At 41.2% G+C, this 67,943-nt stretch overlaps 3 protein-coding genes across 4 annotated transcripts; 1 reads left to right on the forward strand and 2 right to left on the reverse strand.

The window, feature by feature from the left end:
- Window positions 1-1,210: 1,210 nt before the first annotated feature.
- Window positions 1,211-20,888, reverse strand: RpL11 (ribosomal protein L11). 2 transcript variants are annotated; one of them, XM_076212439.1, is made up of 5 exons: window positions 20,854-20,888; window positions 13,023-13,130; window positions 9,835-9,984; window positions 2,189-2,336; window positions 1,211-1,367 (listed from the first exon to the last, which is right to left on the reverse strand). In XM_076212439.1, the coding sequence occupies exons 2-5, from the start codon at window positions 13,125-13,127 to the stop codon at window positions 1,237-1,239; spliced, it is 534 nt and encodes a 177-aa protein (XP_076068554.1). In that variant the 5' UTR covers window positions 13,128-13,130; window positions 20,854-20,888; the 3' UTR covers window positions 1,211-1,236. The 2 variants fall into 2 exon arrangements, with proteins under 2 accessions (XP_076068554.1, XP_076068546.1); XM_076212431.1 differs by lacking the exon at window positions 20,854-20,888 and adding an exon at window positions 20,553-20,577.
- Window positions 20,889-23,149: 2,261 nt separating this feature from the next.
- Window positions 23,150-24,320, forward strand: LOC143036563 (uncharacterized; the record flags this gene model as incomplete). Its single annotated transcript, XM_076204084.1, has 1 exon — window positions 23,150-24,320. A coding segment is annotated over one exon (897 nt), but the record flags the coding sequence as incomplete, so codon positions are not given.
- A 3,305-nt stretch (window positions 24,321-27,625) lies between these two features.
- LOC143036575 (uncharacterized) lies at window positions 27,626-28,960 on the reverse strand. Its single transcript, XM_076204108.1, has 4 exons — window positions 28,799-28,960; window positions 28,272-28,419; window positions 27,884-28,030; window positions 27,626-27,795 (listed from the first exon to the last, which is right to left on the reverse strand). The coding sequence occupies exons 1-4, from the start codon at window positions 28,895-28,897 to the stop codon at window positions 27,626-27,628; spliced, it is 564 nt and encodes a 187-aa protein (XP_076060223.1). The 5' UTR covers window positions 28,898-28,960.
- Window positions 28,961-67,943: the final 38,983 nt, after the last annotated feature.

The raw sequence follows: 67,943 nt of genomic DNA on the forward strand, positions 1-67,943 counted from the left end.
CGTGATTTCTTGTTTTTCTTTTTAATACAGGCAGCGATTATAATGCTGTAAAGTGCTACCTTCTTTCCAAGTATGGCGGGAACCATGGTTATCGTACAGCACTGAATCACTCCCTCCCAACCTCTGCTTGCGGCCAACTAACTTCCAACCACCATCGTCAACCGTGTGGACACTTCGCGGGCAGAGTTTGCGGACTTTGCCTGGCATGGGCAGTCTGCCAGGCACAGCTCGACCATGTGGACGCGGCATTATAACCCCACCACACTTCACACATTTCATCTTGGTCACATTTTTAACTTGCCTATATACCAAGAGCTTTTCCCCTTCATTAGGAAGGTATCCAAGTCAGAGGCACGTACATATTCCCATCAATTTCAGCTCTTCATGGATGACAGGTTATTGCCACACCACCAACTGCCCTAGGTTCACATAATGCAGACAGACCACCTGCAGCAAGGCTGCTTTGCTTAATGACACTCCCCTCATGCAGAGAAAACGGAGATATCCCATCTGGCCTTGCCAAAATATTGTTCACACACAAGCACCCATATCCTTCCCTTGCACAATAGTATCATACAGTTGATTTCCACATATCCTTACATCTTGCTTTCTCCTTCCTTGCTCAACACGTTCACCTTTTGCTCTACGCCCAACCCTCAATTTCACTCCCTCCACACTTCTACAGCGATTTCATCACTTTTCCATGGGTCCAAACCATCCCAATAATCTTTCATCAGCCCCATCTGGCATCTCCTTTTCCACTCCCACTCTCGTTTCTCAATATACAACCGAGTACCTTTCATACTTCTGACATTTCATCTCGCATTTAAATCTTTTCCTGCCCCCTCCAAATCCCATCAGTACAATCACTCCTTCATACACCTCTTTGCATCCTTTCTCAAATGCTTCTCATTACAATTTCTCATCCCCCAAGGCATTTACTTCCGTGCCCCCTCTTAAATTTGAAGTCTCCCTATAGTGTTGTCCCCACAATCACCACTTTATATACTCTACCCTCATTGCATCAATTCCCAGATGCTTAGTTCTAACAACACTTTTTATTCCCCAAGACTTGCTTCTATCTATAATTTACCTCCAGGCCCTTTCCTGCAATGTTCTAAATATCTAAAACTATCCATTTCTTCCAGCCTCTTTCCCACTCTCTGCCATCCTCTCCCTTACAAGTAACGGTAGGTAATAACACAATCTATGCACACTTTTTTTTTATTAAGAAATTTACTTCTTCTTGCCCGGAAGGATAATACCTTCATACTTGGTCTGGAACCATTTGATGGCATCCTCCTTGTTCAGCATGTGGCGAGTTCCCACTGAACCAGGACTGTGACGTCGCCGGCAGACTCTGAAGCCTGATGGGTGAAAAATTGTAAATACCAACTTTAGTTATAGACTCCAATAACATTTTTCCTAATAGTGGTCTAGTGATGTAGACAAGTATGGTTTCACTATACTTTTAAAATATTCATGAAATTCAGTCACAATTGGCCGTGGAATATGCAAAACAACACCTGCTTCCCAGTATCTGTGCGCTCCTTTTTGTATTAAATGATCAATGCTAAGTAACCACATACAGCAATTGGATACTTTGGATAAAAAGGGAGGCAATATCCATGGGATTTTAAAGGGTAAGCACTTCAACTCTAGTAACAGGCAGTGTTATCTTCAAAATGTTAAAAGTCACCACTACAGTTAAGAGTAGGTTAGTGGTTCTCTTGAAATTCTTTTGTATCAATATGCTGAACTTTACAGAACAGTGCTTCACCTCCTTTCAATTTCAACCTTGTATGGAAAGAAGAAGAAAAAAAAAAAAAAAAAAAAAAAAAAAAAAAAAATATATATATATATATATATATATATATATGGATAAAAAGGGAGGCAATATCCATGGGATTTTAAAGGGTAATGCACTTCAACTCTAGTAACAGGCAGTGTATTTATCTTTAAAATGTTAAAAGTCACCACTATAGTTAAGAGTAGGTTAGTGGTTCTCTTGAAATTCTTTTGTATCAATATGCTGAACTTTACAGAACAGTGCTTCACCTCCTCTCAATTTCAACCTTGTAGTAAAAAAAAAAAAAAAAAAAAAAAAAAAAAAAAAAAAAAAAAAAAAATATATATATATATATATATATAATAATAATAATATTATTATTAATAATAATAATATTACCTGGTCGCTCTAAGACAACAAAGAAATCCAGTCCAAAGATACCGATGGCTGGATCATATTTGATGCCCAAGTCAATGTGCTCCTGAATGCCAAATCCAAAGTTGCCATTGTGGGAGAAATTGTCACGCCTCAACTCGTATTCACGGACCTGAGGAGAGAACACAAGTCAATGATATTACTCACCATGAGTTTCACTGAAAGGAAACCCACAGCTCCACAGTAACCAACAATAATCCTTGGGATCTAATTTTGGAAATTAGGAAGCAAAACTCAAGGTGAGGGAAGCCAAGAGATGCGAGGTGGCACTTAACTAATTTTTTTTTTTATATTAATATGATGATGTTTCGGAAGAAAGTGAAGGAAGGAGAGGATAAGGAAAGCAGATTGACAGATGCTACTGAAAATGAAAGCAGGGAGTGGAAGATACGAGTATTTGAAGGAGTGTATTGGATAAAGGCTTTAATTGTGGGAGTGGTAGATGCTACAAGAGATGGGAGAGTAAAATGACAAGGCAAAAGCAAGAGGAGACAAAGTACGTAGAAAGATGTAAAAGCTGGTAATACAATAATAAAAATGATAATTTTATTTGGCAATGAATCAATATACCTGAAGTGCAGATAATGAAAAGAACACATAGTTCAAAATAACAATTATAATTTCTGAAGATAACACAAAAAAGTATGTCAGCTTATTTCCATTGTGGTAAAGCATCTAGGTTAGTTAGTAGTCCTATGAAGTATCTGACAAATGGGTAGTTCAAACAGACTATTGAATATTTATTTAACCACTTCATTCCTAGTCAAATTCTCGCACACAGCATCAGCTGCCATATGTATGATGCATCACATTACTAGCATTATAAAATATAAAGTCACTGTTGTAATATTTTTTCACTTTTACTCTGAGTAATAATAAACACTTAAAACATGATCAAACCAGTTCAAATAGTCCAGAGGTGTCTAAGAAGATGAAGAAAAAGAAGAATATAAGAGTAATGATGTAAATCAAGGTTTTGCAGTAAGACAAGCAATTTTTGGCAAGGGAGATCTTTTAGTCTTTCATGGATTTGGAGGAAATTTATGGCTGAGCTGACATTATGGAGTATGCTAAAGATATAAGCAACAAGGGGGGATGCTTTGTGTAGTTTAAACCAAGTAATACAACTAGCATGAGGGATGGTCATGGAGAGCGAGTCTGAGGTTTGGGTGGGGTGTGTCCCCATATTTGTTCCAAGTGTATAAAGATAGAGGTAGTGTGGGAAGCAAACACAAGAGTTAGGCAGGGACTGCACTGAAGACCGAAAGGAGGGGGAGTGAAGTTGTGCCAGTTGCTTGTAGATGACACCAAACTTGTGGCAGCTTGAAAAAGACTGAAGCAGTTAGTGATGGAGTTTGGGAAGGTGTGAGAGGGAGAAGGTTGATGATGAGATACACAAAGGGTGTTGAAGCAAGTTTGGAGGACGAGATGCTGGAGGAAATGGAAACCTAAGTATTTGGGGTCAAGTACGGCAGTGAGATGTGGTGTACTATGATGAAGGAAGCAAGGAAATAATGGTTGTTTCTCGACTTTTCATGGAAGGTTCTGGTCACTCCCTCTCATCTAGTTACTTTTTATAATACATGATTTTTTAAATTCTACCCCCTTCCCTTACCACTACATGGAAAACCTGCAGCCCTGCAGTGGCCAAATCAAAGTGTTGACCCATTTCATACATATCAAAACCTATTTAATGCCACTCCCATCTCAATTAGTGAATGGTCATCCCTACTCAAATTTTACAAGTCATCTTGAAACTGCAGATTTAAAATATATAGACTTTGAAAAAGCTCTTGATAGTCCCACAAGAATGACTACTTGCTAAAATCCCTTCACTCAGAATAAAAGATAACCTACTAAGTTGGAGGGCTACCTCCCTTGTAAGGGGGAAAAAACCTTGGTATAAGTATGTATGTATTAAGTTGGACCCAGGCAAGGGATGCAGGGATGACCCATCATTCAGGAGGTGCCAAGAACGAGGGAGGGAAAAGGGTGGAGGGGAGTGGAGTATGTTAGGGATGGAATGGGTGGAAGTGGTTCTTATGCCTTTGTTTTTTTTGCTACCTCCCTTATAAGGAAGGAAGGAAAGAGAGAGAGAGAAAAAAATTATGAATTATGTTTGGTTAGTAGTTGGTTGAACAATTGTAAACAATGAGTTGCCTTGGATGGCAAAACTACCTGGAAAACTGTTATGAAAAGTTTCACAGGGTTACATTCTATACTTTCCAAATTTACTGTCAATACAAAGCTGTGTGGAACTGCAAATAATTTATATCACAGCCTTTTCCCCTTTACAAGGGAGGTAGTCAAGTCAAAAGGCAACCCACTCCCACCCATCTCTGTCCACCCATATACCAAGGGCTTTCTCCCACTTATCAGGGAGGCAGCTAAAGTCGAAAGGCATATACCTATTCCACCACCCTTTCATCCCTCTCAACTTAGCTTTTCACTGATGATAAGTCATCCCTGCATCCTGACAACTTTCCTGGTAAGTGGCAATGCAGCAAGACAGAGCAAGGCTGTTAAACTTAATTGGCAAACTCCCCTATCCATCCCCTCATGCAGAAAAATAGATGACAGGGAGAAATCCCTTTGGGCTACATCAAAATATAATTCATATATAACCACCACCCTTTCATCCCTCTCAACTTAGCTTTTCACTGATGATAAGTCATCCCTGCATCCTGACAACTTTCCTGGTAAGTGGCAATGCAGCAAGACAGAGCAAGGCTGTTAAACTTAATTGGCAAACTCCCCTATCCATCCCCTCATGCAGAAAAATAGATGACAGGGAGAAATCCCTTTGGGCTACATCAAAATATAATTCATATATAAATGAATGCAAGGGTAGTGGGTCAGGGATTGGAGATGGTTAAGGAAAATGGAGAAAAGTGGGAGGTGAGCCAGCTGTTGTTTACGGACGACACTGCGCTTGTGGCAGGATCGGAGGAGGGATTGAGGAAGCTGGTGACAGTTTGGGAGTGTGTGATAAAAGAAAGCTGAAGATAAATGTGGGTAAAAGTAAGGTGATGAGATGTACAAGGGGTGAAAGTGGCAGTAATCTGGAAGTGAGCATTAAGGGAGAGCAACTGGAGGAAGTGGATAGTTTTTAAGATATTTGGGTGCAAATGTGGCAGGAATGGGTGGACTGAAGGTGGAGGTAGAATGTAGTTTGAGAGAAGCGAGTAAATGCCTTGGTTTAAAAAGTGTAATGAGGAATAGGAATCTGGGAATGGATGCTAAGAGGAGACTGTATGAAGGAGTGATTGTGCCAACAGCACTGTATGGGGCAGAAACATGGAACATGAGAGAGGAAGAGAGAAGGAACTTGAATGTGTTTGAGATGAAGTGTCTGAGAAGTATGATGGGGGTTACTAGGCTAGAGTGAGAAATGAGAAAGTGAGGAGGAGAACGGGTGGAAAGGGAGCTGGGAGATAGGGTGGATGAAAGAGTATTAGGATGGTTTGGACACATGGAAAGAATGAGTGAAGAAAGACTAGTAAAGGAGGTATGGAAGGCAGATGTGGAGGGAGTGAACATGAGGGGATGTCCTAGGATGAGATGGATGGATGGGGTGAAGGGGGCTTTGGGGAAGAGGGGAATGTCGGTTGAGGAAGGACGGGAGAGGACAGAAGACAGGGGAATGGGGGTGAGGTAGTGTGTGTGAGCAAAAATTTTTGACGCAGCCCGAAGGGATTTCTCCCCGTCCTCTCCTTTATATGGGGGGACGGAGAGGGGGGGTCGCCGATTTAATGAAGCGGCCTTGCTGTGGATGTGCTGTGTCCTGCGACGCCGCTTCTGACCCAGGGAAGTGGACAGGGTGCAGGGATGACCCGTCATCTAGGAGGTGCTGAGATGGGAGGGAGGGTGGAGGGGTGTGGAGTGTTTTCGGGGATGAAATGGGAATGTTTTTGTGCCTTGTCCTTTTTGGCTACCCCCCTGGTAAGGGGGAGGGAGGCCTTGGTGTATGTATGTATATAATTGAGAAAGAAAGGGAGTTCAAGAAGATGAGAGAAGCATGGGAGGGAGTGAAGATAGTGTAGAACTAGGAATGGAGGAGGAATGGGGATGTTTCAAGGAGGGAGTCACAAGGTGTGCAAAGATGGTGTATAGAACAAGGACAGGAGGAAATAGAGGGAAGGGTAGCGAGTGGTGGGATGATGAAGCAAAGAAATGAGCTATCACAGATTGGTTACAAAACAGGACGAGGGAATCATATGAGAGGTATAAAGAAAAGAAAAGTAAAGCATGAAATACACGAGGTAAGAGGAAAGCAGATGTGAAATGGGGAAAAAGTATGACAAAAATTTGAAAGTATCTAAAAGATGTTTTGGAAGGAAATTAAGAGAAGAGGGGGCAAATCAAGAAGAGAAGAAAAAGGGAAAAAAGGTGGTGGGGGGGGGGGGCAACCAAGGATGAGATGGATAGATGGGGTAAAAGGGGCATTGGGAATGAGGGGAATGTCTGCTGAGGAAGGGAGAAGACAAGATAGGGGTGAGTGGAGAATGGTTGTGTATGGATGATGCTGTGATGCATGGAAGGGAGTGTGTGGGGAAGTATGTGTGAATGATATTGACACAGTCCATAGGGATTTTCCTCTATCTTTTTTTTTCTGCACAAGGGGTCAGATACCCCTCCCCCAATTAAGTGAAGCGGCCTTGCCATGTCTTGCTGCATTACTTCTGACCCAGGGGAGATGCTGGGATGACCTGTCATCCATGAGCCAAGATAAGAGGGATGAAGGGGTGGTGAATGGGAGTGGAGTATGTGGGAATGAAATAGGTGGGGGTGGATTTATGCCTTTGACTTTGGCTACCCCACTTGTAGGAGGGAAAAAGCCATTGGTATATAAATGTATGTACATATAACCACTCCCTAACACTGCCCCTAATCCCTTCCTTGCAACCCCTGTGCTTGGGGAGGAAAGAATACTGCCTGTTCACTTGGGTTGTAAAAGGCAATTAAAACGGGTTGGAGTATGGGACTAGACATCTGCTCTCTGTAGCCGTAAGGTGTATTCCTACAAGTCACCTTTCTTTGTAATCCTTATAATCCATCCTGCAATTTGTGTTAATAATTAATACTGCATATTTCTCCTTATATGTCCTAATTTTGTCTGCATTAAGATTTTATTAATTAATTAATCTACTTTCCACTTCCCCCACCATATAATTGTACATCTACATTTACCACAATAACCTGACTTGTGGGTGTATTCAATTTCAGTTTCCTCCTCCAACGTTCAAACTTTAAACTATGCAAGTACTCCTCAGACTGTATAACCACAATCTGCATTTTAAAGGCTGTCATCCATTTTTATGTTTCTCAACAGCTGCAGTCTCTGCCTGCAACTCCTGTGATCACCTCATTATTCAATTTATATAAAATTCAACAAAATCTTACTAAAGTTTCAAACCTGCATTCTCCCCATACATCTTTTTACAGCCCCTTCTCACACACACACACACATCTCTGCCTCTAAATTCTCCCTATACATTCTTCACTTTCCTGTTCTTTCTGACTTGCCCTAATCTCCATTCTCTGTCCACACAGGTACAAAAGCATCCTCCTTCACAAGAACTAAATTGTTTCTCTTCTATCAACAAATTTGATGTCAACATTTTAAATGACATTACACATGTATGAGAGGGACTGACAATACAGAGATAAAACTACTGCATTGCTAATTTTCTCCCAACATCAATATAGCACACTTGTGCAGGTCACACAACCATTGGGGTTGTGCAACTGAATTTGTGTGCAAAAGCATAAATACCCTAGAAATGTCCCTGCCAACAGGCAGACAAATATCAAATTCCTTTTATCTACCTATATACCAATTCTGGAGTAAGTGGATAGTTTTAGATACTTGGGTGCGAATGTGGCAGAAAAAGGAGGCGTAGAGGTAGAATGTAGATTGAGAGAAGCAAGTAAATGCCTTCAGTTAAAGTGTAATGAGAAACAGACATTCGGGAATACATGTTAAGGAGATTGTATAAAGGAATGATTGTGCCAACAGCACTGTATGGAGCGGAAACATGGAACTTAACAGAAGAGAAGAGAAGTTTGAATGTGTTTAACATGAGGTGCCTAAGACGTATGATAGGGGTTACTAGGCTGGTTAGAGAAATGAGATGAGGAGAACAGGGATGGAAAGGGAGCTGGGAGATAGAGTTGGTGAAAGAATATTGGTATGGTTTGGATACATAGAAAGAATAAATGAAGAAAGATTAGTAAAAGGTGTGGAAAGCAGAAGTGAAAGGAATGATCATGAGTGGGTGACCAAGGATAACATGGATGAATGGGGTAAAAAGGGGCATTGGGAAAGATGAATGTCTGTTGAGGAAGATAGAAGACGGGTGAATGGAGAATGGTTGTGTGTGTATGGTGCTGTGATGCATGAAAGGGAATGGATAGGGTATGGGGGGGGGGGGGGGTACATGTGAAAAAATTGATGCAGTTCAAAGGGATTTCTCCTCATTCTCTCTTTTTTTTCCACTAGAGAGAGTGATCAAATGAAGAGGCCTTGCTGTGGATGTGCTGTGTCTTGTGACACTGCTTCTGATAGCAGTGGGTGACCAGTCATCCAGGGGGAGCAAAGATAAGGAGGGAGGGGTGAATGGGAGTGGAGTATGTGGGGATGGAATGGGTGGAGTGGATTATATACCTTGTTTTTTGGCTACTTCCCTTGTAAGGGAGCCTTTGGTATATACATATACCAATTCTTCTTCCTCCACTATATGGATAGCCAATCATGGCATATGTCCACTTCCATCCACTACCCTTATCTTAACTCCTTGTGGATGAAGGTTCACAAGTCTCCTGCCCACTGTCAGTCAGTAGCGAAGCAGCAACAAACAGCACATACAAAGCAAGGTTGCTTCACTTACACAGCAACCCTCCATCATTCCCTCATGCAGGGAGAAATTCCTTTAGACTGCATCCAAATACCATTCATTCACAACCATTCTCCATTCCTATTCAATAGACTTTCCCTCTTGTTCAAAGCCCCATTCATGGCATCCTTGGTTGTCCCCTCCAGTAAATCCGATGCACCTACTCCACACATCTACCTAAAAATCCACCTTCTTTTGCAAACCATAAGAAAGCATAATTATCCAACCTATGATATGATATGATTTTGGGGTTTCATTCATACAGGATCTTTTAGGAATTACCCCCAGTGGTAATTCCACTTTGGTCACGCCCAGACATCTCTTTGCCAGTTCATTTTTCCTTCTTTCACTTTTGTCTTCCTCCATCTTGTGTATTGAGCACCAATTTCAACAATAAGCATTCCATTTCAGTCATTCGATTAGCATAACTTCCTTCACATACATAAATACAACTAGTGTTTTCAAAAATATTTTAGCGACAAATCGCTGCACAGCAGAGCTCTTTCCAGACATCCAACTCTGCCCATACCAAAACAGTGTGTGTGTGTGTCACATTTGAATTGGTATAGTGGTGTGGTGCAGAAGTGTGAGGTGGCACTATCGGTTGTGAATTCTGTGGTCTTTTGAATTTGAAACACCTATATAATGGCTCCAATCTCTCCAATCTTTTGTTTACAATTTGCATCAAACATGACAAATTTTCAAATGACTCACCTTAAGTCCCTTCTCAAGAATCTCCTCTGCCTTGGGGCCCCTGACAGTGCAGTGGACAGCAATTTTCTCATTACGTCTGATGCCAAAAGACCTCACAGTGTAGCGAGCCTTGGAGAAAACAGGCTTCTGACCAGTCAAGGATTCCAATACCTGAAACAGTCGCAGGTTCAATATTAACCAATACCTCTTTAGACCTCATTACTGCCTATCTAAATTGGCTAGCAATCAACAATAACAATAATAACTAAGAATTATTGTGTTACCACTTTGAAAATTAAAGATGTCTAATTTTACAGGAACATGTTTCTACTACTGGCCAGTCATGTATAGCATTGGTCAATAGTAATATATATACATATTTTGTTTTGTACAAGAGACTGTGTAGTGGGATAATAACAAAGGTGGTATGGGTGTTGGTCTACTGTAACGCTGCAACCAACATGGTCTTCTTCCGAGAGTTGTATGGAAAAAATTAATGTATGTCACATTGTATACCACTCCTGGTGGGACCTCTCTCAGGTTACAGCGCCTCAGTCATTATCAGTTATCCGGTGTTCCCTCCATTTCATCGCATCTAACACAAGGACACTTGCCATTTTTTAACCAATAAAACCTTCTCTTCCATTTGTGTTTTAATTTGTATTTATAAATGAAGATTGAAAAGAAGGATATATCTGTTTGTCAAATGTGGCAAGTGTTCTCATGCTAGATGCAACAAAACGGGGAGAACACCGGACTACTCATCACCTACCAGGTGCTGTAACCTGACTAGGGTACCACCAGGAGTGGTATATGTGACCTGTTAAACTTTCTGTATACAACTCTGAAGACCATTGGTCCCAACATTTGAGTAATCCAATACCTAGACCATCTTCATTTTTCTCCCACCACCCAATCTCTCAGTTGTTTTTTACTTCTCTTCACACACACAATACAAGAGGACATAAGAGACAGAAAAAAGTAATAGAAGAGATCAGAGGGAACAAGAAGAAAAAGAAAGAAAACTTGGAACAAACTGGCAAATACAAGTGTGTGCAAAAACCATATACGAATTTAAGAGCAAACTAGACACTGCGAGATACAATGGTGGGACACCACGCATACACCTTCCCATAAGATACTAGGTAAATATATATACACAAACACACACACTTTATATATGAATAAATACTGGAGCTCCTGAGAAACACATGAAAAGTGATAGCAGGATATCTAGGTCATGTTAACTGGGAAGAGAAATGCCTGTGGATGCCAGAGATGTTTAACCTCTTCACTCCAGGGCACATCGCATGTCTGGCAGCATTAACTGCCCGACGTGCAATGTAGCGTCACAATAATAGCATTATAAAAAATAAAGTCAGTGCTCAATCATTTGTTCTTTCACCCTTGAATTTTGATAACCATAGAAAATATGATGAAGTCAATTTAGAGAGAATGGAGGCTACGTAGGTACGACTACAATAAATATAATCAAGATGCCGACATCGGCATCATCGCGTAGCCACTTGCTCCTCATGCCGCCTACGTAGGCGTCACCGTATGGAAGTGGTTAATTACAGTACAAATAGTGGGCATTGAAGAAAAATGAAAGATAACGAAAACAGGCCAGAGATCCCTGGTGAAGCATTAAAACTAAATGTAAACATGAGCTTTAGATCTCCATTAGATAAAAAAAAATTTCAGACAGTGAAGGACCTTTTTCTGGATTTACTGGGTATGAGAAAAGAATATTGAGTAAAATTATAGACAGAGGGAGATATTTATGCAAGAATCATGGAAGCAAGTGACTAATGATCTAAAGAGAGCACATCTTGAAATAAATAAGGGAGTGAGTGATTTAAAGCAAATGCTGAAATAAATATGGGTAAGTGCATTAAAAAGAGAACTGGCCAAATTAAAATGTGAAAATGAGGAAATATGGGAGAGGATAATTTAAAGATAAGAGTCATTCAGGTAATTAAAGAAAAACGAAATCTAGTAAGAGATACAATGGACGAAAAGAAGCATTTACCTAGTATCTTATGGGAAGGGGAGTTATGCTTGTGGTGTCCCATCTTTGTATCAAGCAGTGGTTTGCTCTTAAATGTGTGTATCTTTTTTGCACCCACTATTGTTTTGTTCAATTTGTTCCAGACATCCAATGCTCTGGGTGGATTTTTTTTCTTCAGGTTTCTTCTATGTCCTTTTTGAGTTTCTTTTCATGTCCATTTGTATTTCTCTTATCCCAATTTAGTAAGTCCTCTCTATCAAGATTTTGGCCACCCTTGAGGTGTGGCACGGGGCGCCATCCTGCTGAAGGATCTCGCACCAGGTTTTCATGAAACACTCCCCTAAATTCTCCTACAGAAGGTTAATATAGCACTCAGAGTGGACAGTCTGGCCCTTAGGAGCATTACAAGGTTCCTTCAAACCACTATAGCCAAGTGTGCCCCACACCATAGGATAGGGGGGGTGCTTAATGCTCGTCGCCATCAAGTGGTGCGTCATATGCTGACGCGGCAGGAGACTTGCACACTTTCATTCCCTTGCTCTTGCTTATACAAAAGGTCACTTCATTGGTCCAAAGGACCTTACACCACTGAACAAGGTCCCAGTCTTTATGATCCTTGGCAAATTGGACATGGTGATGCCTTTGTTTCAGAATGACAAGGGGTTTCACATGTGCTTTCACTTTTGAGTTAACAGCTTCTGAACATTTTCCTGAATTGTCCTAATGGAGATGTCACCGAGAAGCTTTAGGTTCCTTTCCTTAAATTCCTTTACAGTTATAGAAGGGTTAAGGTCCAACTGACATTTTAGAAGCATTAATGCCTTCTGGGAAATCTTCAGGGCCTTGCCACCGGGCATGTTTGTGGAGGGGCACAATATCAACCTCTCCCCCACCTATGCACCATTTTGTTGGGAGTCTGGACACAGTATTCTCAGTCACAACTGTTGCCTTGGCTATTTCTCAATTATATACTAGTTTGTGATATAAATGCATATTTCAACACTAAGAAAGCTATCCAAAGAGGGTACCAAATCCAAGACTACCCCTAAACTGAACAAGAACTCCACATATAACACCCAAAAACAACAACAACCTCCCCAGACATTTGAACACTCACAGAATCAGACAATTTCGTAGTATTTACACGGGCAAAACTACATAACCTTCCAATATTAAACAACTAAACTTTGTAACTCACCTTAGCAGCCCGAGTCAGCTTGTCACCTGATTCGCCAACACATATATTCAGGCACAGTTTGCCAATGCGCACTTCGCGCATGGCATTTTTACTTTTGTCCACCATTTCCTGAAAAGAGATGCTCTCTATTACCAAGACAAACTAATTCTGCATTTCCAATTAATAGTAATTCATACAATAATATCTCGCCTGGGGTAATGTTTGCAGTTCCATGTAATCATTACTTACAGGAATGTGGCACCCCCTGCAGACAAGTCATGCAACACTTATTTTGACTATAGATAAACCTGTTTAAAAACACTTATTTTGACTATAGATAAACCTGTTTAAAAAATACTGAGCCAGTTTTAATACACCTCATTTCTGAGTGACCTTGGGGACTGCCCAGTGGTTGTTGCCAATTACCAAGGAGCAATGTCTAGTCACAAGGTGAGAATGCCCTGTTCTTAAACATACAAGTGCCATTTCAGTGTTATTTATACTGGTAGAAAGAAGGCCATGGGTATGAGGGTTTTAAACCCCTTGTATGGGGCATTCCTCGCATCATTTCTACCACATTTTGCAACGTGATCCAGTACAGGATATTAGTTTATAATGCAATAGTGGAATAAAAGCACCAAATGGGAGTGATGGAACATTGGATTTTGTGGACTGAAGTGCATTTCCCGGATTCTTCAGAAGTCAAATTATCACAGGTTAGGTTGTTGCTGTTGAGCAAGTGAAGCAAATAAATGCATTGGAGGAATGAAAAAATCATAATGAGAAATAGGTTCTTAGGGATGTATGCAAAGAGAATACAGTTTGAAGGGGTTATTGTGCTTATGACACCGAGGCAGAGACGGAATCCAAGAGAGGTAGGAAGGAAATACAAACATGTTTCTGATGTGTGATGGGTGTTACGAGGATGGATAGCATAAGAAATATGGAGATAAGGAGAGTTGGGGTGGACAGTTGCTGTCAACCCTTTAGACATCCAGCGTGCACCTGCACACGCCTTTTGACCAACACCCAAACACCTGCTTGGACAATGGACCTCATAATTCCCAACAATAGATGCGCCTCCTGTCATGGTTGCCACCTGCTAGGACAAGAGACCTCACACTTCAGGAAAACACTCTCTTGCCAACTGACTTGACAAACCCTACCTGATCAGAATGTGGCAATACTTATAAAAAACGTACCTAGATGTAAATATGGCAACAGCCTAATTGTACTGGTATTATGTATAGAGGCAATGTGCCTACCACTGTATGGTGCAGTGACATTGAACTCACAAGATTTAGAAGGAAATTTAAACAAGTTTGAAAAGTACAGGGGGGGGGGGGGTCAGTATAATGGACAGTGAGAAACGAGAAGAGCTGGGGGTGGAAAGCACGTGTGGGCGTTTTCTATAGCAGTTAAATATGTTATGTTACCAAATTATTTCTATTTCATTAACCTCTTCAATACGAGTCAAATTCTTGTGCACAGCATCGGATGCCTGATGTATGATGATGCACCACAATACTCTCGTTATAAAATATAGTCACTGACGATTTATTTGTTCTCTTCGTGTTTCTCATTGAATGTAAACTAAAAATTTCAACTTGTGAATAAGTAGTGACCAAGTTGATATCTTTATGGCCATACATATACCAATGGCTTTTCCTCACTTACATGGAAGGCAGCAAAGGTCAAAGGCATAAATCCCCCCTCTCCATCCCCTCATGCAGAAAAAGAAAAGACGGAGAAATCCCTTTGGGCTGCATCAAATTATTCACACATACTCCCTCACCTCCACCCATCATAGCATTATCCATAAACAACCATTCTCCACTCACACCAATCTTGTCTTCTCCCTTCCTTCCTCTTTCCCAATACCTTTTTTTACCCCATCCATCTCATCCTTGATCACCTCCTCATCTTCATTCCTTCCACACTTTTTTTTTATTAATATTTCTTCACTCATTTTTTCCATGAAAAAGCTCGTTTTTTAAAGTCAAAACATATTTATTAATCAGAAACAACAATGAATGTATATAAGCAATAACATATCATTTGGTGACATTGGGTCAAGGGCACAGATAGAGACCAAACCAATGACAATGTTATGCATGCATGTATACACAGCCATGTTTTAATGAAATACGAATAAATCTGTAAAATCACATATTTGATTAAAGTTCACTCCTTCCACCTCTACCTTCCGCACTTTTTTTTTTACTGATCTCACCCATTCTTTCCAGGTGTCCAAACCATCCCAATACTCTTTCATCAACCCTCTCCTAATGCCCTTTCCAAACCCACTCTCATTTTTCACTCTATCCAGCCTAGTAACCCCTACCATACTTTGGGCATTTAATCTCAAACACATTAAAACTTTTCCTATCTTATGTTCCACGTTTCTACCCCATACAAAGCTGATGGCACAATCACACCTTTATACAATCTCCTATTATAGCTAGGTCAATATGAAAATGGAATTCCTGATATTTGAGCTGAAGTAGTTCTCATGGGATGGAAAAAGTCGCTATGAGTATAATGCAATTTGATTTATCCATCTAGCTGTCCTAGTTCTCGAGATATTGCATTTTGAATGGAATTAAATCGGGCCTATTTTGTCCGAGGAAATCGGGCCGAAATGTGCGGTCTGACTGATCGCCGATCAAACGTAAACAATGACGGTTTTTACTGACAGGCACAATTTTATATAAAAAATTAGCATATGGTTGCATTATTTGACCTATTTTCTATAAGATGTGTGATTTCCATGTAATTTGATCATATAATTACGTTTTTATCCTCTGCAAAATTACCCACCACAGCTACGAATACCGTAAAATTACATGAAAATCACACATTTTAAAGAAAATAATTTGAATAATTCAATTATATGCAAGGTATTACGCTAATAACCCAATAGTAACAAACTTAATAGTGTAGTTTGATCCATACCACCAGGACGAATCGTAGCTGTGGTCCGTAATATTACGGAGGATGAAAACGTAACTTCTCTTCGATCAAATTACATGAAAATCACACATTTTAAAGGAAATATTTAAAATAATTCAACTATAAGTCTATTACACTAATAACATAATAGTAAGAAACTTAATAGAGTGAAGTTTGGTCCATATCACCAGTGATAGATAAGATGGCGGGATGGATGTTGATGTTGTTATCCGATAATCCGACCCGATAGAAAAAAAAACTAATTTAAGCAACCAATTTCTCAGCTCTACCGTAACATACTGACTTTATTTTGGTATTAGAATAATCCACGATACTATTAGTTTTGGTTCATTATGGTCAGTTGCCCGCACGATAAATTTGTTAGCTCATTTTTTACGTTGAAACATATACCAATTTTTGATCTACTGCTGAATGCAAGCCGCCATGTTTATCTAATGTTTTTATTGACCGACATGTAACTGATGATGTGAATGTTTGAAATTTATTACGATCGTAGTAAATACACTCGCACAACATTTTTATTAATTAAATTTCCCGCGGTATGTAAATTTGGCCGTTTGAACGGCGTGCGCATAAAATGACGCGCTATTGTGCTCGTCATCGACGGTGGCGCCTCTGGTGGTGTTTGACCTACCTACCTATTACCATACATTCCCAAATATCTTTCTCATTACACTTCTCAAGTGTATTAGAAAACAAATTTTTTGTAGATTATAATACACCAATGTGATGAAAGTTTTTCTAGTCAGAAAAATAAATAAACCAAATACACTACAGAATGAAGCTGTGATCATAGGATCAAGATGCTATGTTGTCTGTCCATTCCCATTAAAGCAAATACACTACTGAACACACCACCCATGGAATCTGGATTAGGCCCCCAGAACTTCTGCCTGTACCTCTCACAGTACAGTGCATATCTTTAAAACAGTGCTACAGAGCTAAGATTCATGGATTTCTTAAAGCTATGCAACTACTGTACACCCCACAGTCTGATCAGATACTAAAACTGGCCATCAACATCCCTGACTACCCTAATGACCAATAGAATTATTGGTATCCCATTACATAATGCAAGTTAGCTTACAATAGACAAATTTATCGCTAATTTCTTCAACATCTACGCAAAAATGCATTAAAATTTTCACTATTACACACCAATTTTTTTTTTTTTTTTAACAAAATCCACTCCTATCCATTCAGTCCTCACATACTGTATTCCCATTCACCCACCTCCCTTGATACATCAATGTGATATATATTCTTCTTGGGAGGGGAGAAGAAAAAGAGCCCCCCCCGACACCAAGTACACTAGCAAACAATGATGCAATCATAGGCTCTGGAATGCACCCTCTGTACTTCTGTCAGCACCTCACATGGTATGTATTTAGTAAATGTTCAGTTGTGTACATGGACGTGATATAGTGCTAGAAAATTAATTATTAATTTTGTAAATTATAATGTATCAACATAATGCAATTTTCTTGGCGGAAATAAAAACCAAAAAAGTTGCTAAAACAGATTTTGTAAGTAACGAAGTCACGCCAGACAAATGGTACGCCATGTTTGTTATGATAGATGCCGACGTCGAAGAAATGAAAGGATGTTAAATTCGTCTAACCTAACCTAATGTGTATTCAGTAAATCAGTAACTGTCATTTAAGGTCATCCAGATCGTCATCGTCACGGATGTTGGCGGGCTGTTCAATCACTCTTTCTGATTGCGGGGTATATAGGTCTTTCATAGCTTGAAGGAATGTATGGATTTCAGCTCCATAACATTCCTCCAAGAATATATACCTTGCAAGGTACTGGCAGAAGTACCAAGGGCGTACACCAGGCCTCAACTGGACCGGGCTGATAACACTTGACAAAAGACAAAATGGCATCCTGATCCTATGCTAGTGACTTCATTCATTAGTCTATTTGCTTGTAGCAAGATATTTTCTATTTTTATTTCCTCCAAGAAAATCGCATATTATGTGCATGTATTAGAATTGACAAAATTAATATCTAATTTTCTAACACTATATCGTGTCCATGTACACAACTGAACAAATACCACATTCTTACAAGCTATGAAGCAGATTCATACATTTCTTAAAGCTATACAACTCCTGTACACCCTGCAGTCCAATTGGATACCAAAACTGGCTGTCAACATCCCTGACAATGATGACCCTGATGACCTACAGAATTACAGGTATTGCACTACATAATGCAGGCTAGGTTAGAATAGCCACGTCTATCAAAAAGATGGCATCTCAAGCAGCCCCCACTGCTCTCTAGGTATCACTGATTGATTACAATTTATAAAATTTATATCCGTCAGTTTATAGTTTCACCCAACCAACGATTTTCTGATGTGGCCTATTTGTTTCTGGTAAGATATGTTGTGTATCGATTGATGGTGTACATGAATTCTGCCGCAAATGCTTAGTTTCCAAGTAATGAATATTTAACCCCTACACAGGCATCATGAGCAAGTGGGTACACGAGGATGCCGACGTCGGCATCTTGATTATATTTATTGCAGTCGTACCTGCGTGACCCACATACTCTGTAAACTGGCTTAATTATATTTTCTATGGTTATCAAAATTCACCGGTGAAAGAGAACGAGCGATAGAGCAGCGACTTTTTTTTTATCCGAGTATTATGACAACATCGCACATCTGGCAGCTAATGCTGCCAGACGTGCGATGTGGCCCGTATTGAAGGGGTTAAACTTGTGCCTACATCTCCTCCCCAATGGTCTTGGGGGAACCGGTGGGAAATCGGGGTTTTTGGGTGGGGAGCATTAAATTGAGTAATGCGCATTGCAAAACAGGTCTAAAATAAACAAAAAATATTTGAAAATACATAAATTACACCTTTAATGGCAACAGCTGACGCAAGCGTAGCCATGTTTTTGTTGAGTAGCGTTACGAACGATTCACAAGTTTCCTCGCTCTATCTGCTACATTTAGCGAAGCCCACTCCACCCGTGCAAGAGTTGCTAACCCTAAATTAGGGAAAATCATGAAGCTTCAAGAGGACCGAAAGTTGCGATATTGTGTACAACCTAACTTATCAAACCTTGACTACCCTAACCTGAACAAACCTAACCTATCCTAAACTAAACATATGTAACCAAACCTCAACCAAACCAATCCTAATCTAACCTGACTGGGGGCTTTGACCCCCCAGACCCCTCCAATCCACACCAAAGCACTCTTAATAACGTAACTGTGTGTTTATTATAGCTAATAAACTAAATGGTAACCATATTTGCCATAAATTAAAAACCACAATAAAAGCATTAGCATTGCCTTATGAGGATGAGGTTGAGAGTTGTGGTGGGCTTCACTAAATGTGGTGGATAGAGCAAGAAATTTTGCGAATCATTGGTAACGCTGCTCAACAATAACATGGCTATGCTTGCCTCAGCCGCCATCAAAGGTGTAATTTACATATTTTCCTATATTTTTAACGTATTCTTGATGATTTTGGACCCGTTTCGCATATTGCATTACTCAATTTAATGCTCCCCACCCAAAAAACCCAATTTCCCACAGGTCCCCCAAGATCGTTGGGGAGATGTAGGCATAAGTTTAATATTAATTCATTACTTGAAAACTACGCATTTGCAATGGAAATGATGTACACCATCAATCAATACACAACATATCTCACCACAAACACAAGTCACAAGAAAATCGTTGGTTGGGTGAAACTATAAATTGTCCTTAACATCCAATTGGCACTTTGAAAGTGCACACCTACACGATATAAAAATTGAAAACTAATCTTATAAATAATCCGTCAACATAATATGCATTTTTCTTGCCAGAACTCGTACACAGAATAAATTGCTAAAATCAATACACATTGATATTTGAACGAAAAGGTTGGATTATGTAGATTAGTTAATTTGGGTAGGTTAGGACTTAGGTTAGAATAGACAAATTTAACCTTTCATTTCTTCCTCGGCCTTTATCAAAAACATGGCGGATCATTCAACTATTGAGACTTCGTTCAATAAAGTTTTACCAACTTATGTTATTAATTTCCACCAAGATAAGCATATGTTGATGTCTTATAATTTTCAAAATTGAGTGTTATACTGCTATATCAAGTAGGTGTGTGGTTCTAAAAATTAACACCAACTTTGTTACAGATTTCTGCCACGAACAATGTATACTTGCATATACAGTAGTAAACTCATGTGTAATTACCACAAACATTAGTAAGCTCATGTGTAATTGCCACAAACATTAGTAAGCTCATGTGTAATTGCCACAAACATTACTAAGCTCATGTGTAATTGCCACAATTCACAAACATAAGCCTTCTGAATTTGTACTAGTATGGACTTACCCAGTCACCCTACGCATACGATACATGCCTAATGTGACCATGAGCTGTAGTTCTCCACCATCACTTTCGAAATTTAATGTTATGCACAAACCCAAGCCTTTCTGACATATGGCACTCCACAAATAACTATGAATACATCCCCTTCTTGACTCATGAATCAAACATTATTTAATGGTGGTTTGACATTTTCGAACACTGAATAACTTGTTTATGTCCATACCGTTTCAATATACACTCGGCAAAACTTCCTTCTGGTACTTTAGTAATCCTTGAAATAGAAAGATTCCACTTATGTACAGGTTAAGACTTGTACACACAATGCCTGCGACAGTCACACGTGAGAGGGAGCGGGATCAGTATTTAAATGAAACAAGTATATTTTGGGGGACGTTATCCTCATTTTCCTCCTTTTCTTTTTTAACAATTCGTTTACGTTTCATTGTACACAATTTGGGCGACAGTAGAATTTATCGTCTTTCCAAATTTCACATATTTCAACGAAAACGTTCTCAATGTCCTACCTCACTTGTTGTAGACGGCGAAAGGAAGGTTCCGATTGGAAAACAACAGATGACTCTCGGTTTTGGGAAAATCTGAATTACCAAAAAACCAATTTAGAATTGAAATTTATTGTAGTCTTTACATTTAGATTTTAATATATATTTCTAAAAAACTGTTTCCTTGACGTAAACGTAAATAAGTGTTTTTTTTTACATCCGTGACGTCATTGTGACGCGGGCGATTTAGATAAATTTACCCCTTTTTCAATTTAGACTAAAGCAGTTGATGAAATAATTTGAGAGCATGAGAGGAATGTAAATGTGGGTAAAAATAAATTAAAGATATATTCATTGAGTGATATTGGTAGTGGGTTTGAAGGGGAGGCTGGAAGAAATGACGAATTTTAAGTATTTGAGATTGTATGTGTCAGTGAATGAAGGACTGGAAGTGATGAATTATTTAGCAAATGGGGCAAATAACTTTTCTGAGTGGAATGGAATGTGTTTTGAAAAATATATAATATATCTATGGATGAACGCAAAGAGAAGGTTGTGAGTAGTGCTGGGCAAATACCGCTAATTTCAATACCGGAATTACCGGTAAACAACAATGCCGTTACCGGAATTACCGGTAATTTACCGGTAAAAGACTCGTGAGGTAGTAGTGACGTCCCAAGTTCGAGTCGCCTTTATGACTTAAATCTAAACAAATTTCATCCTACTATGGTGTGTAGTCACAAGTTTTGTAACGTCGTCACTATAAAAAATCCTGCGCTCCGAGTCGTTACTCCAACTCTCGTGGGCGGGGAGTAGGGAGGGGGTGCGTGTAAGGTCACAGCATTACCTCCTCTCCCTCAGTGCATAGGCCTACGCACCAATCCCCCCCCTCTCACACTCCACTTCCGTCTCTATGTAAGTGCAATTTCATACAAAGAATATATTTTTCACATAGAAACAATTTCATAAAAGAAAAATAATTACATGCATCATTTTTACACATTACACATAAAAATTCATTTCCAAAATCACCCATTTTTCATTTAGTCAGGACAGTTTTTTTGTACAATTGAGGTTTTAAAGGTTTTGTGCGAGATGAATTGACATATGTAGGTCATTTTCATAATGTTTTTTTTACCAAGTTCCTCTTATATTAGGCTCAGGAACACAATCTTAACCCTTTGAATTTCTGTCAAAGTTTTTTTTTCAATTGTTCATAGTTGTCATTTTTTATATTGGAATTACGTTAATTTTGTATTAGCAGGACTCTACGATCCCTATATTTATATTATAGTACCTTTAAATGGACAAAAAACACACGCATATATTTTATTTTAATTTTTTATTCTGTGTATCCATTTGGATACATGCCCACCGGAATCGCCAGCGCGCGCCACCTCCACCAATCTAGGGTAAGGCTCGCAAATATTAGTTACTTAAGACTACGCGAATAATAATTACATGCGTATCACTAACAAAATATGATTTTTGAATAACACGTTACCTTGCGTCGTAGAGGCCACTTCAATGGGCACAGTGTTAATCCACCAGAATCTTTGATCGTCTCTGCCCGCTTATTCTTGTCTCTGCTTTCCGTGAGTCTGTTGTGGTATACTGTATTCCCTGCCCCAACCCATAGCTTATATATATATCCTTGTCAGTCATCACTCGTGCGAGTCTGATAAGTGTATTTGTGAACTTGTTTGTGATTAACTCCAATACAAGTACAGTACAAATAGATTGTAACATGCAGATGGTGTCTTTCATGAGCAACTGCGTACATTTATGTAAATATGCATATATTAATAAACATTAAATATAAAGTTAAATATGAAGATCTGGTAAGTGTGGAAACAATGTCTCTCCAATCTCCCCGTTCTGTGAGCTTTCATGTCCGTTCTACAAACTTTACAACGTGCCTTATTTCCATCCTCTTTCACTTCCGCTAACCATTTTTTTAACAGGGGATCCTTTAACCAGGCAGACTGAAAAGTTTTCGAGTAGTTTGACCACCTCTTCATTTCTAGATCACATAGGCTGACTAATCGAATACGTACACTTTGCACTGAACCTCTGCGGGCCGAGATGCGAACAAAACGATCTAGCACGTCTGTTAATTTTCATATTCGAATACGTACATTTCGTACTGTGCATCTGTGGGCCGAGAAGGGAGCAGGACGATCTAGCACGTTGAATACGTTCCTGTTAATTTTCATCCTACGTAGGGTCGTCAGTACTGTCACTCAGTACCACCAAGCCGAAACGTGCTTACCGCTCTCTGAGTATTATGGGATAGCTTATCGGTTAACGCGACGACCACCCCACACGGCCCTTCGAATCCGTGTCTGCCGACTTCTTTCACGTCGCAGGAAAGTCGTTCTTGGTTATAGCGGACAGACTCTCAGGTTGGCCAGTCATCGTGCCCTGCGGTCAGGACACAACGGCTACCCGAGTCATCCGGAAGTTCTGCTGCTACTTCCGGGAGGTTGGCGTTCCCCTCCGCCTTCGCACCGATGGTGGCCCTCCATTTACCAGCGCTGAGTTCAACCGTTTCACGGAACGCTGGGGCGTCCACCATTCGGTCACCTCCCCGCACTACCCCCAGTCTAATGGCCACGCCGAAGCTGCAGTCAAGGCAGCTAAGCACCTCATCCTTAAGACCGCGCCCAATGGCAACATCGACTGCGAGGAGTTCGACCGCGGTCTCCTCGAACTACGGAACACCCCGTCTCTGGCCGGCCGCTCACCTGCCCAGGTCCTCTTCGGGCGCCCCCTCCGGACATGCGTCCCGGCCCACCCGCAATCCTTTTCGCCCGAATGGCAGGCTCGCTCAGAAGAATGCGATCGCAAGGCCGCGGCCTACGCCGCCCGGACGACCCGGCGATACGACGAGCACGCCCGGCCCCTCCCTGCCCTGGCCGTCGGCCAGCACGTGCGGATTCAGGACCGCACGTCCCTTCGGTGGGACAAGGTCGGCGTGATCATGGGCCGTGGCAGGTCCAGGGACTACGAACTTCGCCTACCAAGTGGTCGACTCTGGTGGCGCAATCGGCGCCATCTCCGTCCGGTGGCACCGCCCCCCGACGCCTCCGCCACCGCCGCGCCCCTCCCCTCGCGCGCGGACCCCCCTACCCCTCGCCGCTCGCCTCGGCTCGCGGGCGTTCCTGCCCCCCGCGTCGCCTCTGCAAGCGCGGTGGGGGGGGGAGGTGTAGTATAGTGTACTGAGCATAGGACTAATGTGAACTAGTGCAAGGGTGGTGTACTGCGTGCCCGACTCGCAGACGCCTCCCACTACAAGGACCCCTTTCATACTTTATACAAAGCCCCCCTGTATGTATGCGCGCCTACGGCGCCCAATGCCTTCGCCCAGGGGCAGTTACTCTATAGATTCCTTGGGCACTAGACGTGCCCCCTCTGTACGCATAACCTACCGATCAATAAACCCCCGAACCACACAACTTGTTTCACTGCTGCCCTTGCAACATGCTTGCCAAGACCGTCAAGGTTGTTACCGATAAAACCCGTAACTACCGGTAGCTGCCCACCACTACCGTCACTCAGTACCACCAAGCCGAGACGTGCTTACCGCTCCACGAGTGTTTGGTATAGCTTATCGGTTAACGGAACCTTAACGGTAGCAGAATTATTGCCGGTAAGCTACCGTCAAGGCTGTTACCGATAAAACCGGTAACTTTACCGGTAGCTGCCCACCACTAGTTGTGAGTGACTACGGAACTGTCTGGAGCAGATGATTGAAATTTGAGGGAGGCAGAAAGGAATAACTTAAATGTGTTTAAGGTGAAGCGTTTGAGCAGTAGGTAGGTCTTGCAGGGATATACAGAAAAAGTGGGTGTGATGCAGAGAACAGCAGTGGCGGCGCCAATGGGTGGCTTGAGCCCCTCCAACAATGAGCCAAGCCCCCCGTCAGCCACCGCAAGGTCAACTTAGAAAGTTTTGGACTTTTTTTTATTTCATGCATGAAAATATAAATTAGAAGTTAGAACACTAAAACGCACGTTTCCAGCATTTCATAGTCTTGATTTTATCCAAATAGCATGACCTTAAAAAGTCTGATGGCATACGAACTTTTCAATGTCACAATGAGGAGAAAAACAGGTCTACGGAAAAATCTCAGGAAAACAACATGCAAAAGAAAGGCGGAAAAGATAGAGGAGGAAATCAAATCAGTAGAACTAAAACTGCTCCAATCACACGATGAACAGAAGAAAAGAGAGGAACTGCAGGCAGTCTCTAAAATCAAGACAAACACAAATTTCTTCTATGCCAAAACGAAGCTGAAAAGTTTCTCACCAATAAGCCCCCAAAGGCCTAATGAAAGGAAATGGCGAACTAGAAAACGACCCCACAAAAATGGCGGATATCATCAGTGAACAATACAACAATGTATACAGCCGTCCAGACGAAAACAAAAAGGTAACAGATCCTGATGAATTCTTCGGAGAATCTAGAACTGGAACAACCTTCCTTTCCAGCATAGTGGTGACGACCGGGGACATAATCAAAGCCATTGACAGCATAAGGCCAAACTTAGCGGCAGGACCAGACGGCTTCCACGCTCTATTACTTAAAAACTGTAAAGAAGAACTGGCAAAGCCTCTCCAGCTACTGTGGTCAAAATCTCTGAGTTCTGGTACCATACCACCTGCCCTAAAGCTGGGAATTGTAACACCCATCCACAAAGGAGGTAGTAAAGGCCTTGCTAAAAACTACAAACCTGTAACACTAACATCTCACCTCATCAAAATTATTGAAAAAATTATACGTGACAAAATGGTAACATACATGGAATCCATAAATGCCTTCAATGATGGCCAACATGGTTTTAGAAAGGGTCGCTCCTGCCTCTCTCAGTTGTTACTACACTATGAGACTGTACTAGAGAACATCCAACAAGGCAGCAATACCGATGTAATCTACCTGGACTTCGCTAAAGCCTTTGACAAGGTAGACCATGGTATTGTCCTCCACAAACTGAGAAAACACGGCATCTGCGGGAAACTAGGAAAGTGGCTACACAGTTTCCTCTCAAACCGATTACAACAAGTAACTGTCAAAGGAATGCTATCTAAGCCCAGTAACGTAATAAGTGGCGTTCCTCAGGGCTCTGTCTTGGGCCCACTGCTATTTTTGGTAACTATAGAGGACATCGACAAAGACCTACAACACTCTCATGCTACGTCCTTTGCTGATGACACCAGGATAGCCATGGAGATCAAGGCAGAGGAAGATGAAACGCTACTACAGGAAGACCTAAGCAGGATATTAACCTGGGCAAAAAATAACAGCATGACACTGAACGGAGATAAGTTTGAGCTGCTACAATATGGCTCCGTACAAGAATTGAAAAGCTCGACCAACTACAAAGTCGACTCTCAAATCATAGCAGGGAAAGCCCACGTCAAAGACCTTGGGGTACATATGAGCAGCGACATGACATTCTCTCACCACATCAATGAGATCTCTGACACCGCCAAGAAACTCTCAGGCTGGATACTCCGGACATTCCAGACTAGAAACAAAACATGTATGCTGACGCTCTGGAAAGCATTACTCCCAAAACTTGAGTACTGTTGCCAACTCTGGTCTCCCTTCAAGACAGGAGACATAATCAAGCTAGAAGCGGTCCAGCGTACTTTTACAAATAAGATTGAGGGATTGCAACAGTACAACTACTGGGAAAGACTGCAACAGCTGGGACTCTACTCTCTCCAGCGAAGACGCGAAAGATACATAATAATATACGCCTGGAAGATTCTGGGCCTAAAGGTGAACTACCACCCAAGAAGAGGTCGCCTGTGCTATGTGAGGAGAACTGAGGGGACGTCACAAAGGGTGAAGAACATAGTACACCACAGCTTCACCTATATTGGGGCGCGCCTCTTCAACTCTGTCCCACAGAAATTGCGAAACCAGACAGGCACTTCACTAGAGAATTTAAAAAACAAACTGGATAAGTGGCTGGCCACAATTATGGACCAACCACCTACACCGGGATACACCAGCTCCAGTAACAACTCCCTCCAATCACTGACCTGTGACTCAGAGAGGAGGAGCTGCCTGAGTACAGCGGACGTCCACGTTAGCTGAATCGGTCAAGATGAAATCGGACAAAGGTAGACAAAGGTAAGGTTACATTTTCCGCCGCTATGGGATACTGATGACGTAAAACTTGCTATTTACATTCTTCAACATGGCCTGCACGCAGTACGAAAGTGACTTCACATCGAGTGAAGGAGCTTTATCGGATTTGGATGCCCTTTTGTGTTCCAATGTGGGTATGATACAAAGATACATGTACGAACCAATTCGGATATCCCAACAAAACTCAACTGACGAAGAACATGTCGAGAATAAGGAATCCTCACAGGATGAATGCCAAGAACGTGCGGGAAATGAGGACTGGTGAGTTCGTCGGAATGCATTACTGCATGCACGCTTTACATACATAAATTCACACCACCAACTACACACCACACCAGACCAGACACATGCTATCGTTAGTTTGTCATCAGACGTGCGGACGTAGTTCTGAGGGCATGAAATGGTAGATCTAATACATAGCAGACGATGATGGGCCTGACCCTATCTTCCAGGCCCCAGCATGTCCAGCAGGGCTGGTTTTGATCTTATTTTATTAGAAAAACACCCACACGACCACCAAGATGACCACCTCCACGGTGCATGGATAGTTCATCTGTTCATGCGAGGAGGAAATGTGCTTTACTAACTATACTTGTTTTGGTTTGTTTAAAAAAGTCAAAGTGATAGTCAAAACCTACATGTCAGGTTCATCAAAGTCCATGTGCCCAGTATCTGGTATGTCTGGTTCCCAATCAGGATCGGTTTCTATCATGTTATCCACCATGTCGTCCACCACTGGATCCTCCTCATTACTACTGCACCCAAGACCCAAGGGTTTGTCCCACGTTGGTTCAGAAAAGGCAACTGCCTCGGGTAGGGCCGCAGAGACATATGTGGCAGGTTCAGTGTGGGTTGACGCCACCTCCTTCAACCAAAGTGGGCAACCACTCACTTGGACACCGACATCTTTGTTCATGGCTCTGTTCATTTGTGTCCCTCTGTTCACCGCTTCTGGCCTTATGGAAACCTGTGCAGGTATGTGAAGCTTCGGACTTGGTGGTACAAACGCTTGAGTTGCAACAGAGGTGGATTTCATAGGCTGAAATTAATAACACCCAAATTTTCAAGAAAATCTGTGCATGGATAAATCATCTCCTGATTTATGCCAAGCTTCATATTAACAGGCAAAAGTTTCAAGGATTCATGAATTACAAATTGTTTTTATCTGTGATAAGATACAATAGAATAGGCCTATGTCGCGAAGAGAATAGAGAAATCATTTGACTGAAGGGAAGAGGGAGGCTAGCAAAGGGTATTCACAGACATGTCTATAAAATTACCTGCCATAGGTAGTGGTTGGTGTGGGGAAGAGAAGCCATCAATCAAATGCTTGGCACTGTCACCATGGTCACTTCCATATTCCATCTCAATTTCGCTGGTAGTGGCACTTGCAGAAAGTGAATATTCACCATAGACAATTTGTAACAGCTGAAAAATTCGGTCTATATCAGTACAAATTCCTCCCTCCTGGTCTAGGATAATTAGGCTTAACTCCTGCTGGGGTGGTGGGGAGGATTCCACTTGTTTACCTAAAAAAATAATTTGGTTGACTCCAATTGACAAAACGTGGTCGTAGGCTTATTATGGAAGCCCCTGTCATCATGGCCATGCCTGATACCCTGGTGGAGTGGTGTGATCGTATTCATAGGCCTACACTCCTATAGCTAGCCTATGTCATGACTATACTCCTAATCTGCTTAGGCTTAGCCCAAAAATCGTTAGTCAAGCATAACCATGCTTGTTAACGATTGTTAGTAACAGCGTAGGTAACACAGGATATACACATGATACAGACTGATACACGTACGTCCAAACGTTGTCTTTTTTTCAACAGCAGTGTTCCTTCGACGGCGTTTGCTTGCCGAACGTGGGGTCTCGTCGATGACAAAAATTGTCGGTGTTGCATCGTTTTTTAGAATGGGCCTCATGTTAATTCCCAGTGACTCGGCAAGGCCAGGGTCCCGAGTATACTTTTTTTTTTTTTTTTTTATTTGTTTCGAACAGAGTTTCGCTCTCAATCCAGGCTTCCATGACTCGTGTCGTCTGCATCGAATGATCCAGTTCATTTTACGAACAGGATTTTTCGGAAAAGAATGAAAATTAATTTCATCCGCAGCAGAAAATTTCGTCGAATCACTGTTGCAATTTGCGATGACACAATAAACCATTTTCGAACTAAATATTTGATAGAAAAAAAACTTGGTAACACACAGAATATGAAAGATCATGTGAATGTTTCATTTTCTCTTTTATATTTCTCTGTAGAAATATAAAAGAGAAAATGAAACATTCACGTGAACTTTGGTGCGAGGAGACATTACCTTATGACACGGGAGGAAGGCCAGGGAGGGAGGCATTGATAGTAATGACTTAGAAATATCTCCAGATTGAAGTTTTTCACGGCTTATTAAATTCAATGAAATATTTATATCTTTTAATGTTGCTTCATTTTATACATAATACAACATACTGATATAAACAATGTACACGCTCATGTTGATATCTGAAATGTCGACATTTTTACCGCAGTCGACATTCTGTCTTTTACATTGTGTCATGCACTGTCGTGAATGTTTCATTTTCTCTTTTATATTTCTCCGTATGTAAAATCTAAGAACACCATCGTGTTCACGATACAATTATTTATTAAACCACACGTTTTATTGTAAGCTTGCTATAATGACATATGCATATACCAATTATTCAATTAATGATTAAATGTTGTATGAACTGTGATATTTTGTCATCTGACTTATACTCGCCGTAATTAATACATTTATAACACTTTTGATGTCTAGATATAGTATAACCTTCATTGTTCTATTGTAATATAGCAAACCTGGCTATCTTGTGGAAAAAGGTAACACAATGTACTAAATATTTTTTTAAACGGGAGGCTGAGCGCAGGAGTGGAGGCAGCCCAATGGCAGTCCTACCAACCTATGGGAGCTGTACCACGCACATCGACAGAGATTTCCTGAGTGAACAGACTGTAGTGCAGTGATCATCATCAACAACAACAAGCTTATGGTATCTGCTGCTTCCACTGAATAAGTTTTATTATATTCATTGATTTAAGGTCATAATTTCATGTTGTTCAATTCGAATGTTCTTCCTCGCCAAAAAACACAATTTCCTCACCATTCCCAATACTTGCAATATAGTCGAAAAGAAATTCGATGTTGAAGGGTGGTGACGTTCTCTCAACCGCCGACGCCGGACACACCGGAGATGTCTACTTCCTTGGCCGGTCCAACCCAGACTGATGACGTCACCAACGCGAGCGGAGGCGTTTTCATTCGCCAAGGCTCACAGCTCGCTCGCGCGGATCACAGCCATGGGTTAGGCGGCCAATCAGAAGGCTAGACGTTCCAACGGGACCCGTCGGGGACCCTACCACGGGGTTTTAAGGGATGGCCTCTTGCCAACCGAGGGCAGAACAGCCTCACCAACCGTCGCAGCGATAAAATCACCTTCAGCTCCAAGATCTTCTCTCTCCTAGTATCGATAGAGGACCTCGAGCTCCAGATTTCAGGGATCGCCATATACTCATCTTATTCAGTGGTTAAAAGAGATCAGATTACCCATATCTGTCTTCAGCTTCCTTCTTCCTTGGTTGTCCATACCAGAACACTACAGATTGGTGACCCCTGAGTGACAACCAGGAAGATGGCAGAATCAAAGCTGAAATTCCTCAGTTTTTCTCATGACGTGGAAAACGGGCTAATCCACGCACAAAGATATTTGGCCACTCAGACTGGGGTGAGCGATCAGCAAGCCTTCGGAGCGTATATTGCCACACTACCGACGGAAGTTATCTCCCTCGTCCAGAACGTCATCATTACATCACCAGCGGAACGCAAGTGTGACGCCCTCAAGGCGGTCTTGAGGAACCACTACGCTAGATCTGACGAGGAACTTTACAAGGAAATACAGCAAATCCAACTCGGAGACGACCGGCCATCAGCGCTTTTCAGGGGAATGGCTACACTCAATGCTCGTACAAAAAATGGCCTTCCCAAAGAACCTTTTCGGTCAATACACCTCTCCAAGATGCCGGTTGACCTGCAGCTAAATCTGGACGCCCTAATTGCTGACAAGGACGGCGACGCCCACTGCTCCACCACCGACAGGATGTACCAGCGCCATAGGTACAAGCGTCGATAAACACCACGCTCTCAGAAAGAGGCAACACCGCAGTGAACAGCGTGTGCAGTAATATTACAAGTGCTAGTGACTGTGGACCTCCAATAAACACCATACTCTCAGAAAAGAGCAACAGTGCAGTGAACACAGTGTGCAGTGATATTACAAGTGCTAGTGATCGCGGGCCTCCCAGTTACCACCTCTCGACCAGCTTTCCCGCAGTCGATAGTGCAGTGAGCAAGACCGTTCATTCGTCGAACAATGCCGGGAACCAAAATGTGCAGTAGCAAGGGAGGAAATGGCCGGAAGAAGAAAACTGGTGAGTCAGTTAAGTTACAAAAATCAAATACCACGAAGTGTTGTGCCACCTAGGGATAGTGATACCTGCTGGTACTATGCCCGCTTTGGTAAGAAAGCACTCAGATGTACCGAGCCTTGCTTCTGTTCGGGAAACGCTAGATGCGGGGGTCGATAGGCACCACCACCACCCCCGCCAACCATGCCTCCACCCTCCTTTCTGTGCGTGATGATTATTCTGGACTCTTCTTTCTGGTGGACACGGGCTCGGCTGTCAGCATCATGCCTCCTGCAGCAGCCCCGAGTCAAGGTAAAGACCTTCCGTCATACGATCTGCTCGCAGCCAACGGTACACCCATCGCCACATATTGCAGCCACTACGTTGTCCTGGATCCCTAGAATGTCAAGTTCCCCTAGATCTTTGTTATTGCAGACGCCCATCAACCCATTCTAGCCTGTGACTTTCTACAGCATTACAAAATGTCAGTCAGCACCAGGGATAACTGCCTGTATCAAGCAACAAATCGCATACCAGGAACTGTCACTAACGACACTTCTTCCAAAATGTCCTCCCTTTAGCCAGCTGGCGAACACACACAAATCCTGCAAGAATTCCCTCAGCTGATGTCTCCATACAAGGCCACTACACGCCCCCACAACATAGTGCACCATATCCAAACTGGGCCGCCGGTCTACAGTAAGCCTCGACGTCTTTCCCCAGAGAAGTTTGCAGCCGCCAAGCAAGAGTTCCAAGAACTACTCGATCAAGGTATCATCCGCCCCTCTGAGAGTAATTGGGCATCGCCACTCCATATGGCTCCCAAGACACCTCCACCACTCAACCAATGGCGGGCCTGTGTTGACCATTGCCAACTCAACCACATCACGAAGGCTGACCGCTACCTCATTTCACATTACCAATATTTCCACTTCAAGCTCCACGGGAACCAGATGTTCTCCATTATCACTCCCTTTGGCCTTCGTGAGTGGAGAATTATGTTGTTTAGCCTCCGCAATGCCGCCCAAACATTCCATCAGTTTATGGATCACGCCCTAAGAGACTTCAACTTCGTCACCGTCTACATCGATGGTATACTGGTGGCCTCTCATAATTACGACTAGCACCGCCACCATCTCCGCCTCCTCTTCCGCCGACTGCAGGATTACGGCCTCAGGATACACCCATCAAAGTACCTTCTAGGAGTACCATCACTCGACTCCCTCGGACACCGTATATCAACAGAGGGCCACTCTCTCAAAAGGTGGACACCATCATCGACTTCCCGGAGCCATCATCAGTCAAAATGCTGCGCCAATTCCTAGGGATCGTCAATTATTACCATCGATTTATCCCCACTGCGGCCGCCAAACTTGCACCTCTGAGCGGCCTCACCAAGAACCGTTCCAAGCATTCGGTTGTTCCCATTAGGTGGTCTCCTGAATGAACCCAAGCATCTAGGCAGATTAAGGCTGCAATAGCAAACTTCACCCACCTGTCCTACCCGATGGCTAATGCTCCTTCCATCCTCACCACTGACGCCCCCTCTACAGAAGGTCAACGGACAGCTCCACCCGATCGCATTTTTCTCCAAACGGTTGGACACTTCCCAAATGCGCCACAGTGCCTTTGACAGAGAGCTTCTGGCCATTGTTTCGGCCGTCAAGCATTTCCTTTACCTTCTAGAAGGACGTCCTTTTAACATCCTTACCGATCACAAGCCTCTCACTAACGCACTGGACAGGGTATCTGACCACCAGTCACCGAGAGTCTCTCGGCAGCTGTCATTCTTGTCCTAATTTGGCACTCACATCAAATACACAAAGAGAAAAGATAACCATGTTGCTGATGCCCTGTCCAGGATTACCTGTAGTGTTATCCCTAACGCTACAGGTAATAACATGCAGCCAATACCCCGTCTTGGGTATTGGCTGCATGTTATTGTGGCAAAGTAGCATGCAATTGATACTTTAGGGTCTATATGGGGCGCCCGTACGGACCAGAATCACACATAATTTTGTCTGTGATAGAGGAAAACTCTGTTCATAGAGAAATGATGACACTACGACTGTCCCTCCGTTATGCTACCCCCAACCCCTTGTTACTGTCCTGTACCATTTCTCTGAATATTCATTTTCTTTTTTGGGGAAAAAGAATGCTACCACCAAGCCTTCCCATTTGAGTCGGGGAGTGTAGTTGGGAGGTTCTCAGGAGTGAAGAGGGGATGAGGGAGAGAAGGGGTGGCTATACTAGTAAATGAAGAGATAGGCAAGCGTGTAGTGGAGTGGAAGGTTTCATCAAGGTTGATGTGGATGAAGATGAAGCTGGGAAGGGAGATGTGGGTTTTTGTAAGTGCGTATGGGCCTGGTAGTGAGAAGAGCGTAGAGGAAAGGGAGGCTTTTTGGGTAGATTTAAATGAGTGCATAGAGGGATTAGGGAGAAATGTCAATGTAGTTGTATTGGGAGACCTTAATGCTAGGGTAGAAAACGAACCAATAGATGGAGTGATTGGGAAGTATGGAGTTCCAAGTAAAAATCGTAGTGGAGAATTGATGGTGAAGATGTGTCTTGAAAGAGAGTTGATGATAGCAAATGCAGTGTTTAGGAAGAAAGTTAAGCATAAGTACACATGGGAGAGGGTGGTGGATGAAAGGGTGGCAGATAGAGCATACTCCTGGTGGTGACCAGGAGTATGGTAGGAAGAGTTAAGGATGTACATATTCTAAGGAGAGAGAGTGGGGGAATATCAGATATTTTTCTGGTGTAAGGTAAATTGAGAGAGGAGAACAGGTGGAAAAAGAGGAAAAGGGCAGAAGGTAGGGAGGTACTTAGAGTGAACTGCTTAAATGAGAAAGAAAGGGAGAATGATTATAAGAAGCTGAGAGAGGAGTGGGAGGGAGTGAAGGACAGAGTAGAACTAGGAGGGGAGGAGGAGTGGAGATGGTTCAAGGAGGGAGTCATAAGGTGTGCAAAGATGGTGTGTGGAACAAGGAGGGCGGGAGGAAATAGAAGGAAGGGTAGTGAGTGGTAGAATGAGGAAGCAAAGAAGGGTGTAGAAGAGAAGGAGTAGGCTTTCATAGATTGGCTACAAATTAGGATGATGGCATCGTATGAGAGGTACAAAGTAAAGAGATGGGAAGTTAAGCATAAGATAAAGGAAGCAAAGAGGAGAGCAGATGTGAAATGGGGTAAGAGTATGACAGAAAATTTTGAAAGTAATAAAAAGATGTTTTGGAAAGAAACTAAAAGAGGAAGAGGAGGTGAATCAAACAGAGAAGAAAAAGTAAAAGATGCAGATGGAGAGATGATAATAGAAGAGAAGGCAGTGCGAGGAATGTGGGCAGAATATTTTAGGGAGTTGCTAAATGTGAAGGAGGATAGGGAGGGGAAGGTCGTTGCAGTGGGAAGCGCTAAGAAAATGACCGTGATGAGTGAGGAAAATGGAGGAAAAATAAGGAAAGATGAAGTGAAAGCAGCTGTTAAGATGATGAGAGCAGGTAAGGCACCTGGGTTGGATGGATGCTATGCAGAATGTCTGAAGAAAGGAAGTACAGTTATAGTGGACTGGCTGGTGAAGTTATTTAATGTTTGTTTAAGAGAGGATAGAGTGCCTGAGGACTGGATGAGTGCCTGTATCGTTCTGCTTTACAAGGGAAAGGGGGACAGGTGTGAGTGTAGTAGTTTCAGAGGAACCAGCTTGTTGAGTGTAGTTGGGAAGGCTTATGGGAGGGTCTTGATTGAGAGGATCAGGAGAGGAACAGAGGGAGTAATTGGTGGGGAACAGTGTGGTTTTAGGACAGGTAGGTTTGTGTAGATCAGATTTTTATGGTAAGACAGATATGCGAGAAAGTTGTAGGAAAAGGTAAGGTTTTTTTTTTTTTTTTTTTTTTTTTTGCTTTTATGGATTTGGAAAAGGCTTACGACAAGGTAGACAGGAAGGCACTGTGGGAGGTACTGCAGATATATGGGATAGGAGGAAAGTTGTTAAGAGCAGTCAAGAGTTTTTACGAGAGTAGTAGAGCTTGTGTTAGGATTAGAAATGGAGAGAGTGAATGGTTTGAGGTAAAGATGGGACTTCGTCAGGGATGTGTTATGTCGCCCTTGCTGCTCAATTTATACATGGATGGGGTGGTGCGGAAGGTGAATGCAAGGGTGGTGGGTCAGGGGTTGGAGATGGTTAAAGAAAATGGAGAAAAGTGGGAAATAAGCCAGTTGTTGTTTGCTGACGACACTGCACTTGTAGCAGGATCAGAGGAGGGATCGAGGAAGTTAGTGACAGAGTTTGAGAAGGTGTGTGAAAGAAGGAAGCTGAAGATGAATATGGGCAAAAGTAAGGTGATGAGATGTACAAGGGGAGAGAGTGACAGCAGGCTGGAAGTGAGCATTAAGGGAGAGAAACTGGAGGAAGTGGAGAGTTTTAGATACTTGGGTACGAATGTGGCAGGAAAGGGAGGAGTGGGGGTGGAGGTAGAATGTAGATTGAGAGAAGCGAGTAAATGCCTTGGTGGATTAAAAAGTGTAATGAGAAATAGGCATCTAGGAATGGATGCTGAGAGGAGTTTATATGAAGGAGTGATTGTGCCTACAGTACTGTACGGGGCAGAATCATGGAACATAAGAGAGGAAGAGAGGAGTTTGAATGTGTTTGAGATGAGGTTTCTGAGAAGTATGATGGGCTAGATAGAGTGAGAAATGAGGAGTTGAGGAGGAGAACAGGGGTGGAAAGGAGGGAGTTGAGAGATAGGGTGGATGAAAGAGTATTAGGATGGTTTGGACACATGGAAAGAATGGGTGAAGACAAATTAGTAAAAGAGGTGTGGAAGGCAGAGGTGAAAGGAGTGAATGTGAGGGGGCGTCCTAGGATGAGATGGATGGATGGAGTAAAAGGGGTATTACAAAAGAGAGGAATGTCTGTTGAGGAAGGACGGGAGAGGACAGAAGATAGGGGTGAATGGAGAAGGGTTGTGTATGGATGATGATGTGATGCATAAGAGGGAATGGGTGGGGGATGGGGGTGAGGAAGTATGCATGAGAAATAATTTGACGCAGTCCGAGTGGATTTCTCCCTGTCCTCTTTTTTTTCTGCATGAGGGGACGGAGAGGGGGGTGGTCGCCGAATTAATGAAGTGGCCCTGCTGTGGATGTGCTGTGTCTTGCGACATTGCTTCTGACCCAGGGCAGTGGACAGAATGCAGGGATGACCCGTCATCCAGGAGGTGCCAAGATGAGAGGGAGGGAGCAGGGGAGCTGAATATGTAGGGGATGGAATGGGTGGGAGTTGTTTCTATGCCTTTTTCTTTTTTGGCTACCCCCCCCCCCGTGTAAGGGGGAAAAATCCTTTGGTACATGTATGTATGTATGTGTTATCCCTAAGCACCGACCCATCGACTATGCACTCATCGAAGCCTCCCAGACTAACAACGGAGAATTCCATCACCTCCGCCTGGCTAACACATCCTCCCTGCAACTCCGACAGCTCCCCATTACTCCCGCTCCTGTGTGGCGTGACATCTCTACAGGTAAACCCCGACCATACATCCTGGCCTGTCATCGCAAGGGTGTGTTCTCGGCGTTCCACGACAACAGTCATCCTGGAATTCGAGCAACACAACGTCTCCTCAAGGATCGCGTTGTCTGGCCTGGAATCAACAAAGACGCCAGAGAATGGACCCATACCTGCCTTACCTGCCAGTCAATCAAAGGCAACGCACCACGTCCATGCTCCACTCTACCGCTTCCCCGCACCCACAAAACGCTTCCAATCGGTCCATGTGGACATTGTGGGTCCTCTACCTCCCCTCGTGACATGCGTTACCTGTTCACTTGCATCGACAGGTACACCAGGTGGCCAGAAGCGATTCCTCTACCTGATATCTCTACTGAGACAACCGCCCGTGCCTTCCTCTCAGGTTGGGTATCCAGATTCGGTGCCCCTCACTCTATCATCACCGACAGGGGCGCCCAATTTGAATCTGACCTCTGGTCTAGACTCCTCAAGTTCCTTGGCACCAACCGCAGCCGGACCACTGCGTACCATCCACACCCAATGGATTCGTGGAAAGGTTCCACAGCCAGCTGAAAGACTCACTAAAAACACAGCAATCCTCATATGGTTGGGCCGATGTCCTTCCTCTTGTGCTGCTCTCCATCCACAACACTCCCAAGGTCGACAGCGACGTATCTCCATCTCAGTATGTGTTTGCAGAGGACCTTCGCCTTCCCGGGGAGATAGCCACCCCTGCTGTCGGCGACGCCGACCGGCACGCCCCCCTTCAATTACTCAGGGAGACTTGCCAACACCCGTCCCCCGCCACCACGGACGAAATACACAAACCCAGTGCATATTCTCCTGGCCCTTGATTTAGCGGGCCATGTCTTCCTCGTTATAAACTTAGCTAAATGTATTTTTGCTCAGGCTCAGGTTCCTTAGGTTACATTATTGGTAAGGGTGTCCTGTCCACCCCCATCTGCAAAGGTAGAAGCGATATCTCAAATGGAGGTTCCTAGATCGAAGGGACAAATTAGAAGGTTCTTAGGCACTGTAGGTTATTACCGCCGTTATATTAAGAATTTTGCTGAATTAGCTCTTCCTTTGACCGTGATGCTTAGAAAAAACCACATCTTTCAAGTGGTCAGAGCCCCGCAAAAAGTCTTTTCGAGGATTGCAGCAAGAGCTATGTTCGTACCCTGTCCTTGTTTCTCCTGATTTTGGGATTTTTTTTTTTTTTAACTTGATTGTGATGCGAATGATGGTGCAATTGGGGGATTTTGTTTTAGACATATTTCAGTAAAAAGCTTACACCCCCCCCCAGAGGAATTATGCGACTGTCGAGAAAGAGTTGCTCAGCATCGTTCTGTCACTTGAACATTTTTCATATTATTTGCCTCCTTCAGAGGTTACCCATATATAAGACCACCGGCCGCTCACTCATCCGAGTTCTTTCAAAAAGCTTACAAGATGGAATTTGTATCTCCATAATTTCAACCTGGAGGTAGTTCACAGGGGGTACATAATGTCACTGCAGACATGCTATCGCGTCCTACCCAAGGGTAGAGAAAATGTGGAGGTTCATGTTTCTTCTCCCTATATTTTTCCCCTTGGTGGGGAGGACTGTCACGTTTCACAATTTGTGAATACATACATACATACATACATATATATAAGAACATAAGAACATAAGAAATAAAGGAGACTGCAAAAGACCATAAGGCCTACACTAGGCAGCTCCGTATCCATCACCACCTGTCATCCCCATCCATAAAGTTGTCTAATCGTTTTTTAAAACAACTGATAGTTTCAGCGCTTACTACATGGTTACTAAGTTTATTCCATTCATCGACCACCCTATTAGTAAACCAATTCTTGCCTATTTCCTTCTTAAATCTAAATTTGTCCAGTTTGTACCCATTACTGCGAGTCCTGCCCTGTTGTTTTATTATGATGACCTTGTTTGCATCACCCTTGTTATAGCCTTTGATCCACTTGAACACTTCTATTAGATCACCCCGCACTCTGCGTCTTTCCAGAGAGTGTAAGTTTAGGTGCCTAAGCCTCTCTTCGTAAGGCAAATTTCCGAGTCCTTGTATCATTTTGGTCATTCTTCTCTGTACTGATTCTAATGAATTTACGTCCATTCTGTAGGACGGAGACCAAAACTGTACCGCATAGTCAAGGATGGGTCTAACTATCGCTAGGTAGAGTTTAATAATTACCTCTGCACTTCTATTCGTTACCGTCCTAGCAATGAAGCCTAATCCTCTGTTAGCTTTATTTCTGGCGCTAATACACTGCTTCCTGGTTTTAAGGTCCGGACTCACCAGAACTCCCAAGTCCCTCTCGCACTCAGATTTGTTTTTAAAAACGTGTTATCTAAGTTGTATCTATTTTCAGGGTTGTGTAGCCCTACGTTTAACACGCTACACTTAGAGATATTGAAGTTCATTTGCCACTTCACCGACCATGTTAACAGCTTATTAAGGTCATCCTGCAGAATCTGGGCGTCGTCTTCTGACCTAATTAGGCGTCCTATTTTAGTGTCGTCCGCAAACTTACTAACATCACTATTTAACCCTTCGTCCAAGTCGTTTATATACATAATGAACAACAAGGGACCCAAAACCGAGCCCTGGGGAACCCCGCTAGTAACATTGCCCCACCTAGATTTTATTCCATTTATGGTGACCCGTTGCTTTCTGTTACTAATCCAAGCTCTAATCCATTCTAACACTTTTCCTCCTATGCCATGGGCTTTGATTTTATTTAGTAGTCTCTGGTGTGGCACTTTGTCGAACGCTTTGCTAAAGTCAAGGTAAATAACATCGTAATTTTCATTGTTGTCTGCCGCCTTATATACCTTAGTATATATATATATATATATATATATATATATATATATATATATATATATATAGATATATTTTTTCCACTGTTTACTACGTTCTTTTGGAGTGTCCAGCTATCTGGTTTGTGTATGTCGACAGCCTAGGTCACCCTTCACTGGGATTTTGGTAGTCGCACACCTGTTCCATGTTCATGCCTTCCCGGTGATCGGGTTTTGCCCAGTTTATAAAGGCTGAGCGTTGTTGGCTGTGCTAACAGTCGTTTAGGAATTTAGCTATTCTATTTAGTTGTTAGTATGTATTTTAAGTACTGTGTGGATCCATGGAGGTTTGTCTTTACATGCACCTCCAGTGTATGTATTTTAGTTTAAGGTCGACCCGCTTTGTTTCCCTGACCAGAAATTAAAGGGGCTTTGGTTCCTCCGGCAATTCGAGGAGACTGCGGGACCACAGTCTACACATATTTATTTTACATATTTTGATTGACATTTTTGGTTAAGGTGTGAGACCCACAATTTTTTTAATGGACTTTGAATAGGTTCAAGATTAGTAAGGATTATGTATGTCTGTTTCTTAACTAGAGAGCCATTAGGTTGCCAGTCCCATGTCCTAGCGGTTTTTGGCAGCAACCGTGCTCGGTATACTATGTAAAGGCAGTTCAGAGTCCATTCGATTTTTTTTTTTTTCTCAGTTTAAGTGTTGGACGAGTCACCTTTTGCTTTTGAGTTGCGTGGTGGCCGGACTTATTTTTATTCTTAACTGAGGATTATTCCCTGTTTGGGTTACTTTGCATTGTGAATCTTTTAACACAATTTTATTTGTAAATTCTATTAATGTAACTATAAATATTAACAATGATCTTAAATAAATCGAATTATATTTTTTGTCATATTTTCATTCGTTCCTGGAGATTTTAACTTTTGGGAATTGAACTAAGTCTCAGTTTTTACAAATGCTTTTAAGTCATTGGCGTTTATGGCAGTTTTATGACAAGGATTAATGGATTCCCTGAAGAATTGCCACGTCAAACTTTGACAGGGTGGCGATTCTTCGAGTGGCTATCCTGAGGGGACGATTCTACAAGTTGATGACAAGGAGCATAAAAAATCATAAACCTCATTCAACCATGGTATACAATACCTTTCAAGACATTGTTGCCCCACTTTTGTATGATAATTCCCCTAAAGTTATTAGGTGGATGCTGAAATAGACAAAACATTCCAGATCAAAGGACGGTTTGCTCTGGAGATGTCAATGAAAAGACAGCTTAAGGTCAGTTGAAAGGGTTTTCAAAGAGGTGGTGAATATTTGCTAGATGGCTTAGTCACTTTTTGATCAAACAATGAAAAAAATATAATTATTACGCAGTGTGATAAAAAGGCCTATCAAAATATCGGTAGCAGACGAACTTTCCTTCGCCGATCTTCGGCTGTTCTCGCAAGGCTGTGACGTCAGCCTTGCTGTTTACATTCTGATGGATCCATATGCGTGCACTATAAAATGACGTCAACTTGAACAGTGATCTGTCATATTTCGTGTCTTACCATATTTTTTTAAATAAATATTTAGTTCGAAAATGGTTTATTGTGTCATCGCAAATTGCAACAGTGATTCGACGAAATTTTCTGATTCAGATGGACTTCATTTTCATTCTTTTCCGAAAGATCCTGTTCACAAAAAGTATTGGATCATTCGGCAAGTCATGGAAGCCTGGATTGAAAGCGAAACTGTTCGAAACATAAAAAAAAAAAAAAAAAAACAGTACACTTTGGACCCTGGCCTTGCCAACTCAACAGGAATTAGCATGAATCCCATTCTAAAAATAGATGTAACATCGACAATTTTTGTCATCGACGAGACCCCACGTTCGGCAAGCAAACGCCGTCGAAGGAGCACTATTGCTATGGGGAAAATAGACAATGCTTGAAGGTATGTGTATCAGTCTGTATTATGAGTATATGTAGGCCTGTGTTATCTACGCTGTCACTGACAATCGTTAACAAGCATGGTTAGGCTTGACTAATTTTTTGGGGCTAAGCCTAAGGCTAAGCAGGTCTGGGGTACAATCTTGACATAGCCTAGCTAGGGTGATAGGCATGACCATGGTGACAGGGGCTTCCATAATAGGCCAATGACCACGTCTTGTCAATTGGAGTTGACCAAATTATTATTTTTTTTTTTTAGCCAAACAGGTGTAATCCCCCTCCCCCACCACCACCCCAGCAGGAGTTAGGCCTAACCCTTGACCAAGAGGGAGGAATTCGCACTGATATAGATCTAATTATTTTTTTTTCCAGCTATTACAAAGTGCCTATGATGAATATTCACTTTCTGCAAGTATCACTACCAGCGAAATTGAGATGGAATGTGAAAGTGACCATGGTGACAGTGCCAGGCATATGAATTGTGGCTTCTCTTCCCCCACAGCAACCACTACAGCAGATAATTTGATAGACATGTTTGAGAGTACCTTTAGCTAGCCTTCCTTTCCCTTTCAGTCAAATGACTTTTCTTTTCTCTTTGCTGCATAGGGCTGTTTTATTACAAAGGATTACAAAGGCGGAGCATGCCGACAGGAGACCTTTTGGCCCATATCTAGGTCGGATGCAAAAAAAAAAAAAAATAATAATAATAATAATAACTAAAAACTATAATAATATAAATAACAAATAAAATACATAAATAAATGCACAGGTATAGTTAAATAATAAACAAACAGGTAAATAGTAATAATAGATTGACATATAACTAATAATAAATTAAAATCAGATAGACAAATGATAACAAAACAAAAACAAATAATATAAAATAGATTATAATCATTACAGCATCTTGCTTAGGGGTTTATCTAAATGATTCTTAAAGCTTCGAACTGAACTACATTGCACTACCTGTGCAGGAAGTTTATTCCATTCATTAATTACATGGTTGGCAAAGTTCCTAGTTCCAAGTTGAATCTATTTCCGGACAGTTTGAGACCATTGTTTCTTGTCTGATTTTCATTCAATGTGAAAATTTTGTCACTTATGATGTCAATTCCCTCTAGAATTTTAAAGACCTGTATCAAGTCGCATCTAAGTCTACGCTTTTTTTTGGAAAACAAATTCATATGTTTTAGTCGATTTTCGTATGATTTATTTTTGATATTTGGAATCAGTTTTGTGGCTTACCGTTGTACTTTTTCCAGTCTGTCAATGTCTTTAATGAGATTCGGTGACCATACAGAAACAGCATATTCCAAATGTGGACAAACTAACGATTTATATAGCTTGTTAATGAGTGATGGACTTTTGAAATCAAAAGATCGTGCAATCAATCCTAGAATCTTATTTGCTTTCTCAAAGGCTGAAATACACTGCTTGGATGATTTGAGATTGTTACTGATAATTATGCCGAGATCTTTTTCACTATCCACTTTTGTTAACAAATTTCCAAATAAATTGTAATCGTACTTATTGTTATTTTTACCTATGTGCATTACCTTGCATTTACTTGTGTTAAATTTCATTAGCCACTTTTCAGACCATTGCTGTAAGTTATTTAAATCTTCTTGAATATCTAATTGGTTTAAGTGATCATTTGCCATTCTGCACAGTTTTGTATCATCAGCAAATTTGGAAACAGTAGATTTTAGTCCATGGTCTATATCATTCATATATACTATGAATAGAAGTGGCCCAAGAACAGAACCCTGAGGAACTCCACTTGTAACATTTTTCCATCTAGAAGTTTTTCCATTTAAAACAACTCTCTGTTTTCGATCATTCAACCAATTACTAGTCCAACTTAATAGGCTACCACTTATTCCGTGTGTGGTAAATTGAGATTGTCTTATTATTATTTTTATATACATGAAAATGGTGTTAAAGAATTGTATACTGGTGCTGTAGATTCCTCATATATATGATTCTCATATGTTTTATACTTTGTAATAGGTTTAGATCCTATACAGCACTTTTAGTCGTGTGTATCTAATTGAATCCTATGTAGACATCTTTTGTTTTTGTTAAGTTACTGATACGAAGACGTTCTAGACGTCACTTGTTTGTTTACATCCGCTTGCTAATAAACGCATAAGGCAAGACCCCGTTTTTCAACTTTCCTCACCGACACACTGCTACAGTGGCGACGAGGATTTGTGGATTTAGTGAGCCAAAGGACTGATTTCAGTTTTAGAAGACAGAAATAGCTGCCTTTCCAACTGATGGTGGAGAAATCGAAGGATGAAGATATACTCACCCATTCACCCCATCGGAACCGTCCTGGCCACTCTGGATTCGTAAATAGCCTTTATGTAGCAGGCTACGAATCAATTGTTTCAATAGGAAACTGGATTTAATACAAGTAGAATTACAATGGCAAATAACTCAGGTAAGATTGACTGTTTTGACCCCAATAAGATTAAGTGGGAGATATGGCTTAGTATGCTGCAAGCTCATTTTGCATACAATGGAGTCACTGATGATAACAAGAAGAAAAATTCTTTATTAGTATCATTAGGAAGTGAAACGTACAGCACGCTAGCTTCGCTCACTTCACCTAATTTGCCACATGAGAAAGACTATAATGATTTAGTGAAGCTTTTAGAAGCACATTACAAGGTTAAACCGAGCTATCATCGGAGTTTGATTAAATTTCAAAACAGAAAGAAAAAATCTGTTGAAAGTTTAAGAGACTTGTATGCAGACTTGAAAAGTCTAGCCAAAGATTGCAACTTTGGGACCTTATTCAACGCCCGAGTGAGAGACCAACTGTTTATGGCTATTGAAACTGAAGTGTATTTCCCGAACTTAGTTGCAGAGAATTTGGATTTACAAACTATGTCTTCAACGGACACCTTAGAGAAAATTTTAAATTTGGAAAAAGCTTTCGTTGGAGAAAAGCTCCCGACTACTGAAGTGAGGAAAGTGGGGGTTAGTTCTAAATATGTTGATAGTCAGAAAAAAGAAAGTTGTAAGCATTGCAGGTATCCACATAAAAGTGAGAACTGTAGGTTTAAGCACCTAACTTGTTCAGTTTGTAACACGAGAGGACACCTAAAACGAGTGTGCCGTTTTGATAAGACTGTGTCTGGTAAGCCACACAGTGCCCAGAAAGGATCTTTTGGAAAATTTACCAACAAGCAGACGTTTGGAAAAAAGAAAACTAATATGGTTTTCGAGGGAATTTCTCAGGAAGAGAGAGATACTGGTAGTGATGATAACCAATTGTTACATTTAGTGGATCGACCTAGCTTTCCAGAAGTGGTTAGTGTTGATATTTCTCATGAACCTATACACAGTGTTGTAGGTAAGGTTTTGCCAGTGAGAAACAAGGTTGATATAAATATTGAAGGTCATAATGTGCCGTATGAAATTGATTGTGGTGCCAGTGTGTCTACCCTAACCTTGCATTGGGTTAAGAAATTAAATTTATCTCTAGAGCCTAGTGATAAAATTTTGAAGGCTTATGATAATAATGATTTGCATGTTTTGGGTAAGGTTTATGCAAATATATTTTATAATGGTCACAATGTAATTCAAAGTTTGTATGTAGTTGAATCTAATAACTCTAACTTATGTGGAAGAGATTTAATGCCTAAAATTGGTATTGCACTCACAGGTATAGAGGAAGGAGTTAATGTTTTGGATTCCAAGGTACAATTAGATAATTTTTCAGCTGATTCTAGATTGCCAATTTCATGTGTTGTAGCAAAGGTACACCTAAAGAGCGGTGCTGTACCTAGTTAGAAAAAAGCAAGGCCTGTGCCCTACCACTACAGAAAATTGGTAGAAGATGCTTTAGAAGAGTTAGTTGATAACAATATCATTGAACCAGTACATTCTAGTACATGGGCAGCTCCAATTGTACCAGTGTTAAAAGCTGACAAAAAGTCAATGCGTATCTGTGTAGATTTCATGGAGTTAAACAAAAGTATTTCATGTGACCAGTACCCTTTGCCTAAAGTTGATGAAATCCTTGCTGTTGTTGGGAAAAGCAAGATATTCTCAAAGATTTATTTAAAAGATGCTTACTTACAGGTGCCAGTAGATGATGAGAGTCAAGAATTGCTAGTAATTACATACATACATATACCAAGGCTTTTTCCCCCTGCCAAGGGAGGTAGCCAAAAAGGGAAAGGCATAAAAACACTCCCACCCATTTCATCCCTAAATACCCTCCACACCCCTCCCACCCTTCCTCTCATCTGAGCACCTCCTGGATGACGGATCATCCCTGCACCCTGCCCACCGCCCTGGGTCAGAAGCAGTGTCGCAAGACACAGTACATCCACAGCAAGGCTGCTTCATTTAATCGGCGACCCCCCCTCTCCGTCCCCCTTTGCATATAAGGCGAGGACGGGGAGAAATCCCTTCGGGCTGCGTCAAAATTTACTCACACATACTACCCCACCCCCCATTCCTCCTCATGCAGTCACAACATCATCCATATACAACCATTCTCCACTCACCTCTGTCTTCCGTCCTCTCCCTTCCTTCCTCAACAGACATTCCCCTCTTCCCCAAAGCCCCCTTCACCCCATCCATCCACCTCATCCTAGGACATCCCCTCATGTTCACTCCCTCCACATCTGCCTTCCATACCTCTTTTACTAGTCTTTCTTCACTCTTTCTTTCCATGTGTCCAAACCATCCTAATATTCTTTCATCAACCCTATCTCCCAAATCCTTTTTCACCCCTGTTCTCCTCCTCACCTCCTCATTTCTCACTCTATCCAGCCTAGTAACCCCCACCATACTTCTCAGACACCTCATCTCAAACACATTCAAACTCCTTCTCTCTTCTTCTCTTATGTTCCACGTTTCTGCCCCATACAGTGCTGTTGGCACAATCACTCCTTCATACAGTCTCCTCTTCGCATCCATTCCCAAATGTCTATTCCTCATCACACTCTTTAAACCACCAAGGCATTTACTCGCTTCTCTCAATCTACATTCTACCTCCACCTTCACTCCACCTTTTCCTGCTACACTTGCACCCAAGTATCTAAAACTATCCACTTCCTCCAGTCGCTCTCCCTTAATGTTCACTTCCAGTCTACTGCCACTTTCACCCCTTGTACATCTCATCACCTTACTTTTATCCACATTTATCTTTAGCTTTCTTCTATCACATACTCTCCCAAACTCTGCCACCAGCTTCCTCAATCCCTCCTCTGACCCTGCCACAAGCGCAGTGTCGTGCACAAACAACAGCTGGCTCACCTCCCACTTTTCTCCATTTTCTTTAACCATCTCCAATCCCTGACTCACTACCCTAGCATTCACCTCTCGCACCACCCCATCCATGTATAAGTTGAACAGCCAGGGCGACATAACGCATCCTTGACGAAGTCCCCACCTTTACTTCAAACCACTCACTCTCTCCATTTCTAATCCTAACACATGCTCTACTACTCTCATAAAAACTCTTGACAGCTCCTAGAAGCTTTCCTCCTATCCCATAAATCTGCATAACCTCCCACAGTGCCTTTCTGTCTACCCTATCATAAGCCTTTTCCAGATCCATAAAAGCCCAAAAAAGGTGCTTCCCCTTTCCTATAGCTTTCTCACATATCTGTCTTACCACAAAGATCTGATCTACACAACCTCTACCCGTCCTAAATCCACACTGTTCCTCACCAATTTACTCCTTCTGTTCCTCTCCTAATCCTCTCAATATTAAGATCCTCCCATAAGCCTTCCCTACTACACTCAACAGGCTAATCCCTCTGAAATTACTACATTCACACTTGTCCCCTTTTCCCTTGTAAAGAGGAACTATACAGGCACTACTCCAGTCCTCCGGTACTCTACCCTCTCTCCAGCAAACATTAAATAACCTCACCAACCAGTCCACCATCACTGAACCTCCCTTTTTCAGACATTCTGCATGACATCCATCCAGACCAGGTGCCTTACCTGCTTTCATCATCTTTACAACTGCCTTCACCTCATCCTTCCTTATTTCTCCTCCATTCTCCTCACTCATCACTCTCATTTCCTTCCCTATCCCCCACTGCAGCTATCTTTCCTTCCCTATCCTCCTTCACATACAGCAAACTCCCTAAAATATTCTGCCCATCTTCCCCTCACTGCCATCTCTTCCATTATCATCTCTCCATCTGTACCTTTTACCTTTTCTTCCCTACTTGATTCGCCTCCTCTTCCTCTCTTAATTTCTTTCCAAAACATCTTTTTATTACTTTCAAAATTTTCTGTCATACTCCTACCCCATTTCACATCTGCTCTCCTCTTTACCTCCTTTACCTTTTGCTTTACTTCTCTTTTCTTTTCTTTGTACGTCTCATATGACTCCCCTGTCCTCTTTTGTAACCAATCTGTGAAAGCTCGCTTCTTCTCTTCTACAACCTTCTTTGTTTCCTCATCCCACCATTCACTACCCTTTCTTCTATTTCCCCCTGTCCTTCTTGTTCCACACACCATCCTTGCACACTTTAAGACTCCCTCCTTGAACCATCCCCATTCCTCCTCCACACCCATCTCTGCTCTATCCTTTACTCCCTCCCACTCCTCCTTCAGCTTCTTTTCGTACTCCTTCTCCTTTTCCTTTTCATTCAAGGAGTTCACTCTAAGAACCTCCCTACCTTTTGTCCCTTTCCTCCTTCTCCATCTATCCTCCACTCTCAGCTTACCTTCCACCAAAAAATGATCTGATGTTCCCCCACCCTCTCCCCTTAGCACATGTACATCCTTAACTCTTCCTATCATAATCCTATTTACCACTACATAATCCATTAGCGCTCTATCTACCACCCTTCCCTCCACCACCCTCTCCCATGTGTACTTATGCTTGACTTTCTTCCGAAACACTGTATTTGGCTATCATCAACTCTCTTTCTAGACACATTTCCACCATCAACTCTCCACTACGATTCTTTCCTGGAACTCCACACTTCCCAACCACTCCATCGATTGGACCATTTCCCACCCTAGCATTAAGGTCTCATAAAGGTCTGTTTAAATATAAAAGATTACCCTTTGGACTTGCATCATCTCCTGCCATCTTCCAAAGATTGATATCCCAATTATTGATGAATATAGATGGAGTAGTTGCCTTCTTAGATGACATATTAGTCGGAGGAGAGACTAAAGAGGAACATGATATGAGATTAGATAAAGTGTTGAAGGTATTTCAGAAACATAATGTTGCTATTAACAAAAAGAAAACTGTTCTGAATACCAATTCCTTAGAATACTTAGGATATGTCATTTCAGGTGATGGCATAAAACCTTCACCAAGGAAACTTGCTGCTATTTTAGAAGCACCTATACCAAAGTCTGTAGGTGAAGTTCAATCATTTTTGGGTCTAGTAACTTATTATTGTAGGTTTGTAAGAATTTTTTCAAGTGTATTAGCACCTCTGTATGATTTACTGAAGAAAAATGCAAAATTTAAGTGGTCTTCTGTTGAAGCAAAAGCATTTATGACTGTTAAGGAAGAGTTAGTCAACTCTGATTTACTAGCCAATTTTGATGGTGAACATGATATTGTTGAAGTAGATGCTTCACCAGTAGGAGTAGGATGTGTGTTAATTCAAGAAAATGAATGGTAGTCCAAGACCAGTTTACTTTGCAAGTAAAAAGCTGTCTGCTGCTGAGCTAAATTATTCTCAGTTGGACAAAGAAGCTCTAGCGTTAGTGTACGCGGTAACTAAGTTTAAATATTTTTTGCTTGGACGTAAGTTTGTGCTCCGTACAGATCACAAACCTCTACTTGGTTTATTTGGTAGTGAGAAACAGATTCCTGTCAATGCAAATGCAAGAGTACAGCGTTGGGCATTATTGTTATCCCAGTATGATTACCAATTGTGTTTTAAATCAGGCAAACAAAACATTGTAGCAGATTCCCTGAGCCGTTTGCCTGTATCAGATTCTGTTTTAGACTCACATACACCTGCTGAATATGTGAATTTAGTTGAAAATTTGGAAGATCAAAATATTTCCTATGAAAGGGTTAAGGTTATGACAAAGAGTGATCCTGTTTTGAGGAAGGTTTTCCAATGTGTTAAATTTGGGTGGATTGATAATCCTGTTATTTCTGAATATGCAGCAGTTAAAGCAGATTTAAGTATATATGAAAATGTGTTGCTATTTAGGAATAGAGTAGTTATACCAGCTGAATTAAGAAGTAAGTGTACTTTCACAGCTGCATGTAGGTCATAATGGTATCAGTGCTATGAAGGCTGAAGCCAGGAATTGGATATGGTGGCCTAAGTTAGATCAAGATATATCTGAGGTTACTAAAGCTTGTTCAATTTGTTTTAAAAATTTTCAAGGTTCTCAGGAAGTTACCTTATCATGGCCTGAGACGGGTAAGTCTTGGTGTAGAATCCATATGGACTATGCAGGTCCAATCAATGAAAATTATTTCTTAGTGATTGTGGATTCACACTCAAAATTTATGGATGTTCATGTAACAAAGTCAACAACATCTACAGTAACAATTTCTATGCTGAGAAAAACTTTTTGTAATTTTGGGTTACCTGACATTGTAGTTTCAGATAATGCCTCATCATTTGTATCTGAGGAAATGGAGACTTTCTTTGAAAAGAATGGAATAAAACATATGACACCAGCCCCATATAACCCATCATCTAATGGTTTAGCTGAGAGAGCTGTAAAAACTTTCAAGGAAGGATTAAGTAAATTTAAGGAAGGTGATATCAGAACCAGAATTTGTAGATTTTTGTATAACTACAGACGTTCAATTCATTGTTCCACAGGTAAAGCTCCAGCTGAGCTAATGTTTAACAGAAACTTCAGAGGTATAATTGAGAAAATTAAACCACAAAATAAGAAGGAAAAGGTTTTGGAAAAAGAGTGTAAGTTTGAGAAGTCTGAATATAAGATTGATGATGCTGTTTTTGTAAAGAATTATGGCAAAGGTCATTCATGGTTGGAAGGGAAAGTAATTGAAGTTCTAGGTGTGAGAAAATACAAAGTGATGTTAAAAGATTTTGGAAACATTGTTTCGAAAAGACATTCTGATCAACTTATGCCTAGATATACACCAACTGTTCCCAGTAATGACACTGTACGTAAAGACAACTCGGGTAGCAGTAAACCTTTTGTGACTATGTATTCTTCAGGTCAAGGACACTGTCCTAATAGTTCAGAAGTAATCGATAAGGCTGATGAAAATTCCTCTGTAAATGTTGATAATGATGATAATGCAGTGAAAGTACCAAGTCCACAACCAGTTAGAAGATCTAGCAGAGTTGTGAAACCACCTGATAGATTGAATCTATAATTGTGGTGTTATAAAGATAAATGTTTCAGTTATGTTCATATAGATACTCCTTTTTCAATAAGGGAAAAGGGATGTGGTAAATTGAGATTAATTGTCTTATTATTATTTTTATATACATGAAAATGGTGTTAAAGAATTGAATACTGGTGCTGTAGATTCCTTATATATGTGATTCTCATATGTTTTATACTTTGTAATAGGTTTAGATCCTATACAGCACTTTTAGTCGTGTGTATCTAATTGAATCCTATGTAGACATCTTTTGTTTTTGTTAAGTTACTGATACGAAGACGTTCTAGACGTCGCTTGTTTGTTTACATCCGCTTGCTAATAAACGCATAAGGCAAGACATCGTTTTTCAACTTTCCTCACCGACACACTGCTACACCGTGTGAAGCTAATTTAATAAGTAGTCTTTTGTGTGGGACGGTACCAAAAGCTTTTACAAAGTCTAGATATATTAAATCTGTATTGTTTCTTTTGTAATAATTTGAGATGACTGTGTTGTAGAATTCCAGTAAGTTAGTCACGCAAGAATGTGTAACTTATCACGGATAAAAAAAAAAAAAAAATGTAATTCATGAATCCTTGAAACTTTTGCCTGTAAATACAGTATGAAGCTTGGCATCCAAATCCAATAAATCTTCACTCGATGTGAGGTAACTTTCATATCACTGCCCATACCCAAGAATGTAAACAACAAACCTTACATCATCAGCTGCACTAGCAGTGGAAAATGTAACTATGACATAGAAAAGTTTGTCTACTATCAAGCACTTCTAAGATCTATTTGGATAAAATCAAGACTATAAAATGCTAGAAAGGTGCATTTTAGTGTTCTAACTTCAAAGTTATATTTTCATACATGAAAGAAAAATAAAGAAATCCAAAACCTTCTCAGTTGACCTTTAATATACAAATCAATAGTCTATTATACTTCTTCCATTATCTGGTGTCCCATAGGGTGTGGCTGGCAAAACCAGCAGCATTGCAACATCTAAACCATCTCCAAAGAAAACGGGGGAGACACTGTTTTCTTTATATTTGCATGCATGACCGGTATAATTAAAGAGACTGCAAGTGGCCTGAAGACCTGCACTCAGCTTCTCTATGTAAGCGACCCCAACCCCCCAACCCCACGGAAATTCCTAGGTCGGGAGCATAGGATTTTTTTTTTTTTGTTCTAAATACTGCAGTTCAAAAGTAGATTCATATTATGTACTTTTGGTGTGAGTGCATTGGAGAAACAGCAGCAAGCAGTCAAGTGAACCTTTCATAATTATGATAATAGGCTTTTTTTTTTTTTCGAGGTCTGTGCCATGTATTTTGAAGCAAACTTGGCAGGGGTGGGCTGTAGAAATTGATGAATTTCGTCTCTTCCACATGCTGAAACATCATTGTGGACGTGAACTGTGTTCTCCTATTTAGGTTTTTGTATCATCAAAGAGCTCTCTAGAAGGAGTGACAGCCAGGACGAGATGTAGGGAAAAAATGCTGGTGTCTACTGCATTCCCTGTGCTGGATGTGATAGTGTATATTTCGGCGAGACCTCCCGTGACCTGAAGACTCGGATCCGGGAGCATCGCTACGATTCCCGTAACAACATTACCACCAACGCCTGTGTTATCCACCGGAACACCAACGACCACCTGATGGATTGGGATAACGCAGAGCTTCTTTTTAGTGAACCAGACAGGGTGAGGAGGAAATGCCTGGAAGTGTCTGCCATTCAAAGCTTCAAAACCATTGAGCAGAACAGAGGCATGTTCATCATCGCCCCTCCTATCATCCATCTGTTACCTGCATTATACAAATGTATGAAATGTCCCCCTTAGTCCATTTCAACAAACTGTCTGAAATGTCCTCCTTTTTCTCCACCAAGTCCCACCCGTCCCCTTCTAACAACCCTCCCCTCAGCCCATCCACCAACCACCCACCCCACCCAGATAACCACACCCAGTTCCTTCCCCATCGGCCTATATGTACTCAGAGTGTTTGCCATATGTCTGTACTTGAAAAAGCTGTAACAAGCGAAACGTCGTACCAATAAAGGTCTCGATCTCACATGGTGTTGATTTTCACTATCATCAATACCAGCACAAAGCATTCAATTGGCTACATGGAAATTGTTGAGACAAAGGATGCTGCCACCCTTCTTCCTATAATACTCAAAATGGGTCAACAAGGATCAGTCATTCAATGAGTGGAGAGCATATAGGAATTTCTAAGATCCTACACACATACACAGAACTGTGAATCATTCAGCTATTCTGTTAATGTTAACACAGGTAGAAGACCTCAAGGAAGCCCCCGCACTTGTTGGAAAAATGTGGTGGAGAACGATGTTCAAGGCCTGGATGTCGACTCCAATAATTTCAAGATGCTAGAAGCAGATTGGAGAGTCTGGAAGAGTCTTATTGTAGTGGCTAGGGGCCTCAATAGGCCTGAAGTGAAGTGCCAGTGGAGCAAGTAACACAGGCTTGCACACAAATAATTGAATTTTGCTGGAACAAGCAAAACAGTTACATTATTTTCTTTATGTAACATCCTTATCCTCTATTCACTGTGGCCTGAGGTGACAATTCTTCATGCGTTATTGGTTGGTGTGACAATTCATCAAGTGGGCTATCCTGGTGTAATTCTTCAGGTGATAATTCTTCAGATGATCTGATTGATTGCTGATGGCATTGTTTCTTCAATGAAAAAGGAGAATATGTCTTATTGGAATACAAAATCCTGTTAACTGCTCTTTACATCAATCCTATAAATCAAATTCTGCTGACCAATAATAAGATTGAAGGGCAGAGGCAACTTGAATGAAGGGCCTACAATGGAGGCCTAAAACTTATGAACCACATGAAAAAGATGCTAGAAACACTGGTAGTAATATTATTAATGGCCAGTTATAAAATTCGGATTCTGCAACTTCAAACAGATATTTGGACTTTGATTCCTACTTGGAAATTTTGTAGGAGGGGAAAAACCATTGACCAAATGAGCAGTAGTAGATATCAACATCATGAAATTTCAGAAACAACTATATGATACATTGGAAGAAGGGGAAAAGTTTGACTGTTCTTTGAAAGTGACATCTGAAGCAACCATCCATGTTTATCTCAAGATTGTCAGTGATGTAGCTGGAGCTGTGGCTGTAATGCCACCCACTTATATCAGTGATGAAACACCATTTTCTGCAATGAAAATAATCAGATCAGATGAAGAGCTTCTTTGAAGGAGGGTCTGATAGAAGCAATTCTGTTCCCAAGAACAAAAATGTATACTTTGAGCCATTAGAGGACTCCAGCAAATAACACGGGCAGAACATTGGTATTCCAGGCTTCCTACTCACACCCATTTTATGGCAAAAACTACCCTGAACCCTATGATTCTTGGCTGAAGTGGCTAGTCCACCATTTATTCACTAACAAGGTTGAAAATTCTATCTGTAAAACTTTTTTCACAATCCAACTTTGCCCTACCATACTTCAGACCATCTCAAACACATTTATCCTATCTGCCTCTCTTAAATTCCATGTCTCTGTCCCATAGTGTCATTGGGACAACCAACCCTCCATATAATCTCCCTTTTGCATCCATTCCCAGATGCCCATTTCTCATGACACTTTTTAATTCCCAAGGCATTTACTAGTTTCTTTCAAGCTGAGATTTACCTCCACTTTTCCTTCCTGCCACATGCAGCCCCAAATACTTGAAACTATCCACTTCCTCCAAATTTTCTGCCAATCTCTTCTAACTCATCACCTTACTTTTACCCATATTTACCTTTAATTTTCTCCTATCTCATTTTTTCCTAAACTACATCACCAACTGCCTTAACCCCTTCCATATGGTGATGCCTATGCCCCCCGAGGAGAATCTGCACCCAGTCCTCTGGTTGCAGAGGTACACAATAGTAAACAAATGGAGTTGGAGGGAGGGCAAAACAAGAGGTTCCAAACTCCCTCTCCTCTTCAATCCAATAAAGGCAGCTGCTGAGGTGATTCTGTTGGATCCTCTGGAAAACCACCTCCATCTGGTAACAACTCCCAGATATCAAATAATCAAGCCCTATCAGAGGCCCTTACAAAAACAAAAATAATAAAATGTACTTGATCCAGTGGAACGTTTGTGGGTTATCTTCCAATTTTGAACAAAGCAAGACTTTTTTTCAAAGAACATATGCATTTGCCATCAGTCTCCAAGAGACTAAATTATGAAGTGATACTCCAAGTATGGGTCATAACTTTGCTTTTTATAGATTACCCCCCTGCCTAGAGTAAGAGCCCAAGGAAATACTGATATCATGGGTAAAAATCAGTAAATCATAAAATACTTGAACTATATACTGTTTTACAAGCCACTGCATTACATATTTTCTCCACCACATGGATTGCTCTGTGTTCTATCTAGATGCCTCTTTGGAAAATACTGATGGATAATTCTGGCAATTCTTGGCTATTCAAATTAATTGATTTACTGACTGATAGACCAGCTACCTTAACCTTTATCTTAATGGGGATTTTAATGCCAAACATAGATTACAGGGTGAAAGTAGATGTGATTGTTGGGGTAATATTATTGAAGTTAAATGATGGTTCCCCAACTAGGTGATCTTTTCCCCAATTCCAAATCTGCTATAGACCTTATGATCTGTTCTGCATCATTAAGGCTAGACTATCAGTAGTCACTGGATGAAGATTTACATGGGAGTGATCACTGGCCTATTCATATGTTTCTTAGAAATTCCCCCATCCCCTTGCTTACCTAAATGGAAGGTTGATGAGGGAAACTGGAAAACATAGTGAATCTACAAAAGTTGACCGTATAGTTGATGATCTTCCCAGTGCATTCACAGCTTATGAATATCTAGTGAGCATTTTACTTCGTGGGGCTACTATGTCCTTTCCAAGAACCTGGGGTAATGCTTGTCATCCACTTATTCCTTGGTGGACTGATGCCTATGCTTTGAGTAGGAAAATCAAGAGCCTGCTACAAGAGGTACTGCAGACTATCTATAGAAGTTAATCATACAATCTATAGAAGAACTCTAGCTAAACACAAGAGTATTCAAGTAAGTGAGAAGAGAATATTTTTATCAAATACATAACTTGAAATACGACTCTTCCACTGAAGTTAGTATGGAACAGAATACAAAAATTAATGGGAATTTTTGTACCATCTATACTATCCATTCTAAAAATAAATGGTTCCATAATTTCTGACCTCCTTGAGGTGTCAAAGTGTTTGCTCAGTTATTTGGCAAATATTTCAGGTGCTCTCCACTTCTCTCCTCACTTTAGAAAATATTAAAGAAAACATCACAGTTGTCCCTCCATTTAGCAGAAATTCAGAAACTTAATCTTTCCTTTTCTTTGAATGAATTGGAATATGAAAAAAAAAAAAATCACATGGGAAATTCAGAATGCCTTTGCTGTACCAAAACCAAGCCAAAAGAGGTTGGACTTGAAAAAGGCTTATGACACTACCTGGTGAGGTGGTATCTGAAACAACTCTGATTGGAGAGTCAAATGTAATATATTCCATATATTCTTTATCATAAAAGATTTCCTTTCAGATTGTCACTTGAAGTTATATATTCTTGATCATAAAAGATTTCCTTTCAGACTGTCACTTAAAGTTACAGTGGGCTATTCTTTCTCTTCATTTTTTGTACAAGAGGAAAGCATATCTGAAGGAAGTGTCATCAGTCCCACTTATATTGCTATCAATAGACTGTTAGAGCGAGTCCCAGTTTGTGTATATGGTTTGGCCTATGTTGATGATTATGCAACAATTTGTAACAGATCATCAGCATTGGAAGCAGGCCAGAAGATAAACAAGGCTATTAATTTTGCAACTACTTGGGCTAACAATAGAGGTTTTGTATTCTCCTCAGAGGAAAATAAGGCTATTCGCTTCTGTTAAATAAGAGAGAAGAAATTCCAACTCTATTCCTAGAAGACTCCATACAAGATATATTTGGGAATGCTTCTCAATAAGAAATCTACTTTCAATCTTCACTTCAATGCTATTTGTTACATGAAGCGGCCAACAATAGAGGCTTTGTATTCCTCCCCAGAGGAAAATAAGGCTATTTGCTTCTGTTAAATAAGAGAGAAGAAATTCAACTCTATTCCTAGGAATCATGTGAAATATTTGGGAATGCTTCTCAAGAAGAAATTTAATTTTCAGTCTTCACATCTATGAACCTATTTGTTATGTGAAGCAATGACTTACATCCTTAAAATTGTTTCATGTGTTAAGTGGGGAGCAGACAGAACAGTTTTATTATGGATATATTAGGGTTTATGTAAGTAAAATAGACTGGATGTGAAGTATATGGGGCCCTCTTGCGACACAGCTTTGGCAAAACTTGATGTAGCCTACAACATGGCACATGGCACAGTGCATCTGTATTGGTGCATATAAAACATCTATAGACAGTTTATTTGTTGATTTAGGCATCCCTAATCTTTATATTAGAAGGGAGGAGCTCAGTTGAAATGTTTAACCATAGTTCAGACATCCAAAAGTAACCCTAATTTTAAATTTGTAAGAGAACACAGATTGAGCACCAACACAACCTGAACTATCAAAATCATTAGAAGTTAGACTCATAAATAGTGCTAAGGAGGTGTGTTTGATTCCTCCTTGTGTTGAGGAAATATGCCAACCAAAATTTCCTCCTTGGTGAAGGCCTGTGGTCATTACTTGACCAGTTTGGGGCACCAAGAAGACTTTTCAGCAACTGAATTACAAATAAATTTTTAGAACATATCAGTAGGACTGATGCAGTAAGTATTTTTACTGATTGGTCAAGAACTGCAGATGTAGGCTGCTCAGTGATAACTCCTTAGTCCTTAATCAAAAAGAAGTTACTTTTTAAATTTTACATTTTCTCTGCAGAACTGCTGGCAGTTCTTAATGTCCTAATTTATATTCTTAACAATCCTACCAGAAAAAGAGTGCAAATTCACACACACTATGAATATACTAACATCTCTATGGGACATTTTTATGGAAATTGTCCGTGAAATTCAAGACTGGCTAGTTCTGACCAACAGGAAGAAGTAACAATTTAATTTTGTTGGGTTCCCTCACGTATAGGAATCCAAGGGAAGCTTGCTGATGTATCTGCTAAGGCATCAACTATAGCTCATGCAACACAAGTCAATGTTCCACCCATGGACGTTAAAAATTTGATTAGAGGTTACTCCAGAGAGCAGTGGCAGCTCCACTGGACAAATTTAACCCGTAAAGTCCGATAAGCCACTGGAGTGGCTTTACCGGGGAAGACCGATAAGCCACCGGAGTGACACGATGTTCACGGACGTACCACAAATGCGCTGTAATTGATATCCCTGTGAAAATTGGTAGTGTTGTAGACCTATCCCTCCCCCCCACCCCTGGCTCTGTAGCCTGCCGCTCAGGCAAGCACAGTCAGTGTGAGCCTCGTTTTCGAAGGGCTCATTACGCACCCTATCGCGCTCCCAAAAAAGTGTTAAAAGTACTGTCTAACCATATCCGCTGACCTTATTATTGCTTATAATGGCTCCCCCAACTAAAAGGAGGCTTGTGTATAGCAGTGAGAGTGAGGAGGTCGTCTACACTCTCATTTCACTCAACTTTTTATATAAAGTGATATCGAGAAAAAGAAAGAGAAATGTCCATTACAAACATAAATAATGAATAATAAGTTGGTAGGAAAGAACCTGCTAATTGTGATATCGATGAGCTGTTGGAAATAAAGCAATATAAATATAATAAAACACTCATATAAAATAATGAAAAAGAACAAGAAGAAGAATGTCATGAACAATAATAAATAAGTACTCGTAATAAAATTGTGTGCGAAAAGAGCATTGTAATGAATTGTATGCATAGTGTGGCCTGGATGGTTGGTGTAGTTGGATGTGGATGGGTGATTTGTAACGTGTGGAGTGATGCGTGAGTCGGCAGCGAAAGCAATGGTTAGCCGAGGGTAAAAGCATGGGGGAACAGCCAGGGGGGGGGGACCTGGCATCGCCCACACCATACCTCGCATAAGGCACTCAGAGTAAGAGCCCTATGTACCCGGTGCTGACACACACTGAGTAAAATCCTCATATTCGATTAGTTTAGAATAAAGTGAAGAAAGTGAACATTCCTGCCTTTCCCTGACCTGGACGAATGTGTAGATGTGAGCTTGTCTGTCCCTTTTCCCGCTCTTGTGAACAGACCAATGATCCACAGCCCATTGTGCCAATGGAAAAAGGTGAGTGTGAAATGAGACGAGAGAGTGAAGATCAGTAACGATAGATGTATACGTTATTGCACTCTCTTTCATTTATTACCGTCATCTTTTTACCATCAACATGGGGCAATGATCATTTTATAGGTCCACGAGTGATGAACAGAAGACTCACACTAGCATGACAATTGTCCGGGTCAGGGAAAGGCAGGAGTGTCACTTTCTTCACTTTTAATTCTGGCTAATGAATATGAGGATATTATACACGAGTGTTCAACACCGTTGTGATCCCCCCCCTCAGGGCTATACTCTGGAGTGAGCTGAATGCGAGGTAATGGCATGTCGACGCAGGGACTCCCCCCCCTGCCCTGGTCGTCCCCCCCATGCAGATAACCCCTCACTAACCCATTGCGTAAGGTTTCGCTCCGACTCAAGCATCACTCACCACGTTACATTCACGTCATAGTCCAACCAACCATCCAGGCACACTATGCAACAGTTCATTCTCATTGCTCTTGGTCGCCGACAATATATAATTAAAATAAAATAACGATTCTACTTATAGTGGGCAAAGGTACCGATAAGCGTAGGGGGGGGGGGGGGGGGGGGGGGGGGGGTTTTAGTATTTGTGCGTAAGTGATGCGTACGTGCATTATATCCCAATATTTATGGTGTTTCCTACTGCTTCCTGCATTATGTGTATGATAAGATTGAAGTATTTTATAAAGCCATACAAAGTGTTTCCACTCGTCATAATCATAATACAGTGCCAATAACTTGTAATACTAAAATGACACTCGTCGCAGTACCCCCCCCCCCCCCGACGCCAAAAACATATCCATCCCGCCATGCCCCTTCCGCCTCCTCCATCCACCGCGATTGTTGGCGACTCCCACATTTAACAACTTCAAAAGTGATTAATTGTGGCCAAACCAAAAGGTGAGTTGGACCTTACTATTGTTTATGGGGACCTGCGGGTGGGTAGTATGGGGCAATTAAGCAAGTTTTAGAACAAAATCGGTAAGATTGACCAATGATGGCCAGATATTCAGTTTTAAAAGGAGGGGTCCTTATTGAGACCTAATTGCGTACGGGGCACAAACGGGTTTAAACAATAATCTTAAAACTAAAATCTATTAGGCCCTCAGTCTCCATTTTAGCATCCATATTCAGTGACAGATTCAATATTATTTTAACCCACCTGCATATACGTCATACACACATGACCCACAAAACATTTTGATGGGAAGTGGGCAGGTTCCTCCCTGCTCCACATGTCAAGTAGTTATTCCAATGTAATCCATATTTTTGGTGGAATGGCCCAGTTTTCTCAAATGAATGGAGGTCTAACAGTAGGAACAATCTATCTCTGGTCTGATATCATAGGGGACAAGTTTGTTTCTATTAAACGCAATGTGAAGTACAGCTATTAAATCCAGTTTTAAAAGAATATCATACATAATGTTTTTATTGTGTGTGTGACAATGGAAGTGTTGTGAAAGTTAATCTTCCTTGCAAGTATAACCCAATTCATTTAGAAACAGTGTAGAAGTGCTCCTGATATGGCTTTGAAGGCTCTGGGGCATTAGACTAGATAACTGCTAAAAAAAATCATAAAATTTCATTATATATTGATATAAATAAAGATATAAAATATCTTTATTGGTGAAAAATTAATTTCTGCTGTAAAATATGATCAGACTAGGTGGGTTTTCATTGATCCTTTTGAAAGACTTTAATGCAGTTGTTACTCCTATGGAAAAAAAAAAATTACATCAAACAAAAAAAAATCTTTATTTGGATAGTACTACAAATTTTATTAAAAACTTTCATGTATATATACTGTAATTATAAATATTAAAAATATATATATATATATTTTTTATTTAAACCCCCATCTTGGGTACTTGGCTGCAATGTTACTGTGGCCTATATAGCACAGAGATGATACTTAAGAGCAGTGGTTCTCAAACTTGTTTCCGACAGAACCTCAGGGTTCCGTGAAGACCTTTCAAGGGTTCAGTGGCATAAAAAAATTATAATTATTTTATTATGAACAGGAATGAATAAAATGAAATAGTGAAAGTGATGAAATATATGCCTTTGAGGAGAGAGGGAAAGATACTACGAGTTGTACGACTATGTACAGGGTCATTCTCTCAAATAACACAAGATTTAACCAACAAAACCACGTTTTCAATTTAAAACCACGCGTTTTTAACTGAATGTGTATTTTATTTAAATCACGAGTTAATTTTAAAAAGAATTTTTTTAAAATAACACAGACAATATCTGATATTTAAACCAACCTATTTGAATTTGGCAAAAATGAGCGAGAGGGCCTTCTGCGCGTAACATCTCCTCCCCCACTCTATTTTTGAATCTCAGTTTTCTCTACAACACACACAAAACAAAAAAGAAAATGGTGTCATACAACACCCACAATTTAATGGTAAACTAATATTTTAAATGTATGGACTGTGATTTATAAACCATAAAAAGCTTGAAAAAATTGTTAACAGAAAAATGAATAATTTTCGAGAATGTGTAAACTCACAATTTCTCTGTTCTATCCCCAAAACAAAAAAGAAATCGTGTCGACCAACCCACAATTAATGGTAAAAACTAATTTCTAAAAGCTTGAAAAATTGTTACATAGTAAATGAATAATTTTAAGTTAAGGGGTTGATAAAACTCCTTTGTTTTCTGTCCCTACACCAAAAAAAAAAAAGAAAACAGTATGTCCACCAACCCACAATTAATAATAAACTAATTTTGTTTGTTACTTGTGCGCACATAGAATAACTTTGTACTACAAATAAATACGAAAGAGATGTGTGTTTATGTTATTGTCTGTAACCAACAAATAGTATTTGATAATGTGTTTGTTCAAGTTTAAGGAGTAACAAAATCCCAAAATAGACAAGACTTTCCTTCCCCAGTGTCCAGGAACCTAAAAACCCTCCGCCCCCCCTATTACCATAATTTCCTATGGTGAAAAATATGTTTAACTAACGAGATTTTGATTTAACACGACCATCTCCAGGAATGTAACCCTCACGTTAATTGAGTGTTGACTGTACTACTGTGTGTTTGGGTGATGGTTTAGTCTTAAGTCTTTTACGTCTTTCCTAAGTCGGTCAAAAACCTTTTTTTCGTTGGGGGGGGGGGTCCTGGCCGAGTACCAGCAAATGTGAAAGGTGTTCCTGATAGATGGTGAGAAGTTTGGAAGAACCCCTGCTTTAGGGTCCTATATGGTGCAACCCTTTACGGAATCAAATGTGCCACACAATTATTATGTGAATAGAGGAAAATCCGCTCTGTTTAATAGAGAAATTGATTATACTTTTATTATACTGTGCCTGTCCCTGTTTAATGCTGTCCCTCCAACCCCTTGGTACTTTCCTGTACCATTTCTCTGAAGGGAAAAAAAAAAAAAAAAAAAAGTACCAGGGGAATACAGCAGTTACGAGATTATATATTTTTAACACATGCTTATGCCACATATAGATGAATTTGGGAGTCAGAAGCTCAAATAATACAGAATTTGGAAGTAGAGAGGCAAAGGTTCTATTCATCAAACTAATGTCTTTTGCTTCTGTAGTCCCTTCTTCGAAGACCAAGTTGGACATGAAAGCTGAAAAAATAACAGTAAAGAATAAAATACAAATATAGTAAATACATACATATACCAAGGTTCTTTTTCCCCCCGGGTGCCCCCCCAAAGGGGGGGGGGACACCCAAAGACACCACAACGGGCAAAATTCCCCCTTACAAGGAGATAGCCAAAAAGAGAAAGGCATAAAATTCATTCCCACTCATTCCATGCCTGAAATACACCACTCCACACCCAACCCACCCTCCCCCTTATCTTAGCACCTCCTGGATGACGGAGTCATCCCTATACCTTGTCCACTGCCCCTGTGGGTCAGAAGCAGTTGTCGCAAGACACAGCACATCCACAGCAATGGCCGCATTCATTAAATCGGGCGACACCTTTGCCTCGTCCGTCCCCCCATGGCAAAAAAGGAGAAGACGGGGAGAAAATCCCTTCGGGCTTGCGTCAAATTTTTGCGCACACATACTATCCCTACACCCCCAATCCCCCTGCCCATATTCCACTCATGCATCACAACATCATCCATATACAACCATTTCTCCATTCACCCCTATCTTCTGTCCTCCTCCCGTCCTTCCTCAACAGACATTTCCTCTTCCCCAAAGCCCCCTTCAACCCCATCCATCCACCTCATCCCTAGGGATGTTCCCCTCAGTTCACAAGTTCCTCCACATCTGCCTTCCATACCTCCTTTACTAGTCTTTCTTCATTCATTCTTTCCAGTGTCCAAACCATCCTAATACCCTTTCATCAACCCTATCACTCCCAACTCCCTTTCCACACCCTGTTCTCCTCCTCACCTCCATCATTTTACTCAACACTATCTATTCTAAGTAAAACCCCCATGCATACTTCTCAGAACACCTCTCGAAGACAACATTCAAACTCTCTTCTTTCTTCCTCTCTTATGTTTCCATGATTTCTGCCCCATACAGTGCTGTTGCACAATCAACTTCTTCATACACTCTCCTCTTAAGCATCCATTCCCAAATGTCTTCCTCATTACTACTCTTCAATCTCACCAGAGGCATATGTACTCGGTATTTTTCCTCCATCAATCTACATTCTACCTCCACCTTCACTCCACCTTCTTTCCTGCCACATTTGCCACCCAAGTATCTGAAAACCTATCCACTTTCCTCCAGTCGCTCTCGCCTTAATGCTCACTTTCCAGTCCTACTGCCACTTTCAACCCACCTATGTAACATCTCATCACCCTGTACTTTTTACCCATATATATCTTTAGCTATTCTTCTATCACACACGTTCTCCCAAACCTCTGTCACCAACTCCTTAATCCCTCCTCCGATTCCTGCCAACAAGTGCAGGTGTCGTGTGCGCAAACAACAGCTGGCTCCAACCTCCCACTTTTCTCCAATTTTTCTTTAACCATCTCCAATCCCTGACCCACGACCCTTGCATTACCTCTCGCAACTAAAACCCCATCCATGTAAATAAGTTGAACAGCCATGGGTGAACAGTAATGCATCCCTTGACGAAGTCCCTACCTTTACCTCGAACCACTCAACTCTCTCCGTATTCTAATCCCTGACAACAAGCTCTACTTACTCTCATAAAAACTCTTGACAGCGTTCCTAGTAGCTTTCCTCCTATCGCCAGTATATCTGCAATTAACCTCCCACAGTGCCTTTCGATGTCTACCCCTAATCATAAGCCTCTTTCCCAGATCCATAAAAGCCCAAAAAACATCCTTCCCCTTTCCTATTAGCTTTCTCACCATATCTGTCCTTACCACAAAGATCTGATCCACACAACCTCTACCCGTCCTAAATCCACACTGTTTTACCTCACCAATTACTCTCTCTGTTCCTCTCCTAATTCATCTCAATCAAGATCCTCCCCATAAGGCCCTTACCCAACTACACTTAACAAGCTAATCCCTCTGAAACTACTGACATTCACACCTCGTTGTCCCCCTTTTCCCTTGTAAAGTGGAACTATACAGGCACTCTTCCAGTCCTCCGGTCACTCTACCCTCTCTCCAGCAAACTATTAAATAACCTCACCAACCAGTCCACCCACTCACTGTACCTCCCATTTTTAAGACATACTGCATTCCATCCAACAAGACCAGGTGCCTTACCTGCTTTAATATCATCCTTAACAACTGCCTTCCACTTCATCCTTCCTTATTTCTCCTCCCATTCTCCTCACTCATCCACTCTCATTTTCTTGGCATTTCCCCACTGCAACTATCTTTCCCCCTCCCTATCCTCCTTCACATATTAGCAGCCACTCCCTAAAATAATTTTGCCCATCTTCCCCTTACTGGCCTTCTCTTCTATTATCATCTCCTCCATCTAGCACCTTTTATCCTTTTCTTCTCTACTTGATTCGCGCTCCTCTTGCCTCACTTTAATATCTTTCCAAAACATCTTTTTTATTACTTTCGAAAATTTTCTGTTCATACTCTATACCCCAATTCACATCTGCCTCTCCTCTTTGCCTCCTTTTACCTTTTGCTTTACTGTCTCTTTTCTTTTCTTTGTACACTCTCATAATGACTCCCTCCATCCTATTTTGTAACCAATCTGTGAAAGCTTGCTTCTTCTCTTCCTACTACCTTATCTATTGTTTTCCATCATCCCACCATTCACTACACCCCTTACCTATCTATTTCCTCCTGTCCCTTCTTGTTCCAACACACCTTCTTTGCACACTTTGTAACTCCCTCCCTTGAACCATCCCCATTCACTCCTCCACACCCTAGCTCTACTCTATCCTTCACATTCCCTCCCACTCCTCCTTCAGCTTCTTCTTGTACTTCCTTTCTCCTTTTCAATTTAAAGAGTTCACTCTAAGCACTCTGCCGCTACCTTTTGTCTCTTTCCTCTTTCTCCATCTATCCTCCACTCTCAACTTACCTTCCACCAAAAAATGATCTGATATTCCCTCACCCCTCATCCTCTTAGCACATATAAATAAATAAAACAAATAAAATAAGGTATTTTGAGAAAATATTGCAATACTGTATATATATTTCCATTGAGTGAAATGAGTAAGACCACATACCTGTACTAGGGAGCTGGAGTACCAAACAAACCTTTGGTAACGCAAAGTTGTTGTATATTGGCTGTTGGCACAAAGAACACCTTGGGATCTGTTAAAATTTCTCTCTGCTATATTCCCAGATGATACGTCCAAACTCTTCACCTCTACAATAATGCTTTACAGTCCCTCTAATAAAACAAATCTGCAAGCAATTTTTTATCCAGCAATAAAGTAGTTTGGCAACTTTATCATATATGTTATACCTATCTACGAAGTTGCCCAAAAGTCGGAGGGGGCTTTAATTTTCAAAACTGCTTTATTGTTACCAAATATATGAAAGGAATTTCAACACCATGTACTAGAAACATTGAAAATTAACTTGTCATAAACGTTTTTTTTTGGTTTACCAAATACAACTTTGCAGCCACCAAGGGCCTTTGTAACCCTCTCCCACCCCTATTTTTTCCCTCTCATCTTGGCGTCCTTGTAGAATGGTCATCTGTCCCATGAACATTGCTCCAGGTCAGAAGCAATTGCAGCAAGACACAGTACATCCACATCGGTGGCAGACCATGTACACAGTGAGCCCATCCTCGCTTATCCCCTCCTGTGGAAAATTATATCCCTTTGGGCTGCATCTACTTAGCATTCCATACATCCGACACTCTCAACTTGCACCTAGTCCCTTCCCCCCTGCTTAACAACATTTACTCTTTCACTTGAACTTTCACATCCATCCATAATCATTTTTTGGTCATCCCCCCCACCCTTTTTTTTTTGTTTTAGTGCACTCCATCCAATCATTTAACTAATCTTCATTACATTCTTTCCATATGCCCAAACCATCTCCATAATCTTTCATCAGTACTGATCTGCCAGCTCTTCTTGTCTGCCTCTCTCCAGTTCCAATTCTCTGCCCTATACAGTGCCATAGACACAATCACTCCATACGCCAATTCCTCATGACATTTTTTCAATCCCCCCTGTGATCATGTCCTTGTTTTTTCTCACTAAGAGTTGACCTCCACTGCCACTACCCATTTCCTGCAACATGCAACTCCATATATTTAAAAGTATCCACTTCCTCCAGGCTTTCTCTCTAAGACTTGCTTTCAACTTGCTGCCACCCTTGTACATCTCGACCACAATTTTATACTACCCACATTTTACTTCAACTTCCTGCAAGGTGCATACCTTCCCAAACTCTATCATCCAAATGCCTTAAATCCCTCTGAACCTGCCACAAGCTGTCATCAAACAAATAGTCTTAACCCTCCCATTCACTTGTATCTCCTAACCATCTCCAATCCACCACTCATCACCTACACACTTACCTCCCATACCACTCCATCCTATGTACAACATTGAAACAGACCACTCACTGCATAGGACACATTCCATGACACAGCCCCACCTTCAATTCTTTTCCCCATTCCCAATCCTAATACAAGACTCTACTTCTTGTAAAAACCTCTCGATTGGTCGTAAACAGCTTATCCCCTAATTCCCATAATTTCCAATACCTCCCAGTTGCAATTCCCAGTCCACAAGCTTTACTTACAAATCCCATTATGGCTGAAAAAAAAAACCCTCTAATTTATGCCAAATCACTTGCAAATCTCCCTTATCACAAACATTTGATGCACCCACCACCTTTTCCTTCTCCAAACCCAACTTTAAACCCGCTCCACCAATGATTCCCAACCATTTCCTCTTTAAATTGTAATCAAAACCCTCTAAAGAAGCCTTTTCTAGCTACACTCAATATACTACTTCCCTTTCGACATGTGTTCCCTTTCCTTTACAAATAAACAGTTCAGATAGTGACAACAAAATTCAAAACCCAACCTGCTCCTCACCAATTATATCTTTGTTTCTCCTAATACGCCTCTCGAATTAAAACCCCTCCCATAAGCATTTCTATATTCAACAACAAACTGATTTCTCTCCTCGAAAACTACTTCACATAAGAAAAAAATTCAAAACAAAAGTGAAATACTTCCACCTTCCAAAGAAACATTTGTGGAATAAAAAATTAATCCAACTGAAATCTGACA

The sequence above is a fragment of the Oratosquilla oratoria genome, chromosome 2 (assembly GCF_046742065.1).
Source record: "Oratosquilla oratoria isolate Oo_2021 chromosome 2, ASM4674206v1, whole genome shotgun sequence".
Taxonomy (NCBI): domain Eukaryota; kingdom Metazoa; phylum Arthropoda; class Malacostraca; order Stomatopoda; family Squillidae; genus Oratosquilla; species Oratosquilla oratoria.

Coding starts and splice junctions, on each gene's coding strand:
- RpL11 (XM_076212439.1), bottom strand. CDS start 13,127: ATGGTGGACAAAAGTAAAAATGCCATGCGCGAAGTGCGCATTGGCAAA. Junction 9,985..13,022: donor AGCTGACTCGGGCTGCTAAG/GTGAGTTACAAA, acceptor CGACTGTTTCAG/GTATTGGAATCCTTGACTGG. Junction 2,337..9,834: donor TTCTTGAGAAGGGACTTAAG/GTGAGTCATTTG, acceptor TTCTCTCCTCAG/GTCCGTGAATACGAGTTGAG.
- LOC143036575 (XM_076204108.1), bottom strand. CDS start 28,897: ATGCAACACCGACAATTTTTGTCATCGACGAGACCCCACGTTCGGCAA. Junction 28,031..28,271: donor CCAACCACTACCTATGGCAG/GTAATTTTATAG, acceptor TATTAATTTCAG/CCTATGAAATCCACCTCTGT. Junction 27,796..27,883: donor ACAAAGATGTCGGTGTCCAA/GTGAGTGGTTGC, acceptor TACCCGAGGCAG/TTGCCTTTTCTGAACCAACG.